Source organism: Littorina saxatilis, unplaced genomic scaffold (genome assembly GCF_037325665.1).
Source record: "Littorina saxatilis isolate snail1 unplaced genomic scaffold, US_GU_Lsax_2.0 scaffold_74, whole genome shotgun sequence".
In the NCBI taxonomy this organism is placed as follows: Eukaryota; Metazoa; Mollusca; class Gastropoda; order Littorinimorpha; family Littorinidae; genus Littorina; species Littorina saxatilis.
In genome coordinates this window covers 370,257-442,345 of record NW_027128233.1, presented here as the reverse complement: position 1 = coordinate 442,345, position 72,089 = coordinate 370,257, and the positions used below count along the sequence as shown (strand labels likewise).

Genomic DNA, 72,089 nt, shown 5'->3' with positions numbered 1-72,089 from the left:
GACAGATAATATGTATACTTTAAGCGGACAACGATAATATACAGCCGAAATAAATTGGCAATACCATTATGCCATGCATCTTTTGTAAGAACACAAAACAAAACAAAAGCATGTATTACATACATATACATACCCCCCGCGGGTTAGGGGGAGTCCCATATTGGTTTGGACGAGAAAGAATTTACCCGATGCTCCCCAGCATGTCGTAAAAGGCGACTAACGGATCCTTTTACCCTTGTTAAATGTTTCTTGTATAGAATATAGTCAATTTTTGTAAAGATTTTAGTTAAGCAGTATGTAAGAAATGTTAAGTCCTTTGTACTGGAAACTTGCATTCTCCCAGTAAGGTCATATATTGTACTACGTTGCAAGCCCCTGGAGCAAATGTTTGATTAGTGCTTTTGTGAACAAGAAACAATTGACAAGTGGCTCTATCCCATCTTTCCCCTTCCCCCGTCGCGATATAACCTTCGTGGTTGAAAACGACGTTAAACACCAAATAAAGAAAGAAAGAAAGAAAGATGAATAACAAGATTATATGAATTTTGTTTTATTCAGAATATCCAGTTTCTCAGTTTGTGGAGGATTCAAACTGTAAATATCCTTTTTTCAGACAAAATAAATATGTTGAAAACCGAAAGAAAAAACCCCCATACATATACATACCAATAAAGAAACTAGATGTAACGCTAACATATAAAATCATAACATGGGCTACAAACCTTGCTAGCTTCATTAGTTTTATCTTAGATTTAAAATTCATTAACTGTTCATATTTTAAACAATTTGGGTGAGATCGGTAATAAGGACTATTTAATTTTCTTCTTTCAGACACTATACTTTCTTCGGTACAAATGAACAAATAGTGAAACTCATCACCTAATTCATTTGTATCGCACATATTACACAATCTTTCATTTCTAGGAGCATTAAAAAATCTGTGCTGATGTATTGGCAACTTATGATTGCTTGTTCTAAATTTTGCTAATTTAACTTGGAATTTCCTTGGCAACCAAAGCAAATACCTTTCCAGACAAAAATCCTTTTTATATATTCTGTAATTAAAAAACAGGCTGTTGGCATTCACGTCAGTGTTCCATTACTGCACGAATTGATCTATTAGCCTTTGTTTTACAACGTTTTTAAAACCTGAGACGGCAAGCCTCTGAGTTGTCCATAAATATGATAGACCCAACTTATTTAACATAGTATTGACATGCGACAACCAGGGCAATTTAACGTTTTGTACATGGTACAAACTCAAATGTAGCTTTAACATTAAACAGGACATCTTATTCGCACCATCGTTCATTTCTTTCATCAGTTTATACCAATAAACCAGTAACTGACATTGTACCTCCATTCTAATTGGGTAACGACCAAGCTCTCCGTAAACCATACAAGTGGGTGTTGTTTTATATACATCCAGAAGCATTATTAAAAATTGCAATTGAAACCTTGACAATATGTCTAATGAATCATATCCCCACACCTCACAACCATGCAGCAAAATTGGATGTACACACTTTTTAAAAAGATCCAATTGCACATCAATTGGTAAATTTAGTTTTCTACATTTTCGAATTAACGAGAACATTGCACGGTTACCAATCAAACATTGACTGACGTTTCATGGCATTATGAAATTGTTATTATAATTAAATAGTACACCTAAGTACACATAGTCCCAAACTACTTGGACAGGTACTCTATTCAGGACAAAATTTGGGATATTCCGTATTTTCCCCCGCGAAAAAACAACTATTTTTGTCTTGTCAATAGTTACGCTTAGTCCCCAGGTTTTTACAATAACGATCTAGTCTATCCAGGGCTTTTTGCATTTCTCCAGGTGTTTCGGCGAGTATAGCAGTATCATCAGCATATAGTAACAGGAACAAATACATATAGTCATTAATGCGTTCAACATCTATTTCTTGGGCTCTTTTCAGGGGCAACTCTAGGCTGACATCATATTCAACCAAAAACTGCTTCAGGTCGTTTAAAAATAGTGAAAAAAGAATCAGTGATACATTTTCGCCCTGAAGAAGCCCGATGTTTGAGGTGAACGCCTCGGAGAGTACACTATTCACCTTCACGTACAATTTTGCCTTATCATACATGTCCTTAATTACATTCAATACCTTACCATTAATATTCCGTTGCATCAGCTTCTGCCACAGGAGACTGCGTTGCACAGAATCAAAAGCCTTACGCAGATCAATGAAAGCACAATATAACTTTTTCTTTTGTTGTAAAAATATATCAATAAGGCAATGTAGTGCAAAAATGAGTGGCCTTTTCGGAATCCGGCTTGTTCGTTGCCGATCACAGAATTGTCATCCAGAAATGCATGCAATCTTTTATTTATCACACTTGTAAAAAGTTTTCCAAAACAACTTAGTACACTGATTCCTCTATAATTCTCAGGGTCGGCTGTTGAGCCTTTACCTTTAAAGATTGGGCTTATATACCCCACTGTCCAAGCTTTAGGCATTTTTCCAGTATGCAATATCAATTTAAATAAACGTGTTACAATAGTTAATAGTTTTGGTAAGGAATATTTCAAAAACTCGTTTATAATACCATCGTATCCGCAAGCTTTGTTATTCTTTAAATTGTTTACACATACCATCACCTCCTCCTTTGTAATATCAACATTCAATTGTTCATTCATAAGGTCTATATCATCTTGCACATCAATCAAGTCGTGGTCAGATACATTACTAAATTTTTCAAAATGTTTTACAAATACTTCACGGGATATATCATGCATCACTTGTTTCTTCTGCTGGTCACATCCACTTATCAATTTCCAATAACTGCTGGGGTCAGAAGACTTCATTGTTCGAATTTTCTTATGTAGCTGCTTTAAATAACTATTATAACTTTTACTCAGTGTTCCCTTATAATCCTTGAATGCTTGGGCCTTATCTTGTATAATCTCTCTGTTATTTGGTTGGGCTTTAAATTTTCTCTGTATTTTTTCTATATTTCCTTTTTGTCTGTTTACATTCTTTGTCAAACCAAGTTTTCTTAACTCCACTGTGTGCATCGTTACTGCTACATGTATTTATTTTTTTCTTCTGCTTATTCTTCCTAACCATGTTCAATTTATTGGCAGCTTCGGATAGAATTCCTTCTATGTGTTTCATTACATTATCGATCTGGTCCTTAGTTACATCCTCTACGCTACCAATTAGGGAAACTAGTATCCCCTCCACTAATAATACTTTATTATAATCAATTCCATCTACACAATTCTGATTTGCTCCTACTTTCCATATTGGTTTCAACACACTGCTAGTGTCATAATTGCTTTCAGTTTCATTCTCAACGTGTTCCTTGTCCATTAGGATATCTGACAGGGCAAAAAAATAGGACAATGGACATCAGATAAACATTCATTATAGTCACATACTTGAAATTTTGAAAATGACGGAAAAACATTAGGCGAAGCTAGTACATAATCTACCAAACTCACATTATTACAAGTTACTCGACCCAATCTTGGGTCCTCTCCCATGCCATTCTGCCGTTGACTACTAATTATCGTTGACAAATACAAAAGTCCGTCGCGATATAACCTTGAATGGTTGAAAACGACGTTAAACACCAAATAAAGAAAGAAAGTAATACACAAGTCAATAAAACTGCGGCCAAAATTGTTCATAACATGGTCCATTGAGCACCGCTCTTTTATAATTCCAAACATGTCCATCATCTGCACTGTTGATACTTCATCAGTTAATTCATTCATAATAGCACAGTCTTCCAAATAGTCTCTTGCATATCCACTTCTCGCATTAAAATCTCCAATCATGACAACCTTTTCTGCATTCAAATATGATAGTGTTTCTTCTAACTCTTGGTAAGCACATAGGGTGAGCCTTCTGGTGGCATATATACCACACACAACAATAACCTTTCAATCATCTGCTGACCTACATGTTCAGACAGCTCAATAAAAGTACCATCTTGAAATACTGGGAAGATCACAAACCTGTATTTACTGTTGGCACTTTCTTCGATTCTTGTTTTTAATGTAATGTCTTCTACAATCTTAATGTGTTTACAGAACTCGTCCCTGATATAAACTGTAACCCCACCCGACTTTCGTTTACATATCTATCTGTTTTTCTTAAAACAAGTAAGACCTTCAACTTCACAGAAATCAAAATCATCTAGCTTGGTTTCAGACAGGCATATAATATCATTACACAAATTCTGGATATTTCAGTTTTGACAACAATCCACCAACATATAACGATACGAAACGCATACGTTCTTTTTGACACACTGGATCACTCACCCTTTCTGAGTTGTTACTCTCAGATTCGCTCTCATCCTCCTCATTCTCACTCACATTCCCATTCTTAATCTCAATCTCATTCTCTCGCTCAGACAAGGCGTTTTCTCTCTCTCTCTCTCACTCGCTCCATTCGTAATACCAACTTCAGTTACGTTGTCACTGTCACACACACCAGCAACACGTTTCCTGTCAAGGTCACGAACTGTCTCCACCCTAGGGAAAGAGAGAGGGAGGGAGGGAGGGAGAGAGGGAGACAAGGATCGTCAGGAGAATCATATAGAGAAGAAAACTGTTTGAAATAAAACGTCCTAAGGTGACGCCATAATGTCTCACCGTATCGAATGACGTCATTTGTGACCCTCCACCACGGAATGAGTCGCATGTGACCTCGCGCGGTTCTGCGCTAGGCTTAATATAAGTCCGGGGAGTGTCTGGTAACAGTGTGAGGGTCACCTTAGTCACAGGCTTATAACTCAAAGTTTTCGCTCTTTTCTAAAACGGTTTTCACCACTGGATAGAGCATAACAAACTCCTTGGGAAAATGTAAAAATATATAGCTATTCTGATGAACACGCGGGGGAATTCGGGGGATGTGATTGGATGGTCTCTTCCGATGATCAAAGCATAATGCTACGGAAGTCGGCCATTTTACTCAATATCCAAAAGCATATTGGCAATAACAAAGACGCATGGTTCCGGTTTCTTCCACGTGTATATAAAGTACACGCATACCTCGCCAGGTTTGTTTATGTGACAAGTCGACAGACGATGCCATTTGGTTTGTGTGTGTGTTTTTGTTGTTGCTTACTGTACATGACACACATTACGTGTAAAATCCAGTTCTTTAACAGGCAACAAACCTTGCAAATTTCCAGAAGCTGCAATCTGAAGCGACCTATCTCTGATTCTAGCAGACGATCTCTCCAATGTTTAATACAAAATCAGCAAACTCTCCTGTCACATAAAAAGTCCATTGGGCCCTATATAGTGCAATGTTGAAATGAAGTTACCGGTCTGAAACATTTAGTCGTTTCTTCTGACAATCCTTGTTCTCTTATCATCTACAGATTTACCGCAGTCTTCACCACGCGAATTCCCAACAGAAGTCAGACTTTCGAACATACAATATACGTAGGCAAGCATGATACGTCATGACGTCATATGATTCCTAGCATATTGACGTAATGCTAAACATCCGGTTATCTCGAGTTTTCTCCGTAATACATGTCCGTGGGTTTTTCAATGTTCGGTTATTTCCGTGGCTTCATGCGGAAAGGGAACCGTCGTCTGCAATCAGCGACATGGACCATTCTGGTACTTGTTGCTGACAAAAACATGATTTTAACACAGAATTTAATGTCAGAATAGCTATATAAACGCCATTGTGTTTTCATCGTAGCAATAGGGTCCGATATTTAGACTCGAACAAGTATAATGCGACTCGTCTTCGACTCGTCGGCATTATACTTGTCTCGTCTAAATATCGGGCCCTATTGCTACGCTGAAAACACAATAGTATGAGTTATTTCTAATATGCTGAGTGTTAGCAAATGATAACAAGACATGTCGAGAAAAAGGATATCAAGCATGAGCCTTTTAGGCGAATGCTGATATCGTTTGTGAGACATGACTGTTGTCATTTGCTAACAGTCCGCATATTAGAAATAACGGTTTTATTACCGTTTAATTCGACCAAAACAAATTTCGAAGCGACCCCGCCAATTAGACAGAACAGCCGCAATGGGAACTGGAGCGCTCCTACCTGATTATGCCTGTCAGTCAAAGAATTCTCGTGACCTGCGTCAGCCAATCAGAGTAATACTCCTGACGTGATGAATATTCACAGATCAAATGCGTTTGACACACAACAATCACAAGATAAACCATGTTCAACATGCGTTTCGGTTGCTTCGCTTTTTCTTGTTGAATAGAGAGCGACAGATTTAGAACCGACGGATGGGAAATGACGTAAAGATACATTTGACATAACGCGAGTGACGCAATTTCACTTGATTTTCCGAACATAGGTAATTTAGATTTCAAGTGAGCGGGTCGGCATTTCACACTCAGAGGATGGGCGGTACCTTGCTGTTCCGTAAAGCACCCACCGACAAAACTCGCTTATCGGTATTTTTTTTAGATAAAGATAGTATTATCTGACAGCATTTGAAGTGTCATTCTGCAGAATAAATCACGCTGATATTTTTGATTTACATATTTACTTTGTTTTGTCAATTTTTAGCTTGATATACAAAAAGGATCCCTGCCTGAACGTTATAACATTTAACAGGTCACCTAGAATCCGTCCTGATTGTCAAAAAGCCATATGGGGCTCTGAATTGGTAATAACTGGATTTAGTGTACACTATGGCAACAACCCCAACAAAATCTTTACTTCCATCCCCTTTTTGAAATATCGCAACAACAGACTTCCAGATCTATAACACGATCATAATTATGTGTTCTCTGTTTGCATGTCTGTCCAGTGTCCTGTCCCCCCATAAAGCATATCAACTCTACCTGTCCCAAGATAGGCCAATTGGTTCTAAGAGGACGTTAAAACTAATTATCATCAACAATAGCTGGTAATGAAAATCATGCAAAGATGACATGCGACTCATTCCGTGGTGGAGGGCCACATTTGTTTGTTTCAAACATGTGTGTGTTCTAAACTTTAAATGACGTCTTTTTTGTATGAGTCCTCTGACAAGAATTTTGAAACTATCATACGAAAATTAGGAACCCCTTATAACTATTAGACTTACTTTGTTTTGCCAAAACATTCTTGCATACTTAAAAAGTTGTTTTGGTTGTGGACTTACTTGCTTAATCTGCTTATTTAAGCACTCTAAAAAGTAGAAATGAACACAAAAGGTGCGCATTGATTTGTTCTTTTTGATGAACGAAAAATGTCTTTTTTATTAAAAAATGGACTTTCTCGGTTTTGTTAGCACACGGCAGAGTTACCAACTCTGTTGTTTGATGGCATCTGACTGGCGCAACATTGTTTAAAAAAAAAAAACGGAATCAGGGGATCTTTCTTGCGGGAAAGTTCCGCAGCAATAGCGGGTTGCGGCAATAACGGGTCGCGGCAACAACGTCATATCCGGCTTTTTGTAAAAGTTGAGGCGGCACTCTCACACCCTCATTTTTCAATCAAATTGATTGAAATTTTGGCCAAGCAATTTTAGACGAAGGCCGGACTTTGGTATTGCATTTCAGCTTGGAGGCTTACAAATTAATTAATGAAAATTGTAATTAAAATAATTTTTTTACAAAACGATCCAAAATTACGTTCATCTTATTCTTCATCATTTTCTGATTCCAAAAAACATATAAATATGTTATATTCGGATTAAAAACAAGCTCTGAAAATTAAACATATAAAAATTATGATTAAAATTAAATTTCTGAAATCGGTGATTTAAAAACAATTTCATCTTTTTTCTTGTCGGTTCCTGATTCCAAAAACATATAGATATGATATGTTTGGATTAAAAACACGCTCAGAAATTTAAAACGAAGAGAGGTACAGAAAAGAGTGCTAGCGCTATGCAGCACGTACAGCGAAACCATTACCGCGCTAAACAGGCTCGTTAATTTCACTGCGTTTTGCACGAGCGGCGGACTACGGTCACTGTGAAAAAATGCATTGCGTTTAGTTTCATTCTGTGAGTTCCACAGCTTGACTAAATGTAGTAATTTCGCCTTACGCCACTTGTTATTTTTTTATGGGGAAAGAACAAAATAAAAAAAATAACAAGTCGCGTAAGGCGAAATTACTACATTTAGTCAAGCTGTGGAACTCACAGAATGAAACTAAACGTGGTGTGCGTGGAGTTCACTCTCTCTCTCTCTCTCTCTCTCTCTCTCTCTCTCTCTCTCTCTCTCTCTCTCTCTCTCTCTCTCTCTCTCTCTCTCTCTCTCTCTCTCTCTCTCACTCACTCACTCAATCACTCACTCACTCACTCACTCACTCACTCTCTCTCTCTAACGACTAAGTCGGTGTACAGTTTGTGTGAGTGTGTGTGAGGATGTGTGAAAGAGAAAGTGTATAGTATGCTTCCATTAACAAGCACACTTTTGAATTTTTTATTTTTATTTTGTTATACTTTTCTCTACATAATTTTGTTTTATTTGATTTTTTGTGTGTGATTTATTTTTTATTTTTTATTCTTCATACTTGTTCTTTGTTTCATGTGTGTATTATAGTAGGAACTAGCTGTAAGAAAGGACCATATGGACCTAATGCTATCATCCCTCGGTAATAAAGTTTTCGAGTTCGAGTTCGAGTTCTCTCTCTCTCTCTCTGTCTCTGTCTCTGCACCTCTCAATCGCTCTTTCTCTGTACCTCTTTTAAATTGCTCTCTCCTTGTCTCTCCCGCTCCCCACCCCCTCTCTCTCTCCATCTGTCTTCACTCGCTCTTTCTTTCTCGCTCGCTCTTTCCCCCTCCCCCCTCTCTCTCTCTCTCTCTCTCTCTCTCTCTCTCTCTCTCTCTCTCTCTCTCTCTCTCTCTCTCATTATACCGCATATACAGACACTGATGTTTTTCTGTGTGTGAGTTTGTGTGTACAATACCGTGTGTACGTATGCATTTGTGCGTGTGCGTGTGTGTAATTAAGAAAGAGAGAGAGAGAGAGAGAGAGAGAGAGAGAGAGAGAGAGAGAGAGAGAGAGAGAGAGAGAGAGAGAGAGAGAGAGGCTTATACTTAGACTTAGACTTAGAACATTTTATTGACATAAAGGGTAAACATTTTAAGCCAAGGGCCTAATCTTACAACGTGCCCTTTACACTCACACTAATACATCCGCACGCATATAAACAACATAATATAATGAATTGTTTGTTTGTTTGTTTGTTTGTTTATTTGTTGCTTTAACGTCCAGCCGACTACGCAGAGCCATATCAGGACGAGGAAGGGGGGGATGAAGGGGGCCACTTGTCAAGCGATTCCTGTTTACAAATGCACTAACCCATTACTTGTGTCCCAGCAGGCTTTAGTAAAACTAAATTAATACCTACTGGAAGGTTACCAGTTTCCAGTATGTTAAAATAGGCTTAACCTATCTACTGCTGGACTTACATCAGAACACTAACAGATTAAACTATACATGAAATATAATGAATTCATATAGGCATAACATGTAAATGTACAGTAAATAAGCATAAGCACCACGGCCACACGAAACACAAAATCTAATATACGAAGTAAAACAATATGAATACTATATGCTATGAATATGTAATATGACGTGAATATAATTATATAGTAATATTAATATAGTATACATTAGACAGAACTGTAAGATTCACATGATTATGTCACCGCGGGTGTGTACTTACAGAGAACAGTTTAGATGTTTTTTTTAAAGAAGATTTAAAAATATTTACAGATTTGCTAGTTTTAACATTCGAAGGAAGAGAGTTCCATCTTGACGGCCCAGCAAAGGCAAAACTAGTTTTATATAGATCTACACGGGTCCTTGGTAGTAGATATTTATCTGATCCGTATCTCTCAGGAGCCTCGGTTATGAATGCATTCAAGTATGGTGGTGCTAGCCCATGGAGTGCCTTGTACATTAACACTGCAATGTTATAGTCAAACTGCTCCTGCAGTGAAAGTAAACTAGCAGCTTTAAGCTTTTCTGACGTTGACAGATACGGGTTATTAACAATTAGCTTTGCCCCTCTTCTGTGCAGGGAATTTAATTTTTTAAGCAGATTTTCGCTCGCACCGCACCATACAGTAGAAGCATAATTGATAAAAGATTGGCAGTGTGCCACAAAAAACATTTTTAGACCTTCCGCTTCTACAAAGGGTTTTAATCTGGATAAAAGATACAGATTTTTGGAGAGCTTTTTGCAAATATTATTGATATGTACATTCCACCGAAGCTCCTGGTCAACTACGATTCCTAATACCTTGTGTGATTTAACCTGCTCTATGGGATCAGTGTTCAGCTTAAGGTTAAGAATAAGGGGTGCTCTCTGGTGTTTCTGTCTGGATGTTATGACCATACTATTTGATTTCTTAGGGTGTAATGTCATTTTATTTTGAACGCACCATTTAAAAACATCATTTATTCCCTGTTGAAGATCGTATTGCACCTGATTTAACGTTTTTGAGGACGAGTGAAGGGAACTGTCATCGGCAAAGAGCTCACAAGACACATTGTTATTTTTTATATGCAAGGGCAGGTCGTTGATAAAAATGCAAAATAATAAGGGCCCCAAAATAGAACCTTGAGGAACTCCGCATTTTAAGTAACCATCGCCTGAATATTGACCGTTTACGTAGACGCGCTGGGTTCTGTTTGATAAAAATGATGTAAGCAGGTTTACCGTGTGACTGCTGTGCGTGTAATACTCAAGCTTGCGAATGAGAAGAGTATGGTCTACTGTTTCAAAGGCTTTCCTCAGATCGAGGAAAACGGTACCGACGATTTTAGAATCGTTTATATGCTGAGAGCCAGGTATCACACAGACGGAAAAGGGCCGTGGAACAAGAATGAAATTTACGGGAGAGAGAGAAAGAGAGAGAATTGAATTGAATTGAATTGAATTGAAATTTATTTTACGAGGGTGACAGAATAAGCAATGTATACATGCTTCTTTTCATCCGGCCCTCGCCCATTGAGGGGTAACAAACAAGAAGAAATAAAAGATAAGTTTAACAATAGTACAAATGACATATTTACCATAATTAACATGTCAAGCAACCAATAAGACATTTTAAGATGCATTAGGATTCTTTAGCAATGCTTGAAAATTATATATAACAGGGAAATATGTGTTTGTATAAAAAAAATCCTTCATGAATTATATATAATCATGTTTTTCAATATAATCAGAGAGTACAGTTATATTTTGCCAGCTGCTTGATAATAGTTTTTATAAGTTTTGTAAAAGAAACAGCATGTAATATTCCTTGAATGATGTTTCATGAATTCGTAATTTAATTATATTTGGAATGGCGTTCCACATAAGAGAGAGAGAGAGAGAGAGAGAGAGAGAGAGAGAGAGAGAGAGAGAGAGAGAGAGAGAGAGAGAGAGAGAGAGAGAGAGAGAGAGAGTGGTGCACCTTATTGAGCTTTAGTATGGAGCATTTAACTGAGTATACGGGCCAAGGCTATCACGTTCACAGCTAAACAGCCCGTATAGCCCAGACGTCACGTGACGGAAAGAATGTTATCACACCATTGAAATGACATTCTTTCCGTCCCCTATAGGCGACGAAATAGGTCAAATTTTGTGCACTTTTTAGTGGAAAATGCTTCGACGCCGGAGCGGGTACTGGACCCAGTGCCGTTGTAGTGCAAGTGTACTTTGTAGTGCACTTGCACTACAACGGCACTGGGTCCAGTACCCGCTCCGGCGTCGAAGCATTTTCCACTAAAAAGTGTGACCTATCGGAAAGAATGTCATTTCAATGGTGTGATTCACGTGACGTCTGAGCAGAGATACTGTAGCAGATCTCTGCTTAGAGCTATACGGGCTGTAATCATAGGCTATATAAGTTTAGCTCTGAACGTGATAGCCTTGGCCCGTATACTCAGTTAAATGCTCCATACAAAGCTCAATAAGGTGCAGAGAGAGAGAGAGATAGAGGGAGAAAGCGAGAGAGAGAGAGAGAGAGAGAGAGAGAGAGAGAGAGAGAGAGAGAGAGAGAGAGAGAGAGAGAGAGAGAGAGAGAGAGAGAGAGAGAGAGAGAGAGAGAGAGAATGAGCGCGAGCACACGGGCTTTTTACTCCTAAATATTCACCTTTAATCAACCTTTATTGACTGACATGAAGACTTTTCCACGGACTCGACAAGAAATCCAACTGTCAAATCTGACAACCAAAAAAAAAAGAAAGGAAAGCCCTGCTTCTCCACGTGGGGTACGAAACTCAAACACACGCATAGCGTCACCCCTAAAATGTACTCATGGACTGGGCTGTAAGCGATTGGACTCGTCTACTTTGGTCAGTGCGGGAGGGCTGTTCCAAATACAAAGCATCATCCCCCCCAATATGCATGCATGGACTCGGCCGTCAGCGAAGAGATGGGTCCATTTACGTGAAAGTAGGTAGAGAGAGTAGAATTGAGTTCGCCGCGAACTGTTCGCCGCAAACATAAACATGAAAACTGTTTGTCTCTTCGCGAACAGAGCGTCTGCTCAATGCAACGCACCCCGGGTGTACGAACGATATAGCCGGAATCAGTTAACACATCGTCATTTAGCAAGATAACAAACAAAATTACACACGAAAAAAATGCAACATTAACAAATAAACGCGAACCAGTTTCGACTTTTGTCTGCATCATAAAAACAATTAAGTAGAAGTACAATGCATACCTCCAGCGAATGACAAATCTATCCCCTCTCTCTCTCTGTCTCTCTGTCTCTGTCTCTCTCACACACACACACACACACACACACACACACACACACACACACACACACACACTGACACATACCGGCACACACTCGGCTGCTCTCCCCTCCCCCACTCTCTCTCTTTCTCTCTCTCTCTCTCTCTCTCTCTCTCTCTCTCTCTCTCTCTCTCCCCACACACACACACACACACACGCACACACGCATAAGCACAAACTCACAAATAAATGCACATTTTAACATACCTTAAACACACTCGGCTCGCTCTCCCTCTTTCTCTCTCTCTCTCTCTCTCTCTCTCTCTCTCTCTCTCTCTCTCTCGCTCTCTCTCTCTCTTCCTGTCTCTCTCTCTCTCACACACACACACACAAACACTTACACTGACACACACACACATACACACACGCACACACACACACACACACACACGCGCACATACAAATGCAAAAAAGACACACACACACACACACACTCACCCACACACACACACACGCACATGCACACACACACACCCACACACACACACACACCGTGGCACACACACACACACACACACACACACACACACACACACACACACATCTAGAGACAAACCTTGCTCTCTGCTTTCGTTAAATCATTAGGTAAAATATTAACTGAATGTAAAAAGAAGCTTAAAAAAATGTTCAATGAATTAAAATGTTGCAATTGTTTCAACAGTTCTGAAAAAAATGGCAGCAATGTGTGTTTCTTGCCAAATGATCTAAGTTTGGAATTTTTGTATGCGCCAAGTCGGGCAATTAGGTAATCATCAATTAAAGTGCTATGGACTTGCATTTTTTATAACCAGCACATGACCTCGCTGTGACCTTGATACCTTACAAAGGTCAACCAGATGTGAGTAATGGGAAATTCATCAAACCCCAGAAGTGTGTGAAGTTTCTAAGCGTGTGTGCATGTGTATGTATGTACGCGTGTGTGTGTATGTGTGTGCGTTTGTGTGTGTGTGTGTGTGAACATGTGTGCGTTTGTGTGTGTGTGAACATGTGTGCGGATGTGTGTGTGAACGTGTGTGTGTGTGTGCATGTATGTGTGTGTGTATGAGTGTGTGCGCGCGCGTGTGTGTGTGTGTGTGTGTGTGTGTGTGTGTGTGTGTGTGTGTGTACCCATGTTTCCACAGGTTTGGTTGCCTAAATCACCATAAGGCAACTATCCACACGTGGATGGCAACCTAAACTCTGGATGGCAACCTAATTGTGTGGATGCTCGCTTCATTTAACACCGTTAAATTGACTTTTTTGACGGAAAGAATGTCATAACAATGTTCAAAATGACATTCTTTCCGTCCTCTATAGGCGACGAAATAGGTCAAATTTTGTGCATTTTTTAGTGCAAAATTCTTCGATGCCGGAGCGAGTACTGCACCCAGTGCTGTTGTAGTGCAAGTGCACTAGAAAGGCACTACACCCAGTGCCGCCTCTTAGGTAACCATCCACACTTTAGGTACGTGTGTGCCGTGTTACCCAACAAATATACAGGTGAACTTTGTTTTCACAAGCTATTGGTGACAACGTTTGTTTGACAATCTGCTGTAACTGTGTTGCAAGCTTTGTGTTGAGGTACAACAACGAGCTAACGTTTGTAAAATAGCACTATAAAGACACAAAAAAACAAAAATAACTAAACACCGCATAAAGAAAAAAGCTTACACACAAACAAGCCCACTTACCATTGGGTTAAACGGTTTGCGCATGATGAGCCGTTTCCCATCGCGATTGTCTGCTTTCAACGTAGTGGTCCAAAGGTTCCTAAAATGGGAATCACAAAAAGTAGTGAATATATTTATTTGAGCTCATTGATTATTGCCATGTAAAACAAAGCAAGACAAAATAACAACAGAGATGAAATTCCATGCACAAAATCCGCTCACGGGGAAGGTGGGACTTGTGGGTGCACTATTCAAAAGATGCTATTGATTAATTTTCCGGGTAGGTAAATGGAGATGGAGGGCTATTTTTCATACATTGAGTCTGCCAATACATAACCATGGAATGGTAAAACGTGAAGAACAGTAACGACGAAAATAATGCACAGGTATGGACATCTACTGGCACTCATATACCAGTAGCATACGATGCGTTACACGATAATTTCTATCACAAACACAGTGGGTTTACACTAACAACAGATATATCACTTGGAAACCTCTATGTTTATCGGTCACTATCAGGTACTGGTGACAGGGAAGAGGAGTTAAGGCTGGAATTTACAAAGTAAACAAGAAAACTGAAATTGTGTGTTTAGTTTGTTTTGGTGTGTTTGTTTCCTAACTTGTATAATACCAACAACAAATCGTGTGAAGCGATATGATAACTTTTAGTCAAGTTGTCGGCATCAAAATAAAAGATTAACACCAAAAAACGATCATCGCCGAGATTATATCAAAGATAGTCTCGACTAACCACACCGAAAAACCAAGATGGGTCACGCTCGTCTCCGCGTAGCGAGCGAATGCAGTACTTACTTAAACCTATTTTCTGCAATTCTGAGCACAGTTTTATTGTAAACATATCATATGTATATATTTTTGTAATCAGGGGAAATTGAAAAATACGATGCAATCATTTTCAAATCTATTAGTGAAAATTCGATTTTAATGACATTTTTAATGAGCAAACTAGTTAACTAATTTTAAAGCTACGGCGCTGAAATCCAATCCCATAGTCCGGACTTCGTCGAAGATTGCTTGACCAAAGTTTCAATCAATTTGATTACAAAAATGAGGGTGTGACGGTGCGGCGTCAACTTTTACAAAAAGCCGGATATGACGTCATCAAAGACATTTAACGAACAAATGAAAAAACGTCTGGGTATCATATAAATATATATAGTTGGATAACATGGATTGACAAATCTCGCCATTTCTACCATTTGATGAGACACATTAGTGTCGAAACACGTGTCTTCCATTGTCTTGGTATTAAAACAATGGTCCTCCTCAGGACTAGATTTCACTGTTGATACGAGCCCCCTCGGGGGTAAGCTTCTCTTTGAAATCTCGGTTCCCCCGAGGGGGGTCTGATTTTCCCAAAATGTCTATCTGTGAAAGGACACTTTCCTCTCTCTATTTTGCTCTGCTAACAGATTGTTCATATTTTTTTCAGAATGACTTTGTTATCACTCCAGCGTCTGACCATGGATATCCTTGGCATTCGATGTCATTAATCCAACAAATAAGGGCACACATTTGTGGGGCACATTTCCAGTTTGTGGGACACAAAAATAAGCCCACAAATTTGTGGGGCACATTTCCAGTTTGTGGACCACAAAATGAAGGCCATTTCCCGAGAAGTCGGTTTTAAGACACAACAAAACGCTCTTCCTTAGTGGAGTACATGAATAGTAGTGTTGACGAAAAAACATGGCGGCCGTCGTGACTTACATTGGAAACAATCTAATATTTGGCAGTTCAACACGTCCACCAGAGAAATATATCGACAAAGAAGTTGAGACACTGACTGCCCTTCTGAAGGAATGCAATCGGGATGTGAATGGTACAGCTGATTTTGGACACGGTCTGCCTTGAATGGGGAGATTGGCGATGAATCACACTGTACACTACAGGACATTTTCCTCTCACTGATTTTCAATCATCGGTTTGGATCAACCAGCAGGTAAGTTATTGTTTTTAAAATCCAAGACATGACCATTGCAAACGTGGCCTTTGTAGAACTGAGCAAGATTTATCTGTTGTGTATACGTGTGTTACTGAGTAACTGGGTGTGACTGTGAGTCACTGAGTGTGTGTTTGTTGTGTTCTTTTTTATTACTCAAGTTTAGAAAATGCTTGATCTTTAATCTGCATGCACAGAATCAAATGCTTCTGTATCAGTGTATGAACTATGGTTGTAAACGAATAAACAACACAATTACTGAATTAGTGAGTGATTTGGCTCTGATAGTGAAGTTGAAATAGTACTTATTTCATTTTCAAGACATGTTAGGTTAATATTGTTCTGTTTTTTTCAGGCCTGCCGAAAAACTAGAGATGATGTGCATCATTCATACAACTCCTGTCTTCCAGTTCCAACAGTTTACCTTTAAACATGGATACATGTACTGGAGAGGTATCAGGATGACTTGGCGTGGTGCTTTACAGTTACAGACTACCCCTGAAGAGTAAGTTACACATTTCTTTACCACTTACAGCTTTTGCTTGTCAAATCGGTATGCTAAAATTTATTTATAGTCTGAAGCTATGAACATGTACTGAGGTAGATAATTCAGCAGTCTTTTGTTCTTTGTAAATTGTATTACATTTACAAGTACTTTGTAGATGAAATTATTCATACATTTGAAGATGCATAGTAATACTGTGCATGGTAATTGGTATTATGTATTAATTTTGTATACATAATGGTACAAATATCTTTATTTTCTCTCTCCTTCCCATCTTAAAGTTTGTTGCAACCCTATACTTATAATGTGCATTATACTGTTTGTATGAACATTGAACTATTGCGATGCAAGAAAGTAAAACATGAAATGGCTAGAATGAAAGATTTACTCATTACTGTAATTTTTTTAAATACAGTCAGTCCTTTCCTTGGCTCACAATCACAGATCTGGCCCGTTTTTTTTGTTTTTTTTTAATGGAATAAGAATTACAATGTAAATTGTAATACCGCCTGTGTACTTGGATACCTACTTCTACAATCTGCGCAGAGTTAGAATTTTTTGAATGAATTAACATCACATTTCTCAACAAAACTGTAAGGTGTCAACGCTAAATAGGGAATGTGTGTGGGATGAGGGCTCATGCTGAATTTAAAAAAATACTAGCTTTCCATCACATTCCAGAAAAGCCGCTCACATCAGCAGCATAACAAGATATGTCGTTAGAAAGGTTCTTGTGAGGAAGCCTTTTTAATTTTAATGATGAAAGATTTATTCATACTATTGCTGTGCATGTAGGCACACCACAAGCTTGGGGACTCTTTCGTAAGATAAGAAACCAATACACATATGCTATTCGAACGCGAAAGAAATAATATTCAGAGGAACTTGACCGGTCCGTATCTGATCCAAAGAAATTTGGTCAGAAGCAGTGGTGGAAGTTAGTTAACAGGTTTATGGCAAAGAAAGGCTCTGACCAAAACGAAATCCCGCCACTAACAGTTGATTGTAAAACCTATTTTGAAGACCAGGAAAAGGCTGAATTATTTAATATGTCTTTTGTTAAACAATCAGAAATAAACGACACAGACGATAATGTTCCCGATATAGACAATGCTGAGTTTTTTTTATCGACGATATGGTCGTGACTTCCGAAGAAGTGAAAAGTGTAATAGAAAGTCTTGATACATCTAAAGCTGTCGGGCCTGATACAATTCATAATACGATTCTTATTGCAAGTTTACCTATAATAGCAGAACCTCTATCTATTTTATTTACTAGATCATTAAATGAGGGTGTATTTCCAAGCATATGGAAAACAGCACATATAACACCGATATTTAAAAAGGGGGATAAAGGAGACTGTTCAAATTATCGTCCCATCTCACTCTTAAGCTGCGTAGGTAAAGTTCTTGAAAAATGTGTTCAGAAACATGTGTTTGATTATTTTGTATCGAATAACATAATTACACCTTCCCAGTCTGGTTTTATTCCCGGTGACTCCACTGTGTACCAGTTAACATGCCTTTATAACGACTTTTGCAAGTCACTCGACGACAGCATTACTGTCCAGGCAATCTTTTTCGACATTTCCAAAGCATTTGACAGAGTCTGGCACAAAGGTCTCCTGAGAAAGTTATTTGCACTAGGGATTCGAGGTCAGATGTTTAATTGGTTGCAAAATTATTTAACTGATCGAACACAAGCAGTGGTGCTTAAAGGAAGTATGTCTAGCTACTTACCTGTGCAAACAGGCGTTCCACAAGGCTCTATTCTAGTACCTCTCCTTTTTCTTGTTTACATTAACGACATAGTTGATAACGTTGAATCCATTATTACACTGTTTGCAGACGATACAAGTATGTATTTAAGCCTGGGAAATTCTCAGATGCGAACAGATATTTTTAACTCAGATCTTGATAAAATCGACCAGTGGGCTAGACAGTGGAAAGTTAAATTTAATCAAAGTAAAACAAAACTTCTGAATATAAGCAGGAAAAGAAATCCAAATTACATCCCTTTAAACTTCGGTGGCACAATTTTACAAGAAACTGAAAGTCATAAACATCTTGGTATTATTATTCAGAATAACGGTAAGTGGGAGTTACATATTAAATCCGTTATAGCAAAATGCCGTACACTAGTAGCTTGCTTACGATCTTATTAATATAGACTGGGCAGAAAAGCTTTAGAAATAATGTACAAATCCTTCATATTGACACATTTTGATTATGCTGATGTTCTCTGGGATAACTGCCCTAAGGAGTTAGCCACCGAGCTCGAAAGTATTCACTTAGATGCAATTCGAACCATTGTTGGAGCAGTCTGCGGCACAAGCCATCAAAAATTGTACGATGAGTCAGGCTTTATTTCATTACTAGAGAGGCGTAAACGTCATAAATTGATATTATTTCACAAGATCGTTCACCGCACGGTGCCAGACTACTTATTTGCGATATTGCCACCATTGATATCAACTAACAACCCGTATCACCGGCGCAGACCTCTAGACAGGAAAATTCCATTGTTAAAAACGGAATTATACAGAAACTCATTTCTCCCATCTACTACACAACTCTGGAATTCTTTACCAGACTATATACAAATTAGTGACTCCCTAAGTAAATTTAAGCACTTTTTGTCAAAAAACGATTTTAGTCCGCCGTGTTATTTTTATTCTGGAGATCGCATGTCACAAATAATTCACTGTAAGCTCAGGTTATAGATAAGTGATCTTAATAACGATCTAGTGAGACGTCACGTTGCTACAGATGCATCTTGTGACTGCGGATTCCCGTCCGAATCCGTAAAACACTTCATATTCGATTGTCCAAATTATCGCGAAGCACGTCAAGAAACTATACATACCCTCCCTAATCACATAATTCACCCCCCCCCCCCCCCACCTTTTAAACGGAGACATTCTTTAGATTTAAACAGGAACATTGTTTCCACCGTACACTCGTTCATTGAACGTTCAGGCCGCTTTGGGCAAACCAGAATAAATGCTCTACAAGCCGGACAACAACTTTAACTTCTGCACATCTCCTACCCATCCCTATTCTTTTATTCATCTTCTTTCCCTCCTTCCTTCCTTTTACTGTCTTTCTTTATAATCATTATGCAATGTTTATTACGTTATTAATAGATTTGGTTTTTTGAGAACAAATTGTTCAACCGTTACAGCCTTATGTTGTACTGTCATGCAGGAACACCACTATAAGCTTCGAGCTTGTTGCTGTTTCTGTGAACTTTGTATACATGTCATGATTGTAACCTTTGTTAAAATAAACTTATGTTTATTTATTTTTTGTTTAAATGATGAAAGATTATCTTTTTACATTTAGTCAAGTTATGACTAAATGTTTTAACATCGAGGGGGGAATCGAGACGAGGGTCGTGGTGTATGTGTGTGTGTGTGTATGTGTGTGTGTGTGTGTGTGCGTGAGTGCGTGTAGAGCGATTCAGACCAAACTACTGGACCGATCTTTATGAAATTTGACATGAAAGTTCCTGGGTATGATATCCCCGGATGTTTTTTTCAATTTTTTGATAAATGTCTTTGATGACGTCATATCCGGCTTTTCGTGAAAGTTGAGGCGGCACTGTCACGCCCTCATTTTTCAACCAAATTGGTTGAAATTTTGGTCAAGTAATGTTCAACGAAGCCCGGACTTCGGGATTGCGTTTCAGCGTGGTGGCTTAAAAATTAATTAATGACTTTGGTCATTAAAAATCTGAAAATTGTAAAAAAAATATTTTTTTTATAAAACGATCCAAATTTACGTTCGTCTTATTCTCCATCATTTGCTGATTCCAAAAACATATAAATATGTTATATTCGGATTAACAACAAGCTCTGAAAATTAAATATATAAAAATTATTATCAAAATTAAATTTTTGAAATCAAATTAAAATCCCGCAGTGGGGCATTGCGGTTATGAAATTAAAAGCCCCTCCTGTTTTTGGAACCGCAGGAGCTTTCTAGTTTGCTGTCAGGTAGATTTTTGGTTCCTCTTTCCTGTCATGCTCTCTTTTTCTTCATGAATTCTTTTTTATATTTAGTCAAGTTTTGACTAAATATTTTAACATCGAGGGGGAATCGAAACGAGGGTATGGTGTATGTGTGTGCGTGTGTGTGTGTGTGTGTGTGTGTGTGTAGAGCGATTCAGACTAAACTACTGGACCGATCTTTATGAAATTTGACATGAGAGTTCCTGGGTATGAAATCCCCGAACGTTTTTTTCATTTTTTTGATAAATGTCTTTGATGACGTCATATCCGGCTTTTCGTGAAAGTTGAGGCGGCACTGTCACGCCCTCATTTTTTAACCAAATTGGTTGAAATTTTGGTCAAGTAATCTTCGACGAAGCCCGGGGTTCGGTATTGCATTTCAGCTTGGTGACTTAAAAATTAATTAATGACTTTGGTCATTAAAAATCGGAAAATTGTAAAAAAAATTAAAAATTTATAAAACGATCCAAATTTACGTTTATCTTATTTTCCATCATTTGCTGATTCCAAAAACATATAAATATGTTATATTCGGATTAAAAACAAGCTCTGAAAATTAAATATATAAAAATTATTATCAAATTTTTTTTTTCGAAATCGTTTTAAAAACACTTTCATCTTATTCCTTGTCGGTTCCTGATTCCAAAAACATATAGATATGATATGTTTGGATTAAAAACACGCTCAGAAAGTTAAAACGAAGAGAGGTACAGAAAAGCGTGCTATCCTTCTCGGCGCAACGAATATCCCGCTCTTCTTGTCAATTCCACGGGCACTGCCTTTGCCACGGGCGGTGGAGTGACGATGCTACGAGTATACGGTCTTGCTGCGTTGCGTTGCGTTCAGTTTCATTCTGTGAGTTCGACAGCTACTTGACTAAATATTGTATTTTCGCCTTACGCGACTTGTTTTTTCTGCCTTCTTGCTCATTCACCTGTATTTTTTCCAAAAATCTCTTCTCTTGCCGCTTGTCTCGCGATTCATGTATAGTTTAATCTGTTAGTGTTCTGATGTAAGTCAGATAGGTTAAGCCTATTTTAACATACTGGAAACTGGTAATCTTCCAGAAGGTATTAATTTAGTTTTACTAAAGCCTGCTGGGACACAGGTAATGGGTTAGTGCATTTGTAAACAGGAATCGCTTGACAAGTGGCCCCCTTCATCCCCCCTTCCTCGTCCTGATATGGCTCCGCGTAGTCGGCTGGACGTTAAGCAACAAATAAACAAACAAACAAAATCAATTTAAAAACACTTTCATCTTATTCCTTGTTGGTTCCTGATTCCAAAAACATATAGATATGATATGTTTGGATTAAAAACACGCTCAGAAAGTTAAAACGAAGAGAGGTACAGAAAAGCGTGCTATCCTTCTTAGCGCAACTACTACCCTGCTCTTCTTGTCAATTTCACTGCCTTTGCCGTGAGCGGTGGACGGACGATGCTACGAGTATACGGTCTTGCTGCGTTGCATTGCGTTCAGTTTCATTCTGTGAGATCGACAGCTACTTGACTAAATGTTGTATTTTCGCCTTACGGGACTTGTTAATTTTAATGATGAAAGTATATATGGTTTTCACAGGAAGGAATGATGGCACCTGTAATATTACAGAACAATGTTTACAGTTTAGTTCATAGTTGTCACTGTCAATATCACCCACACCATTCTCCATCCCACTGATCTTGTGAAGAACAAGTATTACCTTCCCGCACCCCCACCCCAACACACACCCTCTTCTCGATACCCAAAACATATCCCCATCAGCGCACAGCAAAATCTGGATGTGCTCAGTAATACATTTTCTTTATTTTCCAGGAAGTGAGGTGCCGAGATATGACGTGCAGGCAGCTTGCAGAGTGGTGCCTGGCTTTGCTGAGGATGATGATCAGATTCAGTCCATTCTGTGCTGACAGAGCTACCAGAACTGCTTTAATATAGTCCATCTGAAGATGCTTACACTTACAGAGGTTTTCTGTTGCCTTAGTGGTGAAATGAACATGTAACACATTAACAATAACATTCTACACAAATAATGTGTGGTGCCTTGTGGATCAAGGGTACATTTTGACTTATGTAAGTTGTCAATTCAGCTAAATACAGGTAGTGTTTGGTATGCAGATATTTACTTACAGCAAACAGCGGTTTGTTTGTTTTTACTACATAAAGTGGTATTATCTTTTATGTTGTTTGAGTGCTTTAAATTAAGCTGTTCACAGGCAGTATTTTACACACATGCTTAGCTTTGAGAGATGTGTGTGTGTATGTTTCAGTCAATGCGTGTTCATGGACCGGTGCCACGAAATTTTCTTTCGCCGAAATATTTTTTCTCCCCCACCAACACGTTTCACTCATAAACAATTCTTCTGCAAAACCATCCTCTGACTTCTGGTTAGGGAATGGGTTAGGTATGTAAACAGTTTTAAAATGCGTCAATTTCTGGCGATGTTTGTGAACTAAGAATTCAATCGACGCCGTCCGCGGGAATTCGGTATTAAGACATACCCGAAATCTTCGTTCACAAACATCGCCAGAAATTGACGCATTTTAAAACTGTTTACATACCTAACCCATTCCCAAACTTACCCCTAACCCGTAGTCAGAGGATGGTTTTGCATAAGAATTGTTTTTGGTACAAAAATGAGTGAAACGTGTTGGTGGGGGAGAAAAAATATTTCGGCGAAAGAAAATTTCGTGACACCGGCACGGTTGGCCTAGTGGTAAGGCGTCCGCCCCGTGATCGGGAGGTCGTGGGTTCGAACCCCGGCTGGGTCATACCTAAGACTTTAAAATTGGCAATCTAGTGGCTGCTCCGCCTGGCGTCTGGCATCATGGGCTAGGACTGGTTGGTCCGATGTCAGAATAATGTGACTGGGTGAGACATGAAGCCTGTGCTGCGACTTCTGTCTTTTTTTATTTTTTTATTTTGTGCCTCAGTTGCATGCAGTCCGCTTCAAGCTGAAAAATAACTGAAAAGAATGAAACCCTAATTTTTTTACTCACGTGCGAAGCAAAAGTGAGTCTATGTACTCACCAGAGTCGTCCGTCCGTCCGTCCGTCCGTCCGTCCGTCCGTCCGTCCGGAAAACTTTAACGTTGGATATTTCTTGGACACTATTCAATCTATCAGTACCAAATTTGGCAAGATGGTGTATGATGACAAGCCCCCCAAAAACATACATAGTATCTTGACCTTGCTTCAAGGTCAAGGTCGCAGGGGCCATAAATGTTGTCTAAAAAACAGCTATTTTTCTCATTTTTCCCATTTTCTCTAAAGTTTTTGAGATTGAATACCTCACCTATATATGATATATAGGGCAAAGTAAGCCCCATCTTTTGATACCAGTTTGGTTTACCTTGCTTCAAGGTCAAGGTCACAGGAGCTCTTCAAAGTTGGATTGTATACATATTTTGAAGTGACCTTGACCTTGGTCACATATGGTCAAGGTCACTTTGACCCTTATGAAATGTGACCAAAATAAGGTGGTGAACCACTAAAAGTGACCATATCTCATGGTAGAAAGAGCCAATAAGCACCATTGTACTTCCTATGTCTTGAATTAACAGCTTTGTGTTGCATGACCTATTTTGGTAGGAAAAATGTGTAAAGCAGTTCTTAGTGTATGATGTCATTGCTAGGTTTAGCTGAAGGTCAAGGTCATGTAAAGGTCAAGCATGTGAGTCGTATGGGCTTTGCTCTTCTTGTTTTATTATTTTTTTTTATTTTTTATTTTCATTTTTTTATTTTTTTATTTTTTTTTTTCCTTTTTATATTTAGTCAAGTTTTGACTAAATATTTTAACATCGAGGGGGAATCGAAACGAGGGTCGTGGTGTATGTGCGTGCGTGTGTGTGTGCGTGTGTGTGTGTGTGTGTGTGTGTAAAGCGATTCAGACTAAACTACTGGACCGATCTTTATGAAATTTGACATGAGAGTTCCTGGGTATGAAATCCCCGAACGTTTTTTTCATTTTTTTGATAAATGTCTTTGATGACGTCATATCCGGCTTTTCGTGAAAGTTGAGGCGGCACTGTCACGCCCTCATTTTTCAACCAAATTGGTTGAAATTTTGGTCAAGTAATGTTCGACGAAGCCCGGACTTCGGTATTGCATTTCAGCTAGGTGGCTTAAAAATTAATTAATGACTTTGGTCATTAAAAATCGGAAAATTGTAAAAAAAAATAAAAATTTATAAAACGATCCAAATTTACGTTTATCTTATTTTCCATCATTTGCTGATTCCAAAAACATATAAATATGTTATATTCGGATTAAAAACAAGCTCTGAAAATTGAATATATAAAAATTATTATCAAAATTAAATTGTCCAAATCAATTTAAAAACACTTTCATCTTATTCCTTGTCGGTTCCTGATTCCAAAAATATATAGATATGATATGTTTGGATTAAAAACACGCTCAGAAAGTTAAAACAAAGAGAGGTACAGAAAAGCGTGCTATCCTTCTTAGCGCAACTACTACCCCGCTCTTCTTGTCAATTTCACTGCCTTTGCCATGAGCGGTGGCCTGACGATGCTACGAGTAAAATGGCATTGCGTTCAGTTTCATTCTGTGAGTTCGACAGCTACTTGACTAAATATTGTATTTTCGCCTTACGCGACTTGTTTCTTCTTTCTTTCTTTCTCTCTACAGCTGAGCGTCCTTCTTCATTGGCGTTTTATAAATTTATCAATTGTGTGTGGTTTTCTACAATGGACAAAATCTTGCATCTTTAATGTTGGTTATTGTCTTACATATGTCTGTGTTTGGGTTGACTTAAGTGTTGTTTGTGGCGGTGTCATAATGGAGTTAACATAGTAACAATCACAATAAGTAAGAGGAAAAGCAAATTGTAAGCGTGCTAAAGTTTTCTTAGTAACAGTTCTCTTTTCATACAAGTGGTGTTTAGTGTAACATTGTAAGTTCCGCCTTTACCCCGGTGCCGTTCTCCTTTGCGGTGAGTGAAGCCAGAAAAGAAGTACATATGATACACTATTCTACGTTTCGTATTTGTTTCTCTTTGTCAAACATTATTATAATATCAGTGGGAGTTCCGTATCTATATTTGCTTATGCACATCTTTCCTATCAAAATCAAGTGATTTATATAATTGCATTTTATTGATTCAGCATCATTAATATAACCACACAAAATTATGTTCTACTCCAAAGACTATTCTTATTTTATATTTCTCATAAATAATTTGTTCAACGTATCTCCATAGCACTTTTATTTTCTTACAATTAACCAAAAAATTTTCAACGTAATCTATTTCGGTTGGACAAAAGGGGCATCTCTCATTATCTCGTATTCCAATGTTATACAGAAGAACATTAGTTGGATAAATCGTGTGTAATATTTTCCAGTGCAGCTCTCTTAATCTGGATTCTTGGGTTACATTTTTGGCCAGGTTCCAATGTGACTGGTCGACATTAATGCCAAACATATGACGCCAGAAGTTGATAGATCTCGGGGTAGTGTACTTTTCTTCAACAATATATTCCCGGAATTGCCTGGCACTTTTAATACTCGTTTTATTGAAAAGAAAATTGTTTTGTCTATTCAATACAGGTTGGTTAGGATCATAATTGCTTTTCTTAATATATTCAGATACTGCTGATCGAACTACAATATATTCCAAGTGGAGGCCAGGTGAAGCGTAAACACTTGCTTGGATAGCGGGATAGGACTTGATACCATGATTACCTAACATGTCTCCTACATACGTAATGCCTGACCGGGCCCAGTTCTCATAATACAGAACGTTATTTTGATAAATTATACTTGGATTGTTCCATAAGCAGTTGTCTTGCACGCAATTGTTCTGAGAAATTGTATTATGTTCTAACCATGTTCGAGCAACAGCTGTCCAAAATATCGATTTTATTCTTCCAATTCCCTTAAACTTTGACGGTCGAATAGCTATAGTAAAGCAGGCAAAGCCACAACCGAACCCTTCAAAATATTTGTTTGGGGTCCATGTCCATTTGCATGAAAGGTTGCCAGATGAGAGTCTTGTGTGTGGCGCACGTTATATGTCAAAGCAGCACCGCCCTGATATGGCCCTTCGTGGTCGGCTGGGCGTTAAGCAAACAAACAAACAAATGCGTGTTCATTTATATACTGTTTTTGTAATATTAGAATTTAGATCTTTTAACTGCATAATGGACATGAAATGTGTTAACCCATGACCTTTTCTTCGTTTGAATCCTTGTCAGTACTTTATCTTGTTTAAAATTTTCATTGATTCTGTTTTTGGGTCGTTCTGGTGCATCCTGGATGCGTTCAATTCATTCTTATGTTGTGCTGTAATGTTGCTTTTGTAATACAGTCATGTGTATATAATTATGCACTGCCAAGATTGTGTCTTTCACTTGGATGTGGTGAACTTATTTTTTAAAGGCCTGCTCTGCCTCATTAAAACACTTCGCCTCACTGTGTCAGACCTTATCAGGCTTTTTTGCATGGGATAAGAAAATCCTTCCACTTGGTCACATAGCAAAAGTCAGCACCCTGACTTCTTAGTGTGGTGATGTCTTTTCTTATTAATTTATTTCCCCCAAAAGGCATAAGTGTTTTAAACAAAATTATTTCTTACAGCTACAGTGGAACCCCCCTTTTAAGACCTCCAGGTCCTAAAATGGAGGTAACTTTACAGAGGTTATGAACAAAAAGTCTGAGAAAACAAGGTCCTAAAATGGAGGGGGTCTTAAAAGGGGGGTTCCACACTGTATGACTATTGGGGATTATGTGTTTGTAAAGATAGAGCTGAGAATCCTACACAGAATTCTGTGCATAGAAGGCGGCCTGAATCTTGACCCACACTGCTGGCATGACCTTCATAGCTGCATTCAAGGCTTTACTTTTACGCTGGTAACTTTACGGTTGCTCTCTCTGGATTGAGCATTTTTATTTCAACTAAGCGGAAAAAGTAAATGCCTCTGCAGAGATTCAACCTAGGACCTAGAGATTTTCAGGCCGATGTCCTAACCACTAGGTTTGTTTTTTTATTGTAAGATGGATATATGTATAGGTTACAACACGAGTGGTTTTTTATATGGCTTGTATTTCAGTCAAGACCCAGCGGATGAATATCATCGGGAGACACGAGCCTATGGCGAGTGGCTCTCGATTGATATTCCCGCTGGGTCTTGACTGAAATACAAGCCATATAAAAAACCACGAGTGTTGTAATCTGTATATCCCATTCTACCATCAAACACAAAGTGTAGTCTACTAGCGGCACTGTTGCGATCTGTGCAGTGGAAAACAGTGTTGCGAGCGAGACTTAGCCCTTTTGCAACCTTAAACTAAGTGACCGTCGCTGAAAAAATAAAACGAATGAGTGCATCGATAAGTACGCGGTAACACTACTTTCAGACCATTTAAAAGCTTTAAGTAAAGGTTCATAAGTTGCAAGAAAGTAATGAAGTCGTATAGAAATTAATTTAGTTGAAGCGCACAATTCTTTTGTTTTGCGTTACAGGTCGGCAGAACGGGCGAAACGGGTTTGGGACCCATTTGGCTTACTCGATTCAGAATCGATTCCACGTTGTTTTTCTCGAACGTGTTATTATACAATTAGGCTTATTGACAGAGAAGCAAATTTTAGGGAACAAATATGTAGGTTTAGATTTAACCATTTGCTCCCTATTTGAAATGTATCTACGTGATACACTGTTTTGCGAGTGTGTTTGCATGAATGAACCTAAACTGGTATGGGTGTGAGGAAAACAGGACCGAGTTGGTGAAGTCGCGAATTGCTGACACGTCTGTCACCGCCGATTGATTGCATTTTGAAGGAATATGACTGGATTACGGAAAAATACACACACGTTAGGTTCTTGGATACCTTCATCGCCAATGTGGACTTACTGCAGAGCCAGGCAAAAGAGTAGACTTGCTCGCAAAACACGTGAAACAGCCGATGTTTGATAGCGAAGCCAAACCGTGCCAGGTAAGGACGCTTCTCGGTCCCGCTACGCATGTCACCAGTGACAGTGTTGTTGCTTTGAGTTTGACTGACAAACTCGAAACTGTCATTTAAAACATGAGCCAAATGTGTATTGATTGTGTGATTAGTCTATGTGACAGGGCTTCTATTATCTGTGCTCCCTAGCTTCTGTCAGTTCCCACACCGACACTGACAGAGAAACTGAAGCCGAACACCAAACACACTACTGACAGACTCTCAAAAGTCGTCTGCTAACGATGCAAGGGAGGGTGCTCGTGTTTTTGTTTTGGTTCGCTAGCATCTGGGTATCTTGTAAGTTGAATGTTCGTTTTTTTCGACCTGCATTGCTTTCATAATGAAAGAAACGTTTGTTACCCCCCGCGGGTTAGGGGGAGTCCCATATTGGTTGGGACTAGAAAGAATTGACCCGATGCTACCCAGCATGTCGTAAGAGGCGACCAACGGTTCTGTTTCTTCTCTTCTTTTGTCTTATTTCTGCCTTACCAGTCCTTTCACCTATATTTCCTTCCAAGAAAACTCTCCCTACTATTCCCTGCAGTTTTCCAATTCTTTTCTTGTTGTCTTATTTCTACCTGACTGGATCCATCACCTTTATTTCACTTACCAAAAGTCTTCTTTTCCACATCCTTATTTCTCTGCACCCCGCATGTCGTATGAGGCGACTAACGGATTCTGTTTCTCCTTTTACCCTTGTTAAGTGATTCTGTATAGAATATAGTCAATGTTTGTAAAGATTTTAGTCAAGCAGTATGTAAGAAATGTTGAGTCCTTTGTACTGGAAACTTGCATTCTCCCAGTAAGGTCATATATTGTACAACGTTGCAAGCCCCTGGAGCAATTTTTTGATTAGTGCTTTTGTGAACAAGAAACACTTAACAAGTGGCTCTATCCCATCTCCCCCCCCCCCCCTTTCCCCTATCCCATCTCCCCCCTTTCCCTCGTCGCGATATAACCTTCGTGGTTGAAAACGACGTTAAACACTAAATAAAGTAAAGAAAGAAAGAAACGTTTGTTTATTGCATCCCATAAATCAGATCAGTTCTGAGATTCATTTTTGCGTGCAACTGATATGGTTTTCTGAGGCGTGCAATACGATTTTAGAACTTCATACAAATGTGTCACATTGTTCGGCGCGAGGTCAAAGGTCGGGAGGAAAGTAGTTCTTTGCCCAAATCGGAATCTGCACTATCATATATTTTCTGGAGTCCATGATGTATTTATTGAGCTATAAAAATACAACATATATACCCATACTGAAGTAACAGAGACAAAGAAGGGAGGTCATGGGATATACATCTCTCTGTTAACTGTCTCTCTCTTCTGCTTTCTCGCTCATTCTCTGTCTGTCTGTCTGTCAATCCCCCCCCCCTCTCTCTCTCTCCCCCTCTAATTTCATGAAAGAAATTGGGAGAGACGAAAAGGGAGGTCATGGGATATATATATGTCTAGCGGATGCAGCTACATGTACAAATGTGCCAAATTAGAACTTGCATTCTCAGCCTATATATATCTTTGGGCATTCATGTGAGTACTAAATATTGTGAATGCATGTGAGACTGCCTTTTTACATTTAGTCAAGTTTTGACTAAATGTTTTAACATAGAGGGGGAATCGAGACGAGGGTCGTGGTGTGTGTGTGTGTGTGTGTGTGTGTCTGTCTGTGCGTGTGTGTATGTAGAGCGATTCAGACCAAACTACAGGACCGATCTTTATGAAATTTGATATGAGAGTTCCTGGGAATGACATCCCCGGATATTTTTTTATTTTTTTCGATAAATGTCTTTGATGACGTCATATCCGGCTTTTTGTAAAAGTTGAGGCGGCAATGTCACACCCTCATTTTTCAATCAAATTGATTGAAATTTTCGCCAAGCAATTTTCGACGAAGGCCGGACTTCGGAATTGCATTTCATCTTGGTGGCTTAAATATTAATTAATGACTTTGGTCATTAAAAATCTGAAAATTGAAAAAAAAAAAATTGGTAAAACGATCCAAATTTACGTTCATTTTATTTTTCATCATTTTCTGATTCCAAAAACATATAAATATGTTATATTTGGATTAAAAACAAGCTCTGAAAATTAAAAATATAAAAATTATGATCAAAATTAAATTTTCGAAATCAATTTAAAAACACTTTCATATTATTCCGGGTCGGTTCTTGATTCCAAAAACATATAGATATGATATGTTTGGATTAAAAACACGCTCAGAAAGTTAAAACAAAGAGAGGTACAGAAAAGCGGCGTGCTATCCTTCTCAGCGCAACTCCTACCCCGCTCTTCTTGTCAATTTCACTGCCTTTGCCACGAACGGTGGACTGACAATGCTACGAGTATACGGTCTTGATGAAAAATTGCATTGCGTTCAGTTTCATTCTGTGAGTTCGACAGCTCGACTTAATGTTGTAGTTTCGCCTTACGCGACTTGTTTTACTTTTGTGAAATGTGTTAACTCACTTTGTTAACATCTTTGTGTTAATAAATGCAGTTTATCAGTTACCTCTGTTGGTTTCTTCTGCAAGTATGTCAAATGGCCCACACACACCCTCATGCGCACACACACACACAGAAAATCAGATCTCAAGTGTAAGTATTCTTTTTGCAGTTTTATTTTAATGCCCATAATCAGTCAAGCAAATAATTATCCCCGAGTACGCTGGTACTTGGGCTCAACAGACTTTAATTGTGTGTATGTCTGTGTGTGTATGTGTGTGTGTGTCTCGACTTAACAGCTTATTGCTGGGAAACTACTGGGCGCAGTTCGTTCAAAAGTTGATACACTAACTTGATAATAGGTCCGATTGATCGTATTAAAACTTCATAATGTTACCTGGGACCTAAATGCGAAATAAACCACAAAAACGACTTGGCGGTGGGAGGAATTCACACGGAGCAACAGCCAGCCAGGCAGCCTGATAGAACAGCCAGCCAGCGGATACTGTCGTCACAAAAAGCCGTCATGACAAAGTTACACGCAAAGCGAAAGAGACTTTGACGTCATTTACTTTTGTTCGGAATTGTCCGTCTGTTCCTAGCTTGTCAGTGAAGACCTGACGTGAGTAAGCTTACCCAAAACGTCTTTGTTCTCTATTCACATTGCAGCTGTGAAATAATCAGTCTTGTGTCTCGGTCGTGTAGGTACAGAGTTTGCTTCTGCAATCATTGTGTTCGTGTTGATGACGGCTTCATAAGACAAATCAGCGAATCTATCGCGAGGAAGACGTTTATGTATAAATCACCGAACCCAATCAATTTTGTGTGTGCATTTTTCTGAAGAATAAACTGCATGTGGTTAATTTCATCCGTTTAATGCTTGTCGAAACGAGCCATAAGGCTTTAGAATAAAAGATTTCACGCATTGCTTGGCCATCTGATCACAGATGAGGTCGCAGTTTGTAGGTTGAATCTATGAATCGGCCAGAGATAGATCTGCATTTCTGGTCAGAAACCAACATTCACACCATAGGCATTGCAAACATTTATATTGTTAAGTTATGAAGAGGGTCGGCAGTATATTTTTCACTGTGATCAAATAAAAGAGAAAGGCCAGTCACCACGCACATCCTCGGCTCGCATGCAATGTATTTATATAGCAAAGGGAATGCCTGTAATTCACACAGAGCAATCACTTGGTCTTAAACGTGCACAAGACAAAAACTTTCATACTGGGGGAGCGAGCCAGTCTGAAGAGTACTCGGGTCCAGCGCGAGCGTTGTATATATCATCACACTTGCACCTAAGCTTAAAAGTAGCAGTCCTGCATACATATATGTAATGTGTAAATGTCTCAGGTCACCATTTGTCCTGGCTTGAACATGCAATAAGAACACCTCTACACTAACACATGTACAGTCAACCGGCTAGCTGCTTCCCTGTAAGGCATATTTTTCCATGAATTAATCGATTTTCTGCAGACAGCAGCCAGGTAGTGGATCTTTGGTATATGTCCAAGCAGACGGTTGATCTTAGTACAACACATCAAGGAAATATTTTTAAAAAACAGATCTAACATCTAACCTTCCAAAGTTCATAATCAATAAAGAAGAATGGTATGTTACTGGAACCCTTTATTTATGACTTAAGGCAATGTGCGGCAGTAAAATTACCAAACTTAAACTTGAAGAATACAGTCAAGGAATAACTTAGTTTTCTGGGTAGTTACTGAAGTGACTGATTAAAATGAATGAAAACATCGTGGATGGATATAGACTGCTGTTGCTATGGAAACTGGCATTAACAGCGTCATATGGGATTTCTAGAAAACGATTTTACAGCAACATCATACATCAGAAATTCAAAATATTTGGCACAAGGATACACATGTATTATATCTACAATCATATAGAACGTGTTTTTTTTTTAAACAACTACAGTTGAATTTAAATTAATTATTGTAATGAATATGCAGTGAGAAATTCGTTCATCCTTATGACAAAAGATATTAAAATTCAACTGTAGTCTGTTATCAAAAAATCGTTCTATATGATTGTAGATATGATACATGTGTATCTTTGTGCCAAATTTTAGGAATTTCTTATGTATGATGTCGCTGTTAAACCGTTTCCTAGAAATCCAATGTAACGACTGTTTCCATAGCAATGTCGATCAGTATTCACAATCCTCCGAAAGCGGCGTATGGCTGCCTAAATGGCGGGGTAAAAACGGTCATACACGTAAAAATCCACTCGTGCAAAAACACGAGTGTACGTGGGAGTTTCAGCCCACGAACACAGAAGAAGAAGTATTCACAATTGTTTTATTTATTTTTATGTCACTTCCCAGAAAACCAGGTTATTCCATGTATTCTCCAAATTCAATTTTACTGCCGCACATTGCCTTAACAAAATGTAAGATTTACCGTACTTTGACCCAGCAGTTTTTGTAAGTGGACAGGCCTTAGTTTTATTTCGGTGGCATAATTCAATGCGCTTCGTCAAAATGCCTCGAACTGAAACCAAAAGCAGACGCAAGACTTATGGTCAGTTGGAGTTGTCTCCGGTTCTCCTAACTTTAATGTGCTGCAGACAGGTGTACCCAAACCGCCCATATCACAAACGGTTTGGAATTCCCGAAAACGCAAGATCCGCACTGCACAACTTCAGTGCACATGTACGCGAGAGTGCTCGGTCGCTTTTTGAAAATGTGTATCTTGAGAGAAAAATATAGAATATTGCGCTGTCCGAAGGAATGGAGTTCTTATCGGACAATGACAGCGCTCAGTTCAAAACGATAGGACATCTGACCGCCATGCGGCTATGTGAATCGGACATTTGAGCCTTTTAATCCGTCTATGTCGGACACCTGACGACATCCCCGAGGCTTTTACATGAAATAAGATCATACGGGCACTAATAGTTGCATACCAAAAATGAACTGCCTCAAGGCTCTCTATTCAGAGTGGTATCCTTTTAAAGAATAAATTCAGGTACAGCTTCTTCTAAAGAAAAAAAAATTCACCGAAACCACCAAAATATCTACCTCACTACAGAAAGCAGTCAAATTAAAGTGTTGATTTTTGGTCTGTGACCAAGTGGAGGGATGGTCTTATCCCATGTTAAAGGTGAGGACAACTTTTTAAATGAGGCGTAGTGGGCCTTTAAAACATTGACACAAATTTACAATAGCAACAAGTTGTAATGCTCAGTACAACCAATACTGAGTGGACATTTACTGCCGCTGTTGCTGTAGTTTCCCCATCAATCACAGCTGGACTTGGATAGCCCTGCTTTTCATCCACATTCACTGGCCAGGTCTTCGTCATCTTCTGCCCCTACTGACAAATGAATGAGAAAGGAACTGATCTTAAATCCAAACACAATGACAAGAACAAGTTTAAAGTATGAGTAAGGAGTAAATTGTGTTTGTAACTGACAGTGACACACACACTAAACCCACATAAATGCCAAGAGCATAAACATTCTAATTCCCCAATTTTTGTCCGTTTGAAATCACTCCACAGATGTGGAGGCCATGTCAACTAAAAATCTGCCATGTAAACGGTCCTGACGACCCTAAAACTCAGCTGAGCACTGCTCGACTCGGCAGTGACTGGGCAAAGGTTTTGCGCAGACTTTCCTTATTATGGAGTGACTGGGGTAAAACACTTGGGACTTCATCACATTGAAGAATGTTTGTCAAAACAGTAGAAGAGCAGTGAAATTTACATTCTCCACAAAAAGTGAAACGGATGAATTGACAAAAAGTGTCATGTTTTATTTTGTGGTGTTTTTTTTAACTTGTTTTATTATTGCTAATTATATGGTGTGTGTTTTATGTAACTAACCTATCCATTTTAATTTGTGTGAGTTGCTTAAATTTGTGAAGTCACTGAAAATCATTAACAGTAAAAGTCATACATTTCTATTAGGTCTAATGCCTACTTTTTAACATTTGAAATATAGAAGACACATTCCCTGTCAGCTCTTGCTATCAAATTCAAAAAGCAAAGCAAAGGTGTGTAACATCAATCTGCAGGGCTAGAAAAATCTACAGGTATTAATGTCTGGCAGTTCTCCTGACTGGCCAGGGAAATTCAAACACACATACACACACACTTCGGTTCTCACACACAAACACACACCAACAGTCAGAATGTGACCAGAACTTGAGACTGAGAGGGAGGATAAAACACAATATGATCATGTAGCAAAACTCTTACCTGAATTGCCATTAGCATGAAATATTTCCCATTTGAGTCTTGACAGCCATGAATCTGCTTCTTCCACTGTGCCGGATCGATGCCAACCTGTAATATATATATATATATATATATATATATATATATATAAATATAAAGTTATAATGAGAGCGCTGCTAAAAATGCCAAAATGTGCTCCCTGCTTTCAAAATTCCACGTTGGAATGTAGGCGGTGGAGACACACACAGAGTAAAGGATGATCTCCCTTGCTCATGTATAATTTCTATGCATTCTCGCTCTTGACGTCATTCTATATATATATATATATATATATATATACATATATATATATATATATATATATATATGTATAAGTTACAGCTCCGTTCATCTATGCTATCGCGTGATATTTTGTCGAGACTGGGTCAATGAATATGAGAGCCTCGAATGACGTCATTATATTATTCCACCCCGTCGAGACAAAATACCACGCGGTACCATGGATGATTTAGAGCTGTAACGTATATATGGCATGACCAAAGTAAAGAGAATTTGTCATGGGATGTGGAAACAAATCATTGGAAATTCACCATGGGCAATCAACCCAAGCCTAGAAATTGTAGAACTATATTTTGTTTCAGTCTTGGCAAGGCCAGTTTTGTCCAGTTCCGGAAAAGACATCATGAATTCATTCACCCTGCCGAGACGAAAATAACAATTCCATGGATGAAAACGTATAAGCTTATATCCCGTGACGCATCAAAGCTAAATTTTGTTTTGAAATGTCTTCACAACGTACAGATACCTTATAACGACATAATCGCCTTCACAAGACAGGACAAACGCACACTTTGTTTTTCGTTTGCTACAAATCTAGTCTTGTTGGTTGACGGAGAGAATAAAGCTTCAATCGTACCTTCATCAACCGGAATAAATGCTCAACCCGCTGTCAGTTCGCAACTGAACCTTGTTTTTTTTCTTCAACTTTTTGGTTAACATTGAAACGGCAATCCAAAAAAGTGTTTCAGGTGTTTCAAGACACAGGCTTAGCTCCTTCTTTTGAGTTGCTTTTCAGTCTAAAATGACGGGGCCCAAGGACTGTTATGCCGGGGTGGAAGTAGAGATAAGCGCCCACTTCCCAAGAAATGCTCCATATGGCTTCGTGTCTCCAAACACCTCTGATAGTCAAATCCAGCTCTTGGCCTTCACGTGGCGGGCCCTGTCTTCGACTAACAGGAGAAGGGATGCAGGCGGGTCCCTGGCGCCTTAAAACCAGCTGCTTCGGGCAGATGGGGCTCATCAACCTTGGATGGTCGCTCATCTAGAAGAAGGACAAATCCGATTTCAAAACCCGCACTGCCTTGTGTGCGCCTTGGGAAAGGCAAAGGCTACGAGAAGGAAAACTTCGACAACAAACCCGGGTAGAATGGACTCGACAGCCCAGCAAGGCAGCTACTCTTGGGGAGGAGGCAACCCTGAGTAAGAACCTCAACCACCGAAGACGGAAGACAGCAGCCAACTTGGCGTGGGGAGAAAATCGGCTGTCTACGCTTCCACGATAATATGTGACCGGATCTGACAAAATGGTAGATAACCCGATTTTTGGAAAATGTTAGATATGCATATCATCTGAAAGCTTAGAAAACAAGCTTTCATGTGATGTTTGAATGAAAAGGATACTCCCAAAAATGAAGACTCAGGAGCAGTTTGAAATACGGGTATTAATGGCGGCCATTTTGAGGAAATTGGATTAAAGTTTGGACACATTCAACAGCGAAGAGTCCCTAGCAACCATGCTTAAATTTCGTTCTAATGGAATAAAATGTGTACAGAGTACACTAAACAACAGTGTTATGCTTGTTTCCATGGTGATTTTGCATCACTGTAGGATTTGTGAGATTTTTAAAGTACAGTTGATAGTGTGATTCGAGAAACTAGGTCTCACCAAAATAGTAGTCAAAATTATCCATGCTCTTCCATAAAATACATAATGCTTTTAAGCCATGTGCAACTTAAACCTTCTCTCAAATAATTCATTGTCTTAGTTTGTAAAGCATAAGCTTGATATTTTAAGTATTAGGCCCTATTATTAAAGTTCATTTTTACGAACCGAAACAATAAGTCACAGAGTACTGATCTCACTTGGGTTTTATTTGTGGTTACTTGAGTGAACTTAAATATGAACGATACATCAATCTCATTAAAACATGAATATTTCAAACGAATCAGAATGGTTGAAGTCGATTGTCCTCCATACAATAAATATACAATTTAATTGAAGATAAAACTAAGGAAAAAGTAGTGCAAGCAAAATTTTCCCACTGAAAACCGAAACAGAAAAGAGAGAGAGAGAGAAACTGAAACTGAAACTGAAACTGAAACTGAACTTTATTACCAAAGGATAGAGGTTTTAGGCAAAGCCTAATCTTACAACCTGTCCCTTATACAAACACTTAATACAGACGCACATAATATAGATAGTAAAATTGACAAGGTTATTGTTACTTACAGACGTACATAATGTAAATAGTAATAAGAAAGGGGTTATGGTTTTGTATACACATTCAAAAATGGGAAAATCAATATAGGGTGGAAATTGCAGCATAGTTGCAATAATGCATTGCATATAAACATCCAAAACAACTAATAACAAAAGGGAGAAAACAAATGTGGGGAGGAATTGTCCCAATCATTCGCATGTATATCATTATCAATACATACACATAAAGAACAAATCAAAATACAAACATAACTTGACTAAATGTAAAAAGCACTAAAATATCAGACATGAAAAGTGTTCTATTTACCCATTAAGCGGGAATGAAACTGGCGCCTAAACGTTTTCACAGAAGAGGCATTTCGGAGGGGTAGAGAGAGAGAGAGAGAGAGAGAGAGAGAGAGAGAGAGAGAGAGAGAGAGAGAGAGAGAGAGAGAGAGAGAGAGAGAGAGAGAGAGAGAGAGAGAGGGGGGGTGCAGCTTTGAGTCTAGAAGGCAACAGCTGTAACTGTCAGAGAACCAGGTCGAACAGACGAATGTACTGGCAAATACTTTGAACAGAGGTAAGTTTATAATCTAATAATTTTTGTATCAGCATTTTGCTTTGCTATTCCTTACCGTTATCCTTCAACTACACACAACAGGTTTGAAAGCAAAGAGTCTCAATAATCCTGATTCACAAGTCAATCCAAATAATATAAAACACAATGAACTTCATGATTGCACAGATCTGAAGTCAAGCCAGTTCCATTATTTAAAATGTCACTCCAGTGATCCTTAAACTTGAAAACATTTACTGCCACAAAGTCCCGGTAGCATCACAGTGTGTAGCCAATGTAGTGTACACAAAAATGTACTACAATATAAACCATATACTATGAGTAGATAGAAAGCAGGTTAGTTGGGGGAGGGGGGGGGGGGTGGACACATCACATCCCTCTTGTCCTCGCGCACAAACTCACGAATCTGGGGGAACAGGTATGTTTGTCGCTCACGCGAGAGTCCGGGGGTGGGCAGAATCAGTGGCATGTCTGCCAAGGCTCAGAAAGCTTCCCGGCTGACCAGCAGGTTCCGCTGCTCCTCAACTTCAGCCAGAGACATCTTCACAAAGACACAGTCAGGGTGCTGGTGTGACATTCTGAAGTGGGCAAACTTCAGCATGCCAGGCAGGCGCTTGAACGCTAGCTTGAGGAAGGTCTGCCAGTCGTACGTGTTGACAAGAGTAGAGCCATCCTCCCTGCCGACTAGCTGTGGAATGTTAACGTGGCTCACTGCTGTGCTCTCTCGCACGACCTCGCACAAATCATCGAGGCTGTCGGCAGGACACCTCGGATCGCCGGAAACTTCTTTAGCAGGCCAAAGGCCCAGTCGGGGGCAAACTTTGTATGCCCGGCTGGCATGAAGTGTACATTGATCTCTGTGTGAAGGCCTTTCATGACGCGCCAGATCAGGTACCACATTACAAAGTTATGTTTGTTCTGCCCTGAACAGTTGTCACAATGCAGACTGAGCACTTGCTCTCCTAGTCCGTATTTCTCGAAGAAGAAGTGGAAGTAGCTGATTACAGCAGTGGACCCTTTACTGCAGTTGACGCTTTTGTCGACAAGAAAGTTGACTTGTTGAGGGATGGCCTCACAGTTGACACAGAAGATGGCACATTTCCTCGGCACCAGGAAATACATTGGGCCCGGTTGTGCAGCGTTACTTGGAAGATGCACCTGCTGCGCAAAATCAAAGCTATAATGAACAGCAATGGGGCGTGAGTTTGGGGCAGTCTCCGTGAGAACGGTCAATCCAATCCCCTGGACAGCCGTCTTGCACTGGGCTATTTCATCCTTGTAGAATTGACGCTCTGCAACCACTATACTCAAGTGTCGCTGTTGCTACAGCATAAGTTCACCCTTCTCTTCGTCGGTCAGGTTTGCACCGCGAAATATCTTGGTGTTGTTGCTTTGGCACCTCCAACACAAATCCGTCATTGGTCTGCATAACTTGAGGGTGTCCTGGAACAAATTAATATCAATCATCACATAACACGATCACTCACTTTCCTTTGCTAATAGTTGGTCAATAATAGGTGTGACTTGTAATAATTCTATCTTTGATATGTTATGACTAAAATTAATTGAATCTAGTTTTGAAGAAATACAAAAAATGTAGAAAAAAACGAATAACACACGTACACATTGAATGCACAGTGCCCTGCAGTGTCATTACAAATAAATCTGTAATTATTATTTATTTTTGAACACAAGCATACATAGCCAGCAGACGCCCAATCAGTACTAAAATTAGTGATACATAATACACAACTTACATTATGTTAAGGCAAAAAAAAAAAAGTCTGTTTACGGTAACATAGGCCCAAAAAAATAGGGTCGGTAGGTCGGGATTATTATTATTTTTTTTCTTCAAAAAACCCCATATTTTTACGTTATTTTGCACAAAAAAAAAAAAAAAAGATTTATTTATTTATTTATTTTTTTCCAAATGCCAAAAAAAGTCTAGGGTTGCGCGAAAAAAATAGGGTCGGTCGGGTTACCGTAAACAGACTATTTTTTTTTGGTCTAAGGTAAACACAGAATCAGCAAACAAGAACAAAATAGCAACGCTGCAAAGACCAATCATGACATACATACACAAAATATTGGTTCACCCCGTCCCATGTATAGTCACATGCACCACACACCACATGCACACACACACACACACACACACACACACACACACACACACACACACACACACACACACACACACATAATTATACACATGGCCAAACATTCACACACATACACAGGCACACACACGGGAAAACACACGCTGCCTTCAGCACACACACACACACAGGCTACCAGTAAGTTCGTCACACGGTAGATTCGTCACCTATGACCGTAATGACGAAGTTACCGGCAGGGGTGGGCGGGTGTTTATGCTAAAGAGCTTATGCTTTCAGATGTTTGATTTTTGGGAGAGATTCAAGATTCACATTTTTTAGAGAGAGAGAGAGAGAGAGGGAGAGAGAGAGAGAGGGAGAGAGAGAGAGAGTGTGTGTGTGTGTGTGAGAGAGAGAGAGAGGGAGAGAGAGAGAGAGAGAGTGTGTGTGTGTGTGAGAGAGAGAGGGAGAGAGAGAGAGAGAGAGGGAGAGAGAGAGTGTGTGTGTGAGAGAGAGAGAGACTGAGAGAGAGAGAGGGAGAGAGAGAGTGTGTGTGTGTGTGTGTGAGAGAGAGAGAGAGAGAGAGAGAGAGAGAGAGAGAGAGAGAGAGAGAGAGAGAGACACGGACGTACATACACCCACATCCATGACACGCACGCACACACACGACACACACACGCACGTACACACGCACTGACAAACACTCACACACTGACCATCGCACATACACACACACACTAAAACACACTGACATGACACACACACACACGCACGTACACACGCATAAACACTCACACACTCACTAACACACACACGACTTCAACCTCACTGTCAAGGAGGCAGAGAAACTCGGACTACTGTGGCGAAGTTACTGTGGCGAAGTTACCGGGACCGGTGACGAATCTACCGTGTGACGAACTTACTGGTAGCCCACACACACACACACTCACACATACTTGTTTTCCCCTCGTTATTGTGACCATTGGCCGGCCCCATCGTTGTTTTGACAGTGCCTGCTGAAGTGACCGTTTGACCAATAGATAAGAAATTCCACATCAAGCTTATTTAAATTGGCCAAAAGTGAATGTGCATAATTACACTCACATACACTCAATATTTCAATAAACTGAAACACCGCCTGCATTGTGTTGACAAAGATGATACACACGATACACACTTGTGTGTGAACGTTGTTTTGACCGGGGTATACATGTTTTCCCCTCGTTATTGTGACCATTGGCCGGTCCCATCGTTGTTTTGACAGTGCCTGCTGAAGTGACCGTTTGACCAATAGATAAGAAATTCCACATCAAGCTTATTTAAATTGGCCAAAAGTGAATGTGCATAATTACACTCACATACACTCAATATTTCAATAAACTGAAACACCGCCTGCATTGTGTTGACAAAGATGATACACACTCGTGTGTGAACGTTGTTTTGACCGGGGTATACATGTTTTCCCCTCGTTATTGTGACTATTGGCCAGTTCCATCGTTGTTTTGACAGTGCCGGTTGAAATGACCGTTTGACCAATAGATAACAAAATTCCACATCAAGCTCATTTAAATTGGCCAAAAGTGAATGTGCATAATTACACTCACATACACTCAATATTTCAATAAACTGAAACACCGCCTGCATTGTGTTGACAAAGATGATACACACGATACACACTCGTGTGTGAACGTTGTTTTGACCTGGGTATGCATTGTATTGACTTTCCGTGGTAGTGTGATATTGTATATATATGATATAAGGTAGTGTGCCTTTACATTTTAACTTGCTCCTTTCAAAACCTTCTATTGGCACTTAGACCAAAGAATCACAAAGCCTTTTTTTTATGTGTACGAAACAGCTAAACAAAACGTGTAGCTTACTTTGCAGTGCATAATCATGAAGCTTTTTAAAATGAAGTTTAATGATCATATTTGAAGGTGGTGGATACTATAAGTGTTATCAGGGACCTATATTAGAATCAGTCTGTCAGTTACGTTTTTTTTTTTGTCCTTCTTGTAATGAAAGGTATTTTTATGATGGCGCTCAGTTCCCTTGCGTTTGTTCATCGACATTTTAAGATACCTTCACATTTGAAATTGCATTTTATTTTATTTACTTTGACTTCCATTCATTTAATGATGGGCTTGTTTAGCATAATTGCTTTTGTATACACATGCATTTTACAGTCTGTGTGTTCAGTTGTAGAAACAATTTCTCTTCTTGAGACAATAATAGCTTTTTGTTAACTTTCGGAGTAAGGATTTGAATGATTTTCCCTGTGGCGATTATGTCCATGCAATCTGCAATCCTGTGATCACACATCCACATACAAACACAATCAGTCAAATCATAACAATAAGCATGTTTTGCAAAATAACGTTTGGTAGTTTTTATTCCTTTTCAATGGCATGCAACAAAACGGTGACATTTGCTTTTTGCAGACATTTAAAAAGCAGTGAATTTATCCTTTGTATAATTATACTTATACTGTTATAGCTTACAACCAGGCTATAACAGTGATTGAATGTTGCCCCAGTTGACAAAGGAACAGGAAATAGAATGCATGTACAACTTCTCGTCTCAAACTAAAATAAAGAAGAAAAACAAATCTGAATATCTTGTTAAAGAGAACAGAGAAAAAAAGTGTATTTTGTACCTTCAAAACCTCTTAAACAGCGCTTACATTAGATTTAAGAAATCAGTGAACTTAACGTATAACAACGATTGAATAACTCTGCCCAACATGACAAAGAAAACAAAACTTGACTAAATATAAAAAGACAGATTTATTTCTCTCAAACAAAACCTTCAAACCTGTTGAAAAATAGGCTATTGCCTCCACCATCATTGTTCTGACCGCGCATAATAAACTGAACTTTTGACCAATGTCCAACAAAATTCAAATTAAGCTAAATCAAACACACTCCAAATAAATAATTAAATATGAAACACAACCACCAGTGTGCTCATGATTAAAAATAATGAAAACACATAATGCACACCCGGTGTATAACATTGTTCTGAAAGGAACAATACACGGCTTTGACTTTCTTTAAACTTATAAGTGGGCCTAATGCGTTCATGATAATAATGCAATATAACACAGTAAGGTAGTCTCGAGTCGTATGATTACATATTTGTAACATGGAAAATAAACCAATGTTAAAATACTGTGAGGCATGAGAATTGGCATATGTGCACATCTACAATACTGGATCACAACCTGGGACATTGGGGTAAAAAAATAAACATTATAAAAACAAAGCCAAACCCACTTTTTCTTAAAGTTTAGACACTATTTTAATGCCTTAATGCAATTAATAAACAAAGCACATGCCGGTTTCAGTAAAACATCACCAAGAGTTAACCAACGTGAGTGGTGTCTTGTATGTCACATGGTTTCCACCTGGTATAGTTATTCAAACAATGAACCAATATTCCTGCTGAAATTATTTTGCAATGTTGGCAGACATTCAAGGTCTTGTATCCTAAGTGAAACATGAGAAGAAAAACCTATTCATTTTCCACGCAGTACCAATGACTATAGTGGAAACCGTGACATACGCAACAGAGGGGATAAACAATTTCACCTACACTATGATAACAGCATTGTATGCAGGTCTTTCATATATTGTTTTTGTCATACAAAGACAGTTGTTTTTATGTTGTTGCAGTTACTTACACATTATTCATTTTGTGTGAATAACCAAATGTTCTGTATGTCACGTGGAACCCAAATGGAGGAAATCGCACATTTCTTTGTGTCTATTGTGATGTTTTCAGATGCGCAGAGGTGTCATGGCCTTCATGGTGAAAACATAAAGCACACTGAGTTAGGAGCATGAAAAGGACCATTTTTCTTATCATTTTCTAAAAATGTGTTGTGATTGAAGATGATTTGAGTGTTAACATTGAGACTGACGCGTGTGCGTCATGTGACTGTAAAAATTGACATCATGCAATAAAACACACAAAAAAACTTTAAATTTCTGTCAATTATTGATAAATTTATCAAATACACCATATACCAACATAATCAATACCAGACAGTGATCAAAACTGTGAGATTAGGAGTAAAAGAAGGTCATGGCTCCACAAGTTTTAGAACTGCTGAAATGCACACTTATGATGGGAAAGGGTGGGTAGTTACCGAAGAACAATTTAAGAAATGATGCAAGATGCTCCAGGAGTACAAAAATGTGTTGTAAAAACATGAAAAAGAAACCAGCGTAAAAACTATGTTCATCCACGATAATCAAAAGATGAAGTGCATAAAAAATCAGTCAAACATATGTTGCCCTCTACGGCCGACAGTTGGGACATTTAGCAGTCTAACGCTGCCAGCATCCACCCATGAAATGTCCTCCACGTCTGGGAAGATGTATGCATCTCCCTTCTTCCGAAGAAAGTTGACACGGCCTCCCCTGGTCTGAGTCCCACCACCACCCCACTGTATACTTCGGTGTTGCCTCGTACAGTGGTGAAAGTGACCTCCACCCAGCTGCCATGCTGAATGCTGAAAGAGGACAGAACATACAGGGTTATGCAAAACCTCCACAAGCAAGTTCTGAGTACATCATCCCCTCACTCCACTCACAATACCAAGGACGATTGCAAGATAACTTTTTCTGCAATCAAAGAATAATTACAAGTGTACTTTATTGGATAGGAAGACTTTCCTCTAAAAATTAAAACACTGTCCGAGAGCTTAAATCTATTTTGTGGAGAAATCTATGCGAATAAGATCTGAACAGTGAAATCAGAAAGTAAAATCACACCTGGAATAATGTCCGGTGAGTTGTGCAACTTCAGTCTGTTGGTAAGCATCTGCAGAAAGCTGAGGGAACTTGTACTGAAAACAAAATGCAGAACATTATTGTACTAGAAGTCTGAAACTGAAAAATAAATGAATCCATAATAATAAAAAGTATGCAGAGAAAAAATCAAAATGAAAACTGATCACCTTTGCTGCAAGTATTACATACAGGCAAATCCAGCTAACTCACAAACGGTTAAGTCAAAAATTCGCGCAGTAGCACACAAAGAAATTCTGGTCCGGAATTATCCCTCTTTATCTATGTGTACAAAGTACCCTGAGCTCGAAATGGGATTTCTCTTACGTAAGTCGAAAGACGGATAGCACACAACAGAAAGTCAGTCCCAAAGACAAAGTTTACTCTATATTTACTACAGCAACTCGAAACACGAAACTTGGCGTCTCACACTAGCGCATTGTGTAACCTTATTCCCTTCTTCTCTACACGGACGCCACACCGACTGGTCAGTCGGCACGCAATAAAGTATGAACTGAAGTTAGGAGGGGGCGAGGAGTAAGGAGGGGGCAAGGAGTAAGGAGAATTATCCAACTCCAAGAAAACATTCTGAAAAAGGTGGGGAAGTGGTGACAAGGCAGTGAACGCACTCACCATGCACTGACATCATACGAAAGCAGCCACACAAACACAGCACAGAGGCAGAGGCAGGTGTGCAGATGCTTTGTGAGAATAAGCGTTGAAAACCAGTTTGAATTAAAAAAAACAACAGCAGATAGAGCCGCATGTCATAATCATTCTTCTTGTCTGGCTTTATTGACTGCATGTCGATCTTGTGGCAGCGACTTTTCACTCTTCAGTCGGACTGTACACAAACCGCTCTCACTCTCCCTCACTGACTACCCTAAGCCCTGACAACTGATCCTTGGAAATTGTTTGGAAGAGTACACCTCTCTATTTCTCTCCAATGCTCTTCCTGCTGACTTCAGTGACACCGGACACCCCACTGAGTTTAACCAGCTACCCCCCCCCCCCCTCTCTCTCTCTCTCCCCCCAGCCATGCACTGTTTGGTGCTGTAGGTAACCGACTCACTGGTCAAGGCTGCAGGGAAACAAGAGTATCTTGTCAATGAAAGAGGTTACACACAGATACGCGATGCTGAGAACGGTGGCCGATTTTTCACTCTCTTTCTCGGAGGGCCTTCATCATTGCAGGGACTGCTGTAAAGAAATGCTTGCTCAGAAACTAACTCTTTTTGCATTGAAACATGCACCAGAATGTGCATAAAATATGAGATATCAAGTTTTACAAACAAAAGGGCCATCTGCAAGTTACAAATCAGTACCAAAATCGATAATCAGAAGCGTATGGTACGAAGAAGCCATGAGAGAAGTGTAACTAGCTTCCATGGTAACCAACAAACATATCTCTTAGTTTTACTACAAAAGACAGCCTCTTTTTTTAAACTATTTGTTTAGACAAGTCTAAAAGTATTATAAATGATATGCTTTAGGCATACAACTTCCAAAGTAAACAATAAATACAGGCCGCAAACTAACTGTGACGTAGGTCACAAGGAAACAACTGCTGCGATTAAACTTCGTCTCCACTGTGACTCCCGTTTACAAAACGCCAAATTTCGGGCAGCACATTTAAAAACTTAAAATGCACATGCCATATGAAATACGAAATCAAAGGAAAACATTTGTTTGCTTTTGCATTTTATAGACTTAGATCTGATACTTCGCACGCGTGTTCGAGAGCGTATGTCACAGGAGAAACGAAATCTACTGATACGCGACCCCAAATGGATTATTTTTCTGCATGCTTGCTTTAATTTCTTTTAGAACCAACAAGACCGCGCTTTTATTGGTGATTTATTAATAATGTATGCAAACAAACTTGCAGAACTAACATGCTTTTATTATTACTCCGAATATCATGTTTCGTTGTTCTGAACGTCACAACAGAAACCAAAAAGGTCTGATTTTCGTTTCTTAAAAACGTCCGATCAGATTGGGCCGTGCACATTAAATTCCAAATGGACGTCAGTTATTATTTATTAACCAAACCTTCTTCATTTGATTTCTACAAAAATCAGTTAACAATATTGTAGTTTTGCGAGAATATTGATTTGGGTTGCTCGTTCGTCACCGTGGAGACGAAAGCAGACGACAAGAGTACACACTATCACGGACAATCATCAAGGAATATTTCTGTTGGAGGGACTAAATGTTCAATCAGTGGCACTTTTATCAATACATAATGAGCATTAATGATAACACTTACCTCAATAAGCTTTGTAGAAGGCCACAGCTAGCGTGAGATGCAGGCACGTGGCGTAACCCCGAACGAATGTGTTGTACGGCACACCGCGTCAGTGGAAACTATTCGACCAATGATGCTCGTTTGTTTTAGCGTGTCCACGCATCTTGCAATTTGTGGTCTACACGCTGACCGCTTACTCACGCTCTTCCGATTCAGGGTGCAAAACACAAGTGCGTCAGCTTCCTGGATGGGTTGAGCGGCAGTGTTGCGGACGTCACAGGTGGAGACTAAACGTGATTTGCCAGATACGCGTTCCTCTAGTGGTACCGTGTTTAACTTTTCATCGTGAATTGCACTAGTTTTAGAAAGACTGATAGTGTGTGATGCATTCTAAACAAAATATTGTTCTCCTGAAGCACTTCTGTGTTCTGGAAGCAGAACACAACTCAGTTGATGCAAGTGGAAACGAATGTAACGTGCAAACATCATTATTTTGACCTGCATCAAAGGTCAAATGTCACGAATTTGTGTAATGGAGATGTGTTCATTAGGTAAAGTGTTTAATATATACTATCATTATACACAGAGTTTACTTCTTTGCTGCTAGTTTTAAATGCACTGAGCACTTCACTTCTTCTTCAAAATTATGTCCCGCTTTCTGATGCTATTTTTGTCACAAAAACCAACAATATAAATTGCATAAAAAATCAGACAAACGCAAACAGTGAGGTTCAAACCTTTATTATGGTTTACAAACATGTACACAAACATATCAAATTGTAAACATGAACAAGGTTGTGCCCAGTAAGCTACAACACAAGCTTAAAGTCAGGACTCTGTTGTTTTACTGCCTGTTTCCAGTATTGTAGATGTGCACATATATATATATATATATATATATATATATACAGATTATTTAAAACACTCCACTGAATAGTCCACACAATCAAAACAACTAGCAGCATCTTTAGTAAGGTCTATGCTTTTTCAATTGCAACAAATGAAAAATATACTTTTGTTTCTAACAGAAAGTAAGAAAGCTGCCAATTTATCCTTTGTATTATAGCTTCCAACAAACGTATAGCGACGATTGAATAACTTTGCCCCAGGTGACAAAGAAACATACAATAAAACTATTTTCCAACTTCTTGTCTCTCAAACAAAATTGAAAAAGCAAATCTTCAAACATCCTGTTAAAATAGGCCATTTGCCTCCACCATCGTTGTTTTGACAGCACATGCTGAAGTGACCTTTTGACCGATGCCCATGAAATACCAAATTAAGCTGATCTAAAGAGCCAAAAGTAAATGTACCATAAATACACTTTATATACACTCAAAATCTTTCTTTATTCTTTATTTCTTTATTTGGTGTTTAACGTCGTTTTCAACCACGCAGGTTATATCGCGACGGGGAAAGGGGGGGGAGATGGGATAGAGCACTCAAAATCGAAATCAATCATTACATGTGAAACACCACTATGACCCAGTGTTTATGATACGTTATGATTGTTTTGACTTTCCTACAAGCGGACCTTATGGTAGTTTGTGGTCACGATAATAAATAATAATGATCACACGATGACCCAGTGTTTATGATACGTTATGATTGTTTTGACTTTCCTACTAGCGGACCTTATGGTAGTTTGTGGTCACGATAATAAATAATAATGATAATAAAGTTAAAACGGCTATGCCTACGATGCCTTCGGGCCTTGTTTTTGGCCGATTTGAGCGGAATTGCTGTTATATATTGCCCAGCCAACCTTAATTAGAGCAATCCTTACCCTTGTTATCCCAAAGAAGTACTGTACACTTAAGAAACGTCGTTCAAACTCGGCGTACAGCAAGCTTTAGAAGCGACCACTACTCTTTTGTACAAGAGGGAGAGTTTAAAGCGGCTAGGTCTGATTTACTCTCTCCTATCGCCACCAGACTAGTGTTATGCTACTATAAACCATAACAATGCTTCACGACCGGAATAGTTTCATATCTCAAAACTCGGGTTCTAGTGGCCAATTCAGTGTGGCATTGAGACTATATGCATGACTAAACGGGAAGTAATTCACACAGCCTCCACAACAAAAGAGCAGTGGTCGCTGCGGAAGCTCGCTGTACGCCGAGTTTAAACGACGTTTCTTAAGTCTTTCTTTCTTTATTTGGTGTTTAACGTCGTTTTCAACCACGAAGGTTATATCGCGACGGGGAAAGGGGGGAGATGGGATAGAGCCACTTGTTAATTGTTTCTTGTTCACAAAAGCACTAATAAAAAAATTGCTCCAGGGGCTTGCAACGTAGTACAATATATTACCTTACTGGGAGAATGCAAGTTTCCAGTACAAAGGACTTAACATTTCTTATATACTGCTTGACTAAAATCTTTACAAACATTGACTATATTCTATACAAGAAACACTTAACAAGGGTAAAAGGAGAAACAGAATCCGTTAGTCGCCTCTTACGACATGCTGGGGAGCATCGGGTAAATTCTTCCCCCTAACCCGCGGGGGGCGTACAGTACTTCTTTGGGATAACAAGGGTAAGGGTTGCTCTAATTAAGGTTGGCTGAACAATATATAACAGTCATTCCGCTCAAATCGGCTGAAAACAATGTCTGAATGCAACGTAGGCATAGCTGTTTTAAATCAGATCTAGCCGCTTTAAACAAGGGCAAAGCCACCGATAATCATGACTCACTTGCTCAGATTTCGTATTGTTTTTTGCTAATAGAATCTGACATGCATTTTGTGAGTATTCATAGGCTCTACAAGTATAACCAAGTCAAGTTTGTATCATGCATTTTTCCATTGTCTGAAAAGTTGTGACTGTTCAATACGTGGTCAGTTGTCAGAACATAGCCTCATTTTTGCTGCACAAATGAATTAAAAATAGCCAATTGTCTCCACCATCGTTGTTTTGACAGCACATAATAAACTGACCTTTTGACCAATCCTAAGATATGTCCCATCTAGCTTATTTAAAGGTGCTCGTCTGTGTTTTGCTTATTTATTCATAATCCTACCATTAAATTTCGCTAAAAAGTTAAGTCACATGATGAGAAGAACCACTACACTGTGCAAAAAGTTATTTTAAAAAAGTTATAGGTAAAACAATGGGTTTTTTTCTCAGCAAACTCTCCTTATAATAGTCATGTTAAAAACAAGGGGAATAAATTAAGAAGATGTCATCTGTCACAACTTTTTAGTTAAATTAAAATGTAGTAATATAAAAAAAAAGGAGAAAAAATGCAGACGAGCACCTTTAAAATGTCCAACAATGATTTGCAAGAACACATTCTGAATAAATCATTAAATATCAAATTAAAAAAACACAACCACCAGTGTGCTCATAATAAAAAAAACGAAAAAACATCATACGCACCCAGTGTATATACATTGTTCTGACGGGAACATACAATGTGTCGACTTTCCTTAAACGGACTAGCAGGGCTACTGCTAGAGTGTGTTCCGTATAATCATGAAATAGAATGAAATGAGGTAGTCTTCACGTCGAACGCAGAAGAAGAAGAAGAAGGTAGTCTTCAGTCATAGAATTATATTTTTGCATAATGGAAAATCAACCACCGTAAAAATAAACCAGTTGTTGCATGATAAATGGCACAATTCAAAACACTCCATTGAATAGTCCACAAAAAGATAATTAGCAACATCATGTTTAGTGCTGTTGTAAGTGTTATTTCAATGGCAACAAACAAAACAGATTTTTTTTACTATATCAATGATTGACTAACTTTGCCCGCGGTGACAAAAGAACATGAAATAACACTTTTTTCCAACTTCTTGTCTCTCAAACAAATAATAAAAGAAACACATCTTCAAACATCCTGTTAAAAATAGGCCATTTGCCTCCACAATGGTTGCTTTGACACCACATGCTGTAGTGACCTTTTGACAGAGGCCCCTGAAATATCAAATTAAGCTTATCTAAAATGGTCAAAAGTACATGTACATAAATACACTTTATATACACTTAAGATCTGAATTAATCATAACATGTGAAACACCACCATCGTTGTGTTGACAATAAAATGTCACACACGATGACAAAGTGCATATGACACTTTGATTGTTTTGACTTTCCTAATAGCGGACCTTATCTTTACTTTATTTGGTGTTTTAACGTCGTTTTCAACCGTTCAAGGTTATATCGCGACGGGGAAAGGGGGGGGGGGGGGGGGGGGGGATGTTGGGATAGAGCCACTTGTTAATTGTTTCTTGTTCACAAAAGCACTAATCAAAAAATTGCTCCAGGGGCTAGCAACGTAGTACAATATATGACCTTACTGGGAGAATGCAAGTTTCTAGTACAAAGGACTTAACATTTCTTACATACTGCTCGACTAAAATCTTTACAAACATTGACTATATTCTATACAAGAAACACTTAACAAGGGTAAAAGGAGAAACAGAATCCGTTAGTTGCCTCTTACGACATGCTGGGGAGCATCGGGTAAATTCTTCCCCCTAACCCACGGGGGGGGGGGGGGGGGGGGGGGAAGGGGAGCGGACCTTATGGTAGTCTGTGTTCATGATAATAAATAATGATAATACAGTTAAACAAGGGCAAAGCCACAAAGAATATGACTCACTTGCTTATATTTTGTTTTGTTTTGCTGATGTAATCACATGCATTTTATAAGTGTTCATAGGTTTCATAACCAAGACAAGTTTTTATAATGAAAGCTTCCATTATTTGAAAAGTTTTGAGTGTTCAATAGGTGGTCAGTTGTCAATACATATATAGCCTCGTTTTTGCTATGCAAATGAATTAAAAATAGCCAACTGCCTCCACCATCATTGTTTTGACCGCATATTAAACTGACCTTTGGATCAGTGCTAAGAAAGGTCACATCTAGCTTATTCAAAATGCCAAAAATGATTTGCATAAACACATACTAAATAAATCATTTAACATGAAACACAACCACCAGTGTGCTCATAGTCAAAATTAATAAAAACAAATAAAGATAAATGTGTAAATCATTGTCCAGTACAGCTCAAGACACAAACCTGCACTAGATATATCCACTTAGTGGTAGTGATCAGCAACAACATTGGAAAGATGATCAGTAGCTGAAAAGCTGAACATTATTTAGTTTCGCTGATTTCTTTGCAAAGCAGTAATCCGGTTTCGTACATAGTTCTTGACGTGTAGCCAGGTACGATTTTTCAGAGCCTCTTCAGCCTGAAGGCACTTCTGGATATCCTCTTTTCTTGGCAGCACTTGCGTGGCGATATATTTTAACAAATGAGCCTCCACTGCCTTCACCTCCTCCTCCAACCACAGTCGACGTGGCTGGTTTGAACCTTTGTGGACACAGATATCACAAGACCTATTACCGGAGATACAAAGGTTAAATATGTTATCGGATTAAAACTTTATAAGGAACAATCATGCCAACTCAATATGAGCGCCGGGTAGTCTGGTGGTCTAGGCCGACAACTCGTGATCTCAGTGTCTCTATTTCGAATCTTGATTGGGCATGGACATTTATTTTCCCGAGTCAACATTTGTTCTGATTCTTCTTCGTGGCACTAAAGCTAGTACACTAAAACTGTCACATTTTCACTGTCAATCTTAGTGCTGCTTACATTTTGGTTGTTCAATGTAAGTTAGATATAGTACCTCCTCTTTTTTCCAATTCCTGGGACTCCCGTCCCCGCCTCTAATACACGGAAGTGTATGTGGGCGTAATCCATTAATTACAAAAGATTTCAAATCTAAATTAAAACCGGAATTACAGACCCTGTACACATTCATTTTTCAAAGCATGGGACAGAAGCCACGAATGGGCATGAGAAGTGGCAGGTCAGTTAGCCATTGCACTTGTTAACTGATCCACTTATTTATTCATTTTTAAATAATTATACAATTTACTGCTTAGTTTTGAATCAAGAAAACTGAGCGACAGCAGAAGGCCATTTTGATATGTTAAAGAACGTACGGATTTGAACTGCTCTTTGACAAAATGCCGCTCCTAGTTAGATTAACAGTTAACTCGTTATGAACACAGACCTGTTTACATCCTGCATTAAAACCAGTCAGAAAAACACTCTCCAGAAGCTACCTTTATTTTTTGTGGACCGGCTCGTTCATTTTATTTAAAGATTTTCTTTAAAGTTTTTCAATTCAAAGAACTGTGATCTTTGCTATATTGGAGAAAGATTAATGGAGATCACTTTTAGACTCAAAAAGACTTTCAAATTCCGGCAACAGCACAAGTCACTGACCGTAGCAAGAGATAATGTCGAAGCACAGACATACTGGTCAAATAAACTCGATGCGAAGCAGGCTCATGTTTTGCCAAACACAATTTGTTTGTTTCCATGTTCATTTGTGTACTGCATTTTGTAAATAAACTAATGCTGCGTCTAACCTCGGGACACGTTCGCTTGGTTCGCGGACGAACGACTGCAGTGACTCATGACTGACTAGCTTTGTTGTTGCACTGATCTCAATTCGATCACCAAAATGCAAGTGATTCGCTCTTCTTAGACTTCGCCAGACACTGCCACTTGACTTGATAGTTTTGCCGATATTCCTGTACAACTTGAGCTTTTTTGGTTGGCATTTTGTCCCCAGAGAGATCGGCCTTACGCTTACGACCCATGTCGATCGGACCGAATGCACAAAAACCACGCGTTGACCGACAAATACCTTGTTTTTGCACATGCGCAGACAAGGCTGTTCCGGTCGGCCTTGAGCTAAAAGGGTTTTCGGGAAATCAAAATCCCGGTGACTACTAGTACTACAATTTCGACTTTAAATTTTCACACACGGAAATGGTTCTCGTGACCGGAATTTCCGGTAGATTTCCGTAATACCGGAATTTAGACCCTAAATCCGTAATAATTCCGGGAGGGTAAACAGGTCTGTGAACATACTCTATGTTTCCTTCCAAGTGCTTTAGAGAAGGGTATTACCGTACTCAAAAACACAATAACTATACGCTCCTAGTTAGATTAACAGTTAACACGTTATGAACAGGCTCTATTTTTCCTTTCAAGGGCTTCAGAGAAGGATATTACCTTACTCAAAAACACAATAACTATCTAGTTTACTGGTTTTGTTCTACTTTAAAAGAATAACTTTTGTGTGGATTGAGTCAGCTCCTTAAAGCTCAGTTCACAAAGAGAAAGAAGAGGTATAAAGACAATGATTATGTTTCCACTCACTGTTGCGCGTTGCCTTTGATTTGAGCTTCTTTGGTTTGGAATGGCTCCACTGTTCAGGTAGGTACTCATTGTCAGTTGAACCTTGGGGAAAAAAAAGACGATAGATTTTCTCAGCTGCCTTATCTTTATTTCAAATCATTTGATAGATTATGCAAAATAGCAAAAAAAGGACAACAGCTAAAAGACATATGCTTTTAAAATATCAATTTCGTTGTCAAATAACTAAACACAAGAGTTTCCACTATGGAATGCGGTCATTCAACAACTAGGTAATGGGCGCTTAGTTAATCGTCCGTACATGACGCCAGCATTTCTTTCTTTCTTTATTTGGTGTTTAACGTCGTTTTCAACCACGAAGGTTATATCGCGACGAGGGAAAGGGGGAGATGGGATAGGGGAAAGGGTGGAGATGGGAGGGAGCCACTTGTTAAGTGTTTCTTGTTCACAAAAGCACTAATCAAAAAATTGCTCCAGGGGCTTGCAACGTAGTACAATATATGACCTTACTGGGAGAATGCAAGTTTCCAGTACAAAGGACTAAACATTTCTTACATACTGCTTGACTAAAATCTTTACAAACATTGACTATATTCTATACAAGAACCACTTAACAAGGGTTAAAGGAGAAACAGAATCCGTTAGTCGCCTCATACGACATGCGGGGTGCAGAGAAATAAGGATGTGGAAAAGAAGACTTTTGGTAAGTGAAATAAAGGTGATGGATCCAGTCAAGCAGAAATAAGACAACAAGAAAAGAATTGAAAAACTGCAGGGAATAGTAGGGAGAGTTTTCTTGGAAGGAAATATAGGTGAAAGGACTGGTAAGGCAGAAATAAGACAAAAGAAGAGAAGAAACAGAACCGTTAGTCGCCTCTTACGACATGCTGGGTAGCAGCGGGTAAATTCTTTCTAGTCCCAACCAATATGGGACTCCCCCTAACCCGCGGGGGGTGACGCCAGCATGTTTCTAAATTAATTTATATGCAATAAAGCTTACTTTCGTTAGATGACGCTGAAGGAGAAGTGATCTGTGTGAATACACTGCATCTTTTGTTCATCATTGCCACACCAACAGGAGAGAATGTCCAGGAGGAAGGGGGCTCGCCTGGGGACATAATAAAATTATAATTAATTATTTATTGTATTAATTATGTTATGTTCAAAATAAATAAACGTGTGTTCCGTGTTATGAGTGCACAGGAATGAACTATTCTTCAAAGGTACAAATACATTTCAGATGTAAGACAATCAAAATGCATCAACGAATGCAGTTCTACCCCTCATCCTTAACCCCCACCCACCCCCCAACATTGACGCCGTAAAAAAACACCTCCGACAAGCGTGTTGGACACAAACAACTCTGTGGGTTAAATTCAAGCTGTTCCCACTCGAACACAGGAACCCCCTGACCTTCATCCATCTCCAGTCGCGCCCCCATGGAAAATTGGTTGACTAAGGAGAAAGATATATACTGAACTGTTTGAGCATGCACTGCTGTCAGCAGCACACCGTTGAAACTTCCTTTGGATTTCTGGTGCTTCCTCATCATCAGCAGAATCTGACAAATACAAAAACATGAATAACCCTTGTGATATTACCTCATTTTTTGTTTGTTTGTTTGCTTAACGCCCAGCCGACCACGAAGGGCCATATCAGGGCGGTGCTGCTTTGACATATAACGTGCGCCACACACAAGACAGAAGTCGCAGCACAGGCTTCATGTCTCACCCAGTCACATTATTCTGACACCGGACCAACCAGTCCTAGCACTAACCCCATAATGCCAGACGCCAGGCGGAGCAGCCACTAGATTGCCAATTTTAAAGTCTTAGGTATGACCCGGCCGGGGTTCGAACCCACAACGGGGCGGACGCCTTACCACTAGGCCAACCGTGCCGGTCATATTACCTCATGCCAGGGTGACAAGTTTATACTAAATAAGTAAATGTATTCACTTTTACATGGAATGGCAGCTACAAATAAGAAATTAAATCTACTATGTTACTTTGTGGGAGTGAGGAGGGGGGGGGGGGGGGGGGGGGTAAAGAGAAAGAAAAGTCATGTTTGCAACTACAAACTTAAGAGACTTTCAGACACTGAACAGCGACATCGCCATTCAAATATGTCCTGTCCCCACTCCAACACCATGTAGATGGGATGGATTCAGCCCATATTGTCACTTACTGTCACCTACTGCAGTGGAGCGCTGCGGACTTAAATTAAGGGCCCCTCCTGTTTTTGAACACCAGGAGCTATCTAGTTTGCTGTTAGGTAGGCACCGGCTCATCTTTCCTGCTTCCTTACTTTCTTTTACTATCAACATTCTGTTCACAGTTGTTATTTCTGCCAAAGTGACCAATCGCATTTGTTTTTATCCGAAACTGGGAGTGCTTGCAGTACTGTAGTTGATAGCATGCGTACACAGAAGAAGAAGACTTACTGTCAGGTGCAGCTGTAGCAGGACAAGGTTGATGCATAGGCGGAGAGGGCTGGTTATGTGGCGGTGCCAAAGAGTCTTTTGTTGCGAACCTTCCTGATGCAGATCGTTCTGGAATAGGGCTGTGACCCTTTTCAACAAATTCTGAAAATAATAGTTACAATATGATAGAATAGATAAAATCCCAGATCGCAAGTACAAAAGTTTATGTAGTAAGTACCGTAGTATTAATGTTTGCTTTATTGTGTAATGCAAATTAATGTTAGCACAATATATCACATTGTAGTGTGCATTGAAGTATGAACGTTCTCAATTTAGATTTAAAACAAATAAAATTGTATTGGTGGTTCAATGTCACTAGCCACAACAAAGGCGATACCAGAGAGAGGGAGACCGGGATTCAAACCTGTGACTATGAGAGTCAGAGGAACTATATGTAGTCCACGCTGTGTACCGAATGAGCCATCTCAGCCCCCCAATTTAGAAGAAGAAGAAGAGGCAGAAGAAGCAGAAGGAGAAGAAGATGAATTTAAGAATACAAAAAAAAGGTTATTACAATACTAGATTTAGAGATAGTCTAGCTGTGTTCATTTTGTGCAAAAAGAGCAAAGGAATTCATCTTCAAAATGTCACACATACCTGCCTCCTCATCCGAGGTGATGGCTTCATCTTCAGCCACTTCCATCTCATCCAGGGTGCAGCGCTGGTGGTCTTGCAGCTTCCCCTTTTCAAGGGCAAGGAGTAATTTGCTGACTTTGGCCAACTGCATCATGTCTGATGGGAGGCGGTAGTACTCGCGGTGAGTGCGAACATCATGTCCCATAAACTGAGCAAGGGCATCCAGCTCGTTGTCCTTCAAACTGACTATCTGGGACAGAGTAGCAACCTGCTTTCGAAGTGAAGTAGATGTGATGAACTGTGGCTCTGCCAACTGCGCTGATGTCACAAACTTTCGAAGCGTGTCAGATCCCCGAATGTGCCCCTCCGACTGAAAGAATGTGCAAGAAAACACAAATTTGTTGGAACTGCTGACACCAGCATCATCTCTTTTTTGCACAAGCAGTTCCACAGCTGCTTTCACCTGTGCAGTCATGAGAATTGGGACAATTCGGCCACGTTTTCCGATTATCTCAATCCTGGTCAGCTTGTTACATAGGATTTTTTCAAATGTGCTAAGTGATTTGAAGACATCCACATCGTGAGTTTCGTGTTGATTTAGATCTACTAGTTTCATTCTTGAGGCCTCGCCTGACCTTCTCCTGTTGAAAAGGATTATCTGGGTCAGAGTGACTTCCGCAAGGCTTTTCCATGCTGCCTTGATCTCCTTTTCTTCGTGTGCTGTAGTGAGGGTTTGGGTGGCCGCGGCTGAAACATTGCTGAGGTGAGAGGAGAGCTTGGCGACGTCTCTCGACAGAGGAAGACGTTTTGCATGTCCCTTTTTCTGTTCATACAGATTGCGACTTGCGTGGGCAGAAATTTCTTCATTCCATCTCATCTGATGGAGTTTCAGGTATCCCTGAACATCACACTTCAGACTGTCATTCCTTTTTTCCACGGCCTGGACCTCCAGTATGTCAGCACACAGCTTGATTGTGTAGCCAAGTTTGTTGGCTAAGGATGGAATTCGGAATTTGTATTCCTCTGCTTCGTAACCAGCGACTTGTTTGGTTGCTTCTATTACCGTTTTGAACATTTCAGGCGTGAGAAATTCCTTGAGAGAAGCGTTTTCAAGTCCTGACACTTTTCGCAGTTTCAATAACAGACGTGAAACCTCCCTCACTTTGTTTCGTATTTGGGCGAAACGACTCGGGTTAAATCCGTGCCGTTTTACTTGGCTTCTCGCAAGCTCTTTGATCAAAGGGTCAGTTTTGACTACCAGACGGATATGGTCTGACTGCAGTGTGTCAAGAAAAGACTGGAATGCCTCCGACTCATCTTCCTTGCATTCAGAATCGGGCAACATTAGCTTCCCTTTCTTTACAAATTCCCTCCGTGAGCCATCATTTGCTTCTACGCACTTGTGCCTGTAAATATCCTTTATTTGAAAGTATCCAAGGCAATAAGGGCAGGCAACAAAGTTGCTTACCGAAGGACTTTCTCGCTTCCTCCGTTTCACCACCAGTGTCCCAGACACATTTCTCAGAACACTCAAATTGTGCTGATGGTCACCAGCATTCCGAAGCTTTGTCAGCTCTGCCTTCTTTTCTCCGGATCCTTTCTTAGCATTCAAGTAAGGGACCATAGACTTTTCATCTTTGTGCTGCGTCTCAATATGCCGAGGCAAACGTGATTGTGGTTTCTGACAAAACAAACAAAAGTGCTGCTTAGGCTTGGGTACAGTTTTGTCACCAACAGTCTTTGTTTCAGCGAAGGACAATCCTTTGATTCTGCATGGATCTTCTTTGGGGCATGATGTGGACTCAGGACAAGCAGGTTCAGCAGGGGCAGGGCAAGTACTTTCAGTTCCCGTAGCCATTTTTGTGATGAGTTGTGACCCAAAAAACAATGGTGGGTACAAATGCGATCCGTCAATGCTGCTGGCAGAGTCTGGGACATATGTCATGTCTTTGTCTGAAAAATCCTGCAAAACACAATAACTATCGTCAAAAATTGCTGTCAGTTTGCACTGAGCCTCCCTCCGGCAGAAGATATGTGACCTTGAAGAGAAATCTTTCATAGAACATGGGGCGGGTGGTTTTGTGGAAAATGTGTCATTCACGCAGCGATACCGGGCTCAATGAGTCCCAGCTGGAACAAAACTTTAAAACGGATGTTCTGGGTATGACAAACCTTGAGGCCCCATTGTCTGGGGTCCTCTCCAGGTCCTAAAAACTAGTGTCCAGGGGTTTACCTTAACTTATTTTTTTTAGGTCAGCAATTTGAACCGGCCCAAACAATTCCCAACCGGCCCGCGTCACGATATGAAAATATAGCTCAATAAGCACATTCCTGCTCAGGGACGGTTAAATTGTCCGCCCGATTGCCAGAGGCGATTAAAATATCCGTCTCCGCTAGAAGAAACCGTCTGGCAGCTCGCCCATCTGGCCAGTGAAAATTCTGGTCAAATGCAAAAGTGTTGGTTGTACTACTATGGTGTTTTAAAGCCACATTAACACTGCAGATGCAGGAACCTCTGGCATCTGCAAAAACACCTCTATTTTGATTGTACAAAGAAATCTGATACTCATAATCTGTTGTGTGGTATGTACTGGACCAGCAACATTTCTGTCTGGCTAGTCACTTTCTTGAAGTTACTCGTTCGGCTGGCAAATTAAAATTTTGAGATTTGGCCATCACTGCTGCTCATACAATTGGTCACATGTGCAACCTCATAGATCTGCCAAGGGTTTTACAAGTCATGATGCAAAAAGAATATCCATTGACTTGAACAAATACCAAAAAAGTAAAGCCTAGCTATTTTCTGTGCTGATCAAGATTTTTTTAATCTCAATCATTCTTGTCAAGGATGGCCAAATCTTCAAATCTTAACTCGCCAACAGGACTAGTAACTTCAAGAAAGTTACTACACTAGTACTCACTAGCCCGCCAGAAATGTTGCTGGCCCAGCACATGCCCCAATTGTTGCATCGCTTTGAAACTTGAAATTACAACCAAAACTGTTGCATTGGTACAGAATGTTTATAGCCAGCCGACAAGTTGCCAGGTGGTTTCTCTTAGCCCGGCAGATTTTTTTTACTCACTCCTGGCAATCGGGTAGACTATTTGTCTATCCCTGCTGGTCAATAGTGAACTATAGGTTTTTTGAGAAATAATGTTGCCATTAGATTTGCTAATAAAGCGAAGCAGGTCTACTAAAATTTGTTGTTACATGTCCATTTGGAAGGATGCTCTTCTCACTAGTTAAAAGTCTGTACTGAACTGTGACGATAAATAAAGAAATATAAGCACAGCCTCAGAAAATGGAATCATAGGCACAAAAAAACACATTAACAGTAAACAGTCACAAATTAAAAACGTTAATCCAATCAATAGTGAGGAAAAATAGAATGCACAACTCTGATGCATGTTTTTCAGAGGCAAAAGAACATAGACTGCAGATAGCAAACATATTTCATTGCCTTGGTCATCACAGGAAACTCACAAGTAATGCAGATCAAACATTTAACAAATCAAATCGCAAAAACAAAATATCTTCAGACAGGGCAACAAATAATCTACTCTATAAAAACTCACCATTTGGGAGTCAACTGAGTGATGGCTGCTTGTAGAGTCCTCTGTCACAAGCGCCTGTGGTTCGAAGCTGCAGTCAACTGTAGGAAAGACAGACAGAAAGCGCCTGTGGTTGCATGATGCTTGGGACTTAACCTGTTTTTGAGCTTCATATTTCCCCTTTACGTTGGTTTACAGTTAGAACAGTCTAGTTAACTGTTTTCATATTTGTGTATAATAAATTTGATATGGGAGATTTTACTTCATTCGTACTGAAGCTTGCGTAGAGTCCAGCTAGATCAGCTGTAAGTCCTATTTCATAGACTGGACTGGAGAAAGGCATTATGGTTTGTCTACACATGCGACTCAGTTGCGGTCGCCCTCTTGTTCCTGAATCAAGCTGAAGCCAAATACTGGTTGAACGTCCGTATATATATCGTCTATCATCAGACTACATCGTCTGTCTTCCGTCTATCGTCTGTCTTCCATCTACCGTCTGTCTTCTGTCTATTGTATGTCTTCCGTCTGTCTTCCATCTATTGTCTGTCTTCCGTGTATTGTCTGTCTTCCATCTATTGTCTGTCTTCTGTCTATCGTCTGTCTTCCGTCTATCGTCTGTCTTCTATCTATCGTCTGTCTTCCGTCTGTCTTCTATCTATCGTCTGTCTTCCATCTATCGTCTGTCTTCCGTCTATTGTCTGTCTTCCGTCTATCGTCTGTCTTCCGTCTATCGTCTGTCTTCCGTCTATTGTCTGTCTTCGATCTACCATCTGTCTTCCGTCTATTGTCTGTCTTCCGTCTATCTTCCGTCTATTGTCTGTCTTCCGTCTATCTTCTGTCTATTGTCTGTCTTCCGTCTATTGTCTGTCTTCCGTCTATCATCAGACTACATCCCAAGAATTCAGCACTTTCTCTAGTGGGTCCTTTATTTTCTCTGTTAACTGTGGGTCAGTCCATTCATCAGATTGGGATCTGCATATATATGAGCGTTGCATAGGCAAAGGCAATATTGCCGATTCATTACAAAGCACTGGAAAGACCGTCTGCTAGACTGCAGCTACTAGTTTTGCAAGGTGTGTTGCAGGAATTGAATTTTTACCAGGGATGTATTTCATGGACGGCAAGAATTTAGTTTTTGTACAAACTATATCGTCTGTCGACCAGTAACAGAAGCAAACCTGACCAGGTATGTGCATGCAAGCACTTAATTCATCCACGGTGATGAAACAGGAAGCATGCTTTATTGTTGTAAATATATAGGATATTGAGCAGCTTCCGTTGACATATATGGCCTTATGACCGAAATAGGTCCATGTGAGACTATCAAATCATAACCCTGAATTCTTCCATGTGTATCAGAATAGCAATTTAACTACATATCTTAGTCATAACTAAACTGTGTTCACTGTAGTGTGATCACCCCTCCAGAAGTATTGCATAACAGTTAGTTAGTCAGGGGTTCCACTGGGTTTTTGCTTTTTGCGTTTGCATACACAACATGACTGAAAAAATGCGTATGAGCCGGGGAAAACGCGTACCATTACAAACTTAATTGGGGGAAAAAACGCGCAGAAGTGTGTTTTTCTCACTACGATTGAGAAGACATGCAGTGTTGGCTTTAACCGGTAATTACCGGTATTTTACCGGTTGAAACGAAAAAATCCCCGAACAAAATTGGCTGCCGTTGATTTTTAGAACTACCGCGTCTTTTTTCGCTGGCAAAACTATAAAACCAGTACTCTGAGCTGGATTCTAACTGGTTCCAATGACCAGCCTACCGTTTTTTTCTGGACTGTTTGCTTCATAAAAGTTTGCGTACCGGTTTGAAAAAAGTACTAGCGCCATCACTGGACATGATGATGATAAGTAACTAAAAGAAGTCCCTTCATCAGATTCTGTTCTTTCACTTTCCGACGACAGATCGGTCTGTTTGCGTTTTGCAGTGGCTCTGTACAGGTAATAGGCCTCTAAGCGAGGAACTGAACTATTTGCATGGCGCTAAATGGAAGATATTTCGGCCTGAAAAACAATCACTGTGGGTCAGTCCGATGTAATCAGAGTAGACCCGGACACCCCTGGCCTGTAAACTGAATCGGCAGTGCACCAAACTGATGGCATGTGTGATAAGGCAGACCATTGTTTTGCTGAACACAGCAGGATCAATTATTTATTCTGTGACTCATGACCCCTCCCCCTCCCCAAAGAAATGTAATGCAATCTTCCTCTTCGGTAGAGCTGGTCATTCATATATATGGCTATCGCCGGTGGCAGTGACCTAAGGAATAAAGATTCAATTCGGTAGAGCACTGGTACTATGGCCTCTGGCGATAAGTACACAAGTGTTAACAGTGATGAACAAGGCGGGTGGGGAGAATCAGAGGTGGGAGTTCAGGACTGGTGCTCTCTTCGTGGCTATTTAGTTTTTTGAGTGCAATTGTAATTTTGCGTGACAAAATGCAACATGTCGGTGAAAATGTGTACGGAGGCTGAAAACTGCGTATATATACTTTTGTGTGTGCAATAAGTGGAACCCCTGAGTTAGTTCCTTACTTTCTGGTTAAATCTTGCCTTTCAACAAAATAAAAATGGGATTACATTGTACCTGGATGATTGCTGGTGTCATCTGGCAATGGTATGGCAGGTAGACTCTTAGCCAGTGCAGCCTGCACCATTCTTTGGCCGTATGAGAAATGTGGGAAGTACTCCCTTGTTTTAAATCTCTGGCCTCGGCCTCCTGGTTCCACTAGTGACATAATAGAACATTTTATTAGTAAATTTTCATTTGATTAATAATATCATCCTACATGCGTGAGAGAGACACTCGTGAGATAATAATCGTTCAAATCACACGTGTGTATATCATGTAAATGAGGTCATGTCAAGCAAGTCTGGCAGGGACCTGTTTTTCCACTGCTTATGATGCCAAAGTCACCGAGACAAACGTCATTATAGAAGAAAAAAGATTGCGCTCGCTAATTACCTTCGATGAATTTTTAGAACTAACACGTCAAGCCACACTTTCAGAGTGACGTTTCTTTGCTTTGACGTAATAGATTGCACAAGGCTTTAGAAGAGATCGAGGTTCCAAAACAAGCGTCTTCAATTTAGCTGCCTCGACTGCAGGACATTTTCAGTAAAATACACGTAAGTACAGTATGTAGGATAAACAGAATACTACATGGCTTGCTGTTTTGTACCAGATTTACACTCGTTGCTTTTTAAAATAGTGAATAGCTCGCTTTCGCTCGCAGTTCAATATTTAAAAAAACAACTCATGAAAATCTGGTACGACACAGCAAGCCATATATAGTATTCTCTATTTATACTTCCCTAACTCACATAAAAGCATGTGTACATTTTTAATTGAGAAGCATTGTCATTCAGGTGTGTCTGATCCAAAGGAGTTGGAGTATGATGAGAATGCATTATGTCTTACCACTGACGAGTCTCTGTCAGATGATGAATTGTATGATGCCGAAGAAGGCAGTGAGTTTTCTGACAGTGACATTGCGTCAAAGATGGTAGTGGTCGAGGGGGACCATGGGTTGAATGTCGAGGAGAGAAAAGAAAAAGAGAGCCTATAGGCTATACACTGTTGAATTAGCGGCTATGCTAATTATTCTGTCTGTAATGAACTTAAGTTGATGAGTTTGGGGGAGATACAAAGTACCCGAGCTACTGTAACCGGACTGCCTGGTCTCTAGGAAGAGACAGGGATAAACCATGCACGGAAAAAATACATCATAGGTTTGAGGGGAAGCAGTAATGTCGTGGACAGGAGAAGAAAACAGAACAAAAAGAGGATGAAGAGAAAAAAAGAGGAACAAAAACGTGTGCGTGTGTATGGGTAAAGTAAAACACAAACAGTAGTTGTTTTTTTTCAACAGACGGATTTCGTCCCCAGAATGGAAGAATGGCTCCAATACATGATAAGTCCAAAGTCAATCCAGCTTCGCCCGGTCAAATAACTCTTCACGTCCTGAACACAGTTAATTAATGAAGAAATCATACTGTCATTTTAATTTGTAACTAGTATGCATTAAATTGACAGAAGAAGACTCATCGTGTAAAAAGCAGAATTAATGATTCGCATGCCTGTTGGACCATGATTATGGGGGAGCCGAGTCTCCACTCACTCACGTGCAACAGGTGAAAAGCATGAACATATTTGACGATGCACAGAGCAGAGAGCGACGTGATCGAGTAACCGGACTTTACGGCCACGCCAGGAAGTCGCCGCGTCGGCTGGGTGATGGTGGAACAAAGAGATGAAACTTTCTTTCTTTATTTGGTGTTTAACGTCGTTTTCAACCACGAAGGTTATATCGCGACGGGGGAGATGAAACTAAACTACATTAAGCTTACAATTTCAATGTCAAGCGATTGTCTGCTTCGAGTCCCAGCACTTGTTCGATAATATCCCCAAATTTGTCTTTACTGACTGTATCAGCATCACCAGAGATGGTCCCAAAATCTCCGTGAAAAAAAAATCAATACAAATCCATTGCAAACTACCAAAACGTTCACCAAACGAACGAACCGCGGAGCAGCTATGTGCTTGTTTACAAAGGAAGTGACCTAAATGTGGTTTTCAAGCACAGAGAGCGCTTCCGTCCTGTGAGGTCATTCCTAAGTATAGTAACAAAGTCGTGCGGTACAGGACGTGAAGAGTTTTTAATTAAATAAATCGAATTAAAAAAAAAAATATAGTCGCACCGTGACTGACTTATTCGGTCTCCCTAATTCAACAGCTACTAGGCCTAAGGCGAGATTGAAATTTGAACATTGGAGCTAGATCTCAACCCGCCTCAGGCTCCTACACATAAATTCAGCAAACAAGCACAGACTGACACAAACAAAACATAGTTATATAAATACTGATAAAATCAGTGCTATTCGATCGCTTGTACGCACAGCTAATCTCAGAATCTTTCGGAAGTTAAAAAACCAACATGCATCGTGCCTTCTCAGTATACTGAGAGTATTTAGATCTGTGCACCACTCGCCATAATTTGTTTTAATGTATAAGACTCTTGCATAGTAACCTGTACCAACAACTTGATAAGCCATTGATAATTAATGACTGATCAAGTTCTTGTTAATGTCACTGTCACTGGATTGTGAGCTCTAAATTCCAAAAAACGAGGTTAGCCATTTTGGAATGTCAGAGCCATGTGGCAACAGACCTGAAAGATAAAGTTGAAGGCGCGTCACTATTTCAAAAACAACTCAGTCAACTGTCTTTTCGTCTAAAATGGACAACAAAGTACTATAAATATAATACACACCTGTGTCTGTGGTAATGTACCGGCTGCGGCGTTCACCCCGCGTGTCGGCGTCAGCCATCGTGTCAAATCACGGTTTCACGCGGCAATCCGCTCTCTCTCGCTCTCTCTCTCAATGTTGCCGCCAGGGGAACCCAAAAAACTACAGTTCTTGTTTTGACCGCAAAACACTAGCCCAACACACTCGCCACACACTCAACCCTGACAAAATTATCATAGTTTGGACAGAACCAATAAAATCAAATCCTTGTGTCACATGGTATATCTTAGGGCGGGAAGCTCGAAAATCGAGGCATCCGTTGTTGTGACGTCAAAACAACGGGGTGCGTCAAAACAATTCGGCTCCATTTTCGGGCCAAAGTCAAAACGACGCGGTCTTAACAAGAACACACACACACACACACACACACACACACACACACACATTCTTTGAAAATGAGAAGCACATCCGGCATACAATCATGTGCAGTCATTCAAAACATGGAGGAAAACAACACCTGAAGAAATGATAGAAAAGGGGTAAGGAGTAAGAGCTTACCTTAATCTGTTTACAGTTACATGAAAACTGCCTCAGCATTCGTAGCAACTCTGGTGGCGGTACACCATTACAGTCGTCCATTTGCTCGTCGCCTGGTCCACTGATGCGAACAATGGGTTCCTCGATTTCTTCTCCGACATCGTCAAATTCCGATTCGGCCAGAAAAAAGTTGTCAGGCAGCTGGTTTTCAGTTCGACGTCGTTCGTCATCGTCGCTCTCACTGTCACAATCGCTTGACTCGCTATCGCCTTCTGGACGCTCACTACACTGATTCCCGTCAGAGAGAAAGTAATCGTCAATCAACGACTTCAATTCTTCTCCTTCCGCATCGAAAATGTTTCCTGCTTTGCAAGAATTCAGCAGAAACGCTAATCTTTTCTCCATGTTCGCAGTCAATCGCAACCATAGAATGATAGATCTATGATCGCAAGCGATAGAGAGGCATTACGTAGAGGTTACATGCCGAGTCTCAGTGATTATTAAAAATAATGGTCGAAGTTAGCGGATCATGAAAAATGCGAGCTTCAGCGAGCTTTTTCATGACCGCGAACTGAGACCATTATTTTTAATAATCACTGAGACGAGGTGTGTAACCTCTTTATTCCTCCTTTCTTCAGTTATTCAAAGAAAACAGGAGTTTTTGTGCGAAAGTTTGATCGAATCCGAATCACTCAACCAGTCAACCTGCGCAGGCGATCGACTAATGCGCGGTTGTATAGTTCCGTGCAAATCATTCCATTCTGTTTACACTTCTTGTCAGTTTCCCTGTTTTGGACTAAAATCAAGTACATAGATATGCTGTTATTCTGCTGTGGCGGTAAAGGCAGATATTGTGTGTTCTTTTTATGTTTTAGTATCGCTTAAGATAATGTACTTTCGTCAAATGGGACTAGCAGACGAACATTTGCACCCGTGTTCCAACGTTAATTACTGTATGAAGTTCAGTTTTCTGGGGAAAATAGTGTATGAAACCGCTTTATTTTGTTTAAATTGATGAGATGTGTGCATTTGGTTGCGTGTGATCTGTTTATAAAATGAAATATTGTTAAAAACTGACCGTCGGATTGCAGTCAGTGTTGTCGAAGAAACTGCGTTGAAAGAAGGGGAACTACTCTTGTCGCTAGAGTATGAGTTACTTGCCTTGGGAATTTGCTTGTGATGAACGGTTTGTGCACAGCAGATCTAGATTCAGAAAACAACCGAACTCATGGATTTTATATGGAGATTCATGTGTTCAGGCCTGTAGTTGTTAATTTAAATGCGGTATGTTTGTATTGTTTGCTCCAGAAATGTATACTTTGTACAGTCGAGCGTTCGAAACTTTTCAGTCGCAAAAGTAGTACCGAAACAGAACAGCTTCTCAACCCATTGCACTATCGAGGATTCAGGCTGTTGCTGGCTCGTTATTTGTTTGGTTGCTGGGTCATTATCGAAAAATAACTAGCTCTACAAGTTTACAGAGGCAAAGAAGCAGAGGGGGGAATAATTCCCTTTAAGACCGCTTCGACCAATCACGAGTGCTGTTTCAGCCGAGAACGGACATTGTTACCAAGGAAGTTTTTGAAAGTGACTTCTGATTGGTAGAAGCCTCTTTCTTGTGTACGCCCAAAGAATTGCGTGTTAAACCAGAGATACTGTAGCAGATCTCTGGTTAAACTTCATGGTTAGCCAACATGATTTAACCTAGAAGCTGGTTTAAAAATAGACACAGTGACCTTTCGAACGCTATACGACATGATGGGGTTCTGTAAAGGATTATGCTGTCATTCTTGTTGAAAAGTCGGTCAATTGAAGCGTCCTTTGTCTTTATTTAGAGCATGGTAGGTTGATTAAATATCGATTTGGAGGCATTTATAAGCCACTGACATCCAAAAACAGGCAAATATGTGTGTAGAAGTGTCAAAACTATCCCCAAATGCCAACAACCCAATTCTCCCATAATTGACCTACATTGGTATATTCAATGTATCTCAAAAGAGGTTCCCGCGGCTTATCTACCATTTTGTCAGATCCGGTCACATATGGCCGTACAATTATCTTTGGATCGATGTGGTGTCGTCCTGGTGTCCCGCAGCCAGGGTAGGACGGCGCCGGGCCTCCAACCTCAAGGAGGTCCAACTTTACTTTAGTCTAAAATGACACCGGAAACGAAGAAATTGTCGCGTAAACTGTCGTCACAAAAAGACGTCATGACAAAGTTACACGCAAAGCGAAAGAGACTTTGACGTCATTTACTTTTGTTCGGAATTTTCCGTCTGTTCCTAGCTTGTCAGTGAAGACCTGACGTGAGTAAGCTTACCCAAAACGTCTTTGTTCTCTATTCACTTTGCAGCTGTGAAATAATCAGTCTTGTGTCTCGGTCGTGTAGGTACAGAGTTTGCTTCTGCAATCATTGTGTTCGTGTTGATGACGGCTTCATAAGACAAATCAGCGAATCTATCGTGAGGAAGACGTTTATGTACAAATCACCGAACCCAACCCATTTTTGTGTGCATTTTTCTGAAGAATAAACTGCATGTGGTTAATTTCATCGGTTTAATGCTTGTCGAAACGAGCCATAAGGCTTTAGAATAAAAGATTTCACGCATTGCTTGGTCATCTGATCACAGATGAGGTCGCAGTTTGTAGGTTGAATCTATGAATCGGCCAGAGATAGATCTGCATTTCTGGTACGACCTTCCAGATTATCAACAGCGGGTTCATGGTCGGAATCAAGAGGTCAAATTTGCGTGGCTCCCAATCATTTCATAAAAGATTTCCATTTTCTTGTTTCTGCGGCTGCGCAAGTTATTTTGCCTAGGTCATGGCCGAACTTTAGGCCTACGGAGAAATATCGCTGGATATTTTCTCCCTAGATTAACAGAGACAAAGAAGGGAAGTCATGCTGTATATATATTTATATAATATTGGCTGAAGTGACAGAGCGAAGACGTCGTCACAAATTAATGTTATATTACCCGCTATTACGAGCTAGTCGTGTGACAGGTAGTTTTCTTGCACACGAGACTGTAGATGTTTCGCCGGAGTGAAACAGCAGCAGTCGAGTGTGCAAGAACACTCTCTGTCACACGACCAGCTCGTAATGGCGATTATGTCTCACAGCTTCAACAGAGGAGAGAACAAACACGTTTTGCGTACTCACGCTTGATAAACCTAAACACAGGAGCAGCCATTGTGGAGAGATCTACTTTTTGACGAAAGTGAACGAACAACTATGAATGACGTCTCGGTATATGTGAATGACGTCACAGTCATCGTCACAGTCTGTATCTTTTGAAGCATTCCATTTCTCATGACGTCTTTCTGTGTCTGCATCCGCGAAATGTTTGTTCTTTCCGGGGTCTTTGTCATCTATGTTCAGAACTCTGTCCTTCTAGTTTCAGACTAACAGGCCTCCTGAGCGAGCCACTTTCCAAGGGAAGCTAAACTCGCGTATGGAAACAGTACTGTAGTCTGGGATGCCGTTTTCAGTATTCTCAGCGTTGAAGAATTTGTAAAGAGAAGACACGACAACAGCAGGAGAAATAAAAGTCGTGTGTGCATTTTGGGGCTTTTGGAGGGACGATTTCGAGTTTGAATCCGTTCTTGCACATGCTCCAAAGCGTGTAACATACAATCTTGCACACGTTTGCTTTAGTAGTGGCAAAGAAGGAAAGCGTGTGACATTATAAAATAGTCCACGCCAATGTACCAAATTACCTCAACGTTTTATTGCCACCTCTTGTTTCTGACCTAAATCCCTACCACCACAGACGCCCGCCCACTAGAGCGTAAGACTCCCCAGTGTAAATCAGATTTGTACAAGTCATCTTTTATTCCTTCTGCAACTAGTCTCTGGAATAAGTTGCCTGAAAATATACAACAATGTGATTCTGTTGGTCTGTTCAAGCGACATTTCACAGCTTTTGATATTTCAATTCCACCATATTACTATTCCCCAAATCGCAAAACTGAAGTTTTGCATTGCAGGTTAAGACTTGGAATGAGTGATTTACAATATGATATGTTTAATCGCCACCTAGTAAACAACCCGGAATGTTCTTGTGGTTATTTTGCTGAAACTGTTCTTCACTATTTGCTATCATGTCCCCTGTTTAATGATGCAAGAACCGCAACAATCGGTACATTAGCTCTAGAATTGGTTAATATTGACACACTCCTGACAGGTGATTCAAACATTTTCATATTTAAAAATAGTAATATTTTTGTTGTTGTCCAAAGCTATATTGAGAAATCAAACCGCTTTGGGACACCTTAGTTCGATGTTGTTTGTGTGTTTTTTTTAATATATTACTTGGGGCCCATCTATTTTTTGATATTTTGTTGTGTCTTTCGTTCTCGTTATATTTAGTCAAGTTTTGACTAAATATTTTAACATCGAGGGGGAATCGAAACGAGGGTCGTGGTGTATGTGCGTGTGTGCGTGTGTGTGTGTGTGTGTGTGTAGAGCGATTCAGACTAAACTACTGGACCGATCTTTATGAAATTTGACATGAGAGTTCCTGGGTATGAAATCCCCGAACGTTTTTTTCATTTTTTTGATAAATGTCTTTGATGACGTCATATCCGGCTTTTCGTGAAAGTTGAGGCGGCACTGTCACGCCCTCATTTTTCAACCAAATTGGTTCAAATTTTGGTCAAGTAATCTTCGACGAAGCCCGGACTTCGGTATTGCATTTCAGCGTGGTGGCTTAAAAATTAATTAATGACTTTGGTAATTAAAAATCGGAAAATTGTAAAAAAAAATAAAAATTTATAAAACGATCCAAAGTTACGTTTATCCTATTCTCCATCATTTTCCGAT

At 39.7% G+C, this 72,089-nt stretch overlaps 1 protein-coding gene and 1 long non-coding RNA gene across 3 annotated transcripts; both read right to left on the bottom strand.

Annotated features, from left to right (window-relative positions):
- Nucleotides 1-42,993: 42,993 nt before the first annotated feature.
- On the bottom strand, nucleotides 42,994-47,939 carry LOC138956598 (uncharacterized). Its single transcript, XR_011452717.1, has 3 exons — nucleotides 47,682-47,939; nucleotides 45,398-45,471; nucleotides 42,994-45,135 (listed from the first exon to the last, which is right to left on the bottom strand). It is a non-coding gene; the product is annotated as an uncharacterized lncRNA (long non-coding RNA).
- Nucleotides 47,940-52,183: 4,244 nt separating this feature from the next.
- On the bottom strand, nucleotides 52,184-67,144 carry LOC138956597 (uncharacterized). Of its 2 annotated transcripts, XM_070327915.1 has the most exons (9): nucleotides 66,751-67,141; nucleotides 64,065-64,205; nucleotides 61,487-61,563; nucleotides 57,932-58,280; nucleotides 57,296-57,436; nucleotides 56,333-56,413; nucleotides 55,853-55,960; nucleotides 54,856-54,936; nucleotides 52,184-52,986 (listed from the first exon to the last, which is right to left on the bottom strand). In XM_070327915.1, the coding sequence occupies exons 1-9, from the start codon at nucleotides 66,806-66,808 to the stop codon at nucleotides 52,772-52,774; spliced, it is 1,251 nt and encodes a 416-aa protein (XP_070184016.1). In that variant the 5' UTR covers nucleotides 66,809-67,141; the 3' UTR covers nucleotides 52,184-52,771. The 2 variants fall into 2 exon arrangements, with proteins under 2 accessions (XP_070184016.1, XP_070184017.1); XM_070327916.1 differs by lacking the exon at nucleotides 56,333-56,413 and having other exon boundaries at nucleotides 66,751-67,144.
- Between the last annotated feature and the right edge of the window lie 4,945 nt (nucleotides 67,145-72,089).

Bases quoted from the DNA above. Each gene is read 5' to 3' on its own strand.
- LOC138956597 (XM_070327915.1), bottom strand. From the start codon at position 66,808: ATGGCTGACGCCGACACGCGGGGTGAACGCCGCAGCCGGTACATTACC. The intron at 61,564-64,064 runs GTACAATGTAAT...TCTTTCCTACAG, and splicing joins TGACACCAGCAATCATCCAG to TTGACTGCAGCTTCGAACCA. The intron at 57,437-57,931 runs GTATGTGTGACA...TATTATTTTCAG, and splicing joins CACCTCGGATGAGGAGGCAG to AATTTGTTGAAAAGGGTCAC.